Genomic DNA, 69,184 nt, shown 5'->3' with positions numbered 1-69,184 from the left:
TAAATCAAGTCTTACTGATTAGTGATTTAAATCGTGATTTGATTTAAATCAAATCCACCCTGGTCTGGGGTCTACTGTAACTTAGCAAAAAAAAAAAGCCTGCAAGTTACTAGCCCTCAACATTTCACTTGCTCACACTGACCTCATGAAACAGAGAGGTGTGCTAAACTGTTGCTTTGTGGCTTGCAAAGTTACCTCCAGGGATTGTTTCTGGAATGAGCTCCTGCCTGCTAACTATCCTAGAATTTCAACCTGCAAAACTTACCAGTTACCAATCATTAGACAGTTCCTGGACTCAGCTGTTTCTTTCTTTTCCCAAACCCTGTTTCTAAGAAATCGGGTCCTCCCTAACAAGAGGTCATGTGTTGCGGTGTGACCTGGCAACCAGACCTGTGTGGTGGGTGGGAACGTTTGGATGGCCACAACACCCTATTGGAGGTCCCTCACTGCTGGGTGCAATTAGACCAATGGGATGTCAGCTGAAGTCCATTGAGGGACCTCTATTTAAGCCCATGCACGTGTCCCTGAGCTTCCTCTTTGGGGCCAGTGCATCGGAACACCCACCCACCTCTCCCTCTATTTAGGGCTTGTGCTTGACCTTGCTATGCCGGCCTGTGTCATGTGTCATTGGGACAGGGGCATGGCAGGAGCTTGGCTGATTGGCTGGTGCCATTTGGGTTTCGCCTGCCGCGTAGCAAATCGTCACAACTTGTAAGGTTGCGGATATAGGCTCTGGTTCAGGTGATAGGGGTGGCAGAGCAGTCTGGCCATCCCTATGCGATGGGTATTCCATTAAGGCAGGCATCCCCAGACTGCGGCCCTCCAGATGTTTTTGCCTACAATTCCCATGATCCCTAGCTAAGAGGACCAGTGGTCAGGGATGATGGGAATTGTAGTCCAAAACATCTGGAGGGCCAAAGTTTGGGGATGTCTGCGTTAAGGAATCCTGGGACTCATTGGTTGGTCAGCCCTGTGAGGGGTTGTGCCCTGAGCTGGAGTCCAGGGGGGGGATGCTGGCTGGTGTACTGGCTTGACCCCACCTTCCACTTTGCCTGGTGTTCACCCAAGGCTGACTTATGGTGTGCCCTGGGTCAGCGCTGCCTGCAAGGGTGCATGGAGCTAGTCGAACCAGAGCCTATGCAACCACTCACTTGATTGTAATCAATAAAGTTGTGGCCTAAATTCTGCCAAAAACCCAACCAAAAATTTGAGTCTTGTCTGAATTTATTTGGGGGTGGTCTACACACACAAATGCAAACAAATTAAAGATGCTCTGGTTACCTTTTCGTAGTAGATGCTCAGCGGAGACGTCCAGGTGATTATTTTTCTACTTCGGAGAAAAAGTATTGCCGCAGGACGAAGAATTAAGTGCTTCCAGCCGGGAATGAACTGCCAAAGTGAAGAGAGATGAGGGAGGAGCATCGCTTGATCTCAGTTTACCACCTCCGCCACCCCTCCTTGAGACCTTGGCATTAGAGGATAAGCGTTAGCAGGAAATGCACCCATGAAGTCAAAACAAAGGGAAACCAGAAGATGTTTTAGCAGAGCAGGGCTGGAGTGCGTCCAAGTTCCCTGCGTGGGGAACCACAGATACAGCAGGTGTCTCAAATGTGGAGGCAGAGCCTAGCCATGATGGCTCAAAGCCCTCTCCTCCCTGAATATGTTGAATCCTCTTTTAAAGTCATCCAGATTCACGGCTATCCCTACCTCCTGTGGGAGCAAGTTCCATAGTAAACTGTATGCTGCATAAAGAAGTATTTACTTTTACGTGTCCTGAGTCTTCCAACAGAATCTTCTTTTGACTTTGAATCAATCTTCCAGCTTCATTGGTGTTCACAAGATCTAGTGTTATGAGAGGGGCAGAAAAACTTTCCTCTATCCGCTTTTCTGCACGCCTGGCATAATATTATAAACTTCTCCCAGATAGATTGTTGTCATTCATAGTCTACATTTGCATGTCCTTGTTTTCTTTTTACATAATGGGTGGGGGGTGGGGTGGGGGGTGTAGGGCCGGATTTAGGTTTGATGAGGCCCTAAGCTACTGAAGGTAATAGGACCCGTTATATGTCCAGCTGTCCTTTGTCAACAACAAATCGTTGCTTTTTTGTGTGTTGAATATATGCTACAGGGGTGCCTCACAAGACGAAATTAATTTGTTCCACGAGTTGTTTTGTATTGCGAAAATTTCGTCTTGCGGTTTTCCAATGTAAACAAATCAAAACAAAAAAAATGCCCCCCAAAATCGCCTTGCGAAGCACGGCCGTAGAAAAATTCATCTTGCGAGTCAACAAAAAGATCGCAAAACGCTTTCGTCTTGCGAGTTTTTCGTTGCGCGAGGCATTCGTCTTGCGAGGTACCACTGTATATGGTAATTTATGGCTCTAATAGGTACAGTGGTACCTCTGGTTCAGAACTTAATTCGTTCCGGAGGTCCGCTCTTAACCTGAAACTGTTCTTAACCTGAAGACCACTTTAGCTAATGGGGCCTCCTGCTGCCGCCACGCTGCCAGAGCACAGTTTCTGTTCTCATCCTGAAGCAGCGCTGTCTGTGCTCGCTGTGACTTGAAGGAGTGTGGGCGGGCGCTGCCCCACAATGCTCTGTCGGCAAACCTTCTGTCGGGGTGGCAGCTAGGGCTCCCTGGACTGCAGTGCCGCTCCGACCGTGCAGACAGAGGCGGAGCACAGCGGGCAGCGTCCCTGCCTGTCACGCTGCGCCCTTCAGCTGCCCGCTGTGCCTGGCCCTGCCTGGCGGAGTGCGAGGGGCGCCGGAAGGATCATTGCACCATGGCGCCCGATACACTTAAGGCGCCCCTGGCTCCCGCAACAGGGATTCTGTTTCCGTTCAGATTCTGCAGGCATTCAACTCCAAACGCTACCAGTATGGAATCTCTCAGCACCCTGGACAAAAAAACAGATCTTGAAAAACAAAGAGGTGAGTTGTGCATGCAAGCTGGAAGCTAGAGGCTGCAGGCTGGGCAGCTGAGAGACAGAGCAATGCCTGATTTTGACTGTGACTATGGGAGAATCAAGACCCTCTTGGGGTGGTAATGCTGTGAGCCCCTCCATCGTAGGCTCAGATTGTATATATGTGTAAATAAACCATGAATCATTTAGGCACTGCACTCTTCACTCTCCCTCATTCCAAGGAAACAAAACACTGGCTAAGCGCCTGGAACCCCTGGAATTCTGCACCGCTCAGAGATCGGGGTATCATGCAACAGTACTTTGGGGGACACCATGACTGTTTAAAGTGGTATAACATTGCTTTAAATGTATAGTCCAGGTGGGCTCCAGCTTTTGCTCAGAGCCAATCCATTGAAATTAATGAGCATGACTAAATTAGGTCTTATCGATTTCAACAGCTCTACTCTGAGTAAAACCTAGTCGACTACTACAGATTATCTCCTGATATTATGGGGTGGAGCTAAGACTCCACTCTTGAGCTTCTTCTTGTGGTCACCTTCATTTTCATTTATGGATGTGTGGTTAACTTGTTGTTTTTGAGTCTGCAAACGTGAAGTTAACAAAGCCTGTTCAGCAAACTTGTATGGCGAACGCCCAGTTAATCAGTTCAGCATTCAAGTCATTAGGTTAATTAAACAAAACAGGATAATTGGGAAAGGGGCTGTAGCTATGAATATTGGGGGTGGAAGACAGTGTATAACTCGATGGCAGAACAAATGATGCCGCGCTTTAAAAATTAGAGGGTGTTCTACCAGGGTGTCAGAAATTACAGGGTGCCCCTTCTGGGAACAGTGATGGCAATTAAAGCATCTTCTGAGAGTCTGCACTAGAGGATAGAAAACAATCCCCAGGCTACAGCATTTCCTGCAAGATAATAGCGAGCCATCTGCCGACACCACAAGCATCGCAAGGACGGCCTTGTGTCAGCTTCTCTTCCCCGTAACTCCACGATCCTGTATCCACAACACAGCAGCGGGGAAAAGTATTTCTTTGGAGGCCACTATTGATGGTGCGTCAGCCACAACTGGGTGGTCCTGAAAGGAGAGACACCAAAGGGAAGTAACCCCTTTGGGTTTCTCCTGTTATGAGAATTATAAGGTCTAAGATATAAAATAAACGTACCAAGCAAAACACATACACATATAAACCACATGTCTGAAACAGTACAGGGAAAAGTCTGAAACAATGCAGGAAAAAGCGTTCCGGTTTCCAAACATTTTTCGGAAGCCAAACGTCCGACGTGGCTTCCGCTCGAGCACATTAAGCTCCTGCAGCCAATCGGAAGCCACGCCTTGGTTGTTGAACATTTTGGAAGCTGAACGGGTTTCTGGAATAGATTACGTTTGGCAACCGAGGTTTGACTGTATACTTATTTTCTGTTAGTATGCTCTTCACCACTTTGGGGGACTTTGGACCTAAAAGCAATATATAAATAAACCACAACAGCAATATGGTTATCATCTGAACAAACACAGGCTGCAGACACTGTCTTTTTTTTTCTTGATCTGCTTATCCTGAATTTTGTATTCTGCAGGGACGGGGACTATCCAGGCCTGCAGTTGTCGTTAGGCTCCAAATCCCCAGCCATAAGAGGACCATAAGATCCCCATCTCTGCTGTGTGCCAAAATCCTTCATTCAGCCAATAATGCTGCAGATCTCACGAGTTACACATGCTTTTGTGGAAAGAGCAATCTCCACTGAATTCAGACTTTAGCCACATCTTCATTTCTGCGTTCACAGAGACCATTAAATGAGGAAAAATTTGAGTGACTCTACCTGATCCCTAGTCACTTTCCTGCCCCTGTTTTATTATTACCGGTATTATTATAACTGGATCAAAGGCATAGGTACATTTCTTTTACTAGGGCAGTTTCTCTCGGAATATGCACACTTTCCTGTTACACAGAATTCTTCAGCACCCAGAGCAACAGGTAAAGGTGGTTCACCCCATTGTTAATTTTTTTTGGGGGGGGGGATAGATAGTGTTCATGCTTAAGCCTGGTGGGAAGCTCTGCCATTCTTATCTGAAGCTGCATTTGCAGATACCCCAAGAACCATCTGCACATGCTCAGAGGCACACATTTTTCCTTCGCATCTTGCCGGACTGAACACTGGTATAGAAAGTTAAGTTGGAGAGCATTGAAACGTGAGCTAGATTAAGCCCCAGATTCCACATCTGCTTGGCCTGCAGAATTATTATTATTATTATTATTATTATTATTATTATTATTATTACTAATACTAATACTAATACTACTATTACCCCGCCCATCTGGCTGGGTTTCCCCAGCCACTCTGGGCGGCTTCCAGCAAAATATTAAAATACAATAATTCATCAAATATTAAAAGCTTCCCTAAACAGGGCTGCCTTCAGATGTCTTCTAAAAGTCAGATAGTTGAATCCCAGGTTCAAACACCAATGGCATTATCAGGTAGAGGTGTAATAAACCAGTCAATGTAAAAATAAAATAAAAAAATAAAGATAAATAACTTCGTATAATAAGACCATCTCTGGTCTACGCTGGTGGAAAGAGTTGTGCATGGTGCTGTCGGGTGGGGGAGAAATGGTTTTTCCCAACCGTGTGACCACTAGAGGTCTCTGGTTATTGATGATGGGAGGGAAAAGTGGGGAGACCACACTCTATGTCCCTTTCTCTCTCTCCTTTTCCCTTGACCAGGATATCAAGAATTGAACTTCCTGGGTCAAGAAGTCCCCCACCCTTCTATGTCCGCTTCAAGAAGTGGCTTCTGCTGGACAGATCCCGAGGTGGGTGTGAGGAGGGGAAGGAGGGAATCCTCATTTGTTGCAAAACTAGGGTTTCTCTCAAATGTGCTCTAAACTGTGCAGGAAAGGCTGTAAGGGATCTGGGGTTAAGCAAGCGAATGAATCTCAGGGCGCTTCTCTTCCATCACACAGCTGTTTGCCCTGCATGCTGAAATGGTCCTGGGGCTCAGAGTCTCCCCATCGGCCGTTGCAGGTTGGGGAACAGCAGAAGAAGTGGCTGAGATAGCAAATGATAAAGGGGAAAAAGGAGATAAGAAGAGCAACACTGGATCAGGCCAGTGGCTTGTCTAGTCCAGCATCCTGCTCCCCTCAGTGTCCAACCAGATTCCGGAGGGGATCCTGCAAGCAGGACCCAAGCGCAAGAGAACTCTCTCCTGGTGCAGCGATAAAGCCACTAGTGCATTTGCAACGCTAAGCAGGGTCTGGTATGGTTTCAAACTGGATGGGAGAACGCATGTTGAGATTCCTGCATTGCCAGACGTTGGGCTAGATGATGCTCAGGGTCCCTTCCCATTTTACAATTCCATGATTCCTGCGATATCCAGCCACTGGAATTCAGAGCTATGCTTTTGGATTAATGTAGCCATCAACGCAGGTGGCGCTGTGGGTTAAACCACAGAGCCTAGGGCTTGCTGATAAGAAGGTTGGCGGTTCGAATCCCCGCAATGGGGTGAGCTCCCGTTGTTCAGTCCCTGCTCCTGCCAACCTGGCAGTTCGAAAGCATGTCAAAGTGCAAGTACCGGTAGATAAATAGGTACCACTGCAGCAGGAAGGTAAACGGCGTTTCCGTGTGCTGCTCTGGTTCGCCAGAAGTGGCTTAGTCATGCTGGCCACGTGACCAGGAAGCTGTACATCGGCTCCCTTGCCAGTAAAGCGAGATGAGTGCCGCAACTCCAGAGTCGTTCCATTCAAACACCAAACTATGTCCCTGGAGAAATGGGGGGGGGGCATACCTTTACCGCTTGGATCCGGTGCTTAGTGGCAGAGCTAGGCAGATGCTCCTGCCCACCTGGGGTGAGGAGTCCACTAGGACGTTCCCCAGAGAAAACACTTAGCACTTAGCAGCAATGAACTCTCCACTCACTAGCTGGTGAAGGTTCAGTTCTGCTCTCTGAAGGGGTCTGCTTTGCCAGTGTGTTCCCCGCAGAAACATGCTGGCCGAGCATCACCCAGCAAGATTTAACTCTGTCCCACGCTCATCACCTAATGTTCCTTGGAAACATCAGCAGATCAACCAGTGGGTTTGGCTTGGGGGAAATAGCCTCATGAGCCAGATTTGACCCCATCTTGGCCCATGGGCCAGAGTTCCCTCGCCCCTATTCTGCATGGTTTAATACAGATGTTTTGTACTGGTGGGAAGCACTGAATATACTCCAGCGAGCTTCATCTCTTGTGGCATAATGACGTCCCTAAGGAGTTCCACAAACACAAGAGACATCCAGGAAGTACTCGTTTAAATAAACGTTATTCTGCAAAACACAGGTTTGATCACCCTATCCGGTGATCTGCTGCATCTTTCCATTTTGGAGACTCTTCACTTTTTGTTCATTTGTTTCAATTTGAAAAAGAAAAAAGATGTTTGTAGCCCCTTTTAAATGGTGTTTAACTGGAAGCTTCCTCAACGAGACAAGCAGTAATGAATTCTACACTTTGTGTGTACATGAGAGCATTCTGGTAACCAGAGATTGTACCATGTATATGGCCAACAAGTTGATTACGAAAGGCAGTGTGGGGTAACTGTTAGTGTGTCATACTAGGACCTGGGAGACTGGGGTTCAAATCCCCACTCTGCCATGAAGCTCTCTGGGTAACCTTGGACCAGTCACTGCCTCTCAGCCTAGCCTACCTCACAGGGTTGTTGTGAGGATAGTGGGGAGAAGGAGAACTGGGTCCACCGCCTTGAGCTCCTTGGCAGAAAGGTGGAATAGAAATTCAATGAACAATGACATGAATATGACCCTGCTGGTGGCAGAGGGACCAAGGGACAACTTACATTTCCGAGGCCCTAGAATCATAGAGTTGGAAGAGACCACAAGGGCCATCCAGTCCAACCCCCTGCCAAGCAGGAAACACCATCAAAGCATTCTTGACATATGCCTGTCAAGCCTCTGCTTAAAGACCTCCAAAGAAGGAGACTCCACCACACTCCTTGGCAGCAAATTCCACTGCCGAACAGCTCTTACTGTCAGGAAGTTCTTCCTAATGTTGAGGTGGAATCTTCTTTCTTGTAGTTTGAATCCATTGCTCCGTGTCCGCTTCTCTGGAGCAGCAGAAAACAACCTTTCTCCCTCCTCTATATGACATCCTTTTATATATTTGAACATGGCTATCATATCACCCCTTAACCTTCTCCTCTCCAGGCTAAACATTTCAATATGCTCCAGTGGAGAACTGGCCAGGCAAAACAGTAATGGGATAATGGGATAAGATAGGGTAGGAAGCCGGAAACACTCCTGGAGGGGAGATCCAGCGGTGGTATCTGCATTTGCTTTGCAGACTCTTTAAAAAATGATGATGATGAAAGTTTGTGCTCCAATAATGGAGGTAAAAATAAATAAGGAGATGCCAGATCCCAAGGGGACAACAGATATTCTAATCACAATCATCTGGTTTTATTTTTTATTTATTTATTGGGGTCACTCTGATGTTTGCCCAGGAAATCTTAATAATAAAGCAGTTCTCGCTTGGGAAGGTGTGCAGCCTGAACCTTACAGAGGGAGAATCTACTGGCCAGACCATCATCTCTATTCCAGGCGAATTCCCATACTCATGAAACTTTGCACAAGGAAGGGTGTTTTTTTTATTTAAAAAAAACCACCTATTTCCTACCCCCTCACCCACTCCCCGTTAGCTCACCTTATTGCTGTGGGGCATCTTCTGTTGCTATAGCTGAGGAACACGGTGCTATTTCCACAATAGCAAATGCTCTGCAAAGACCGGATTAGAAGGAACAAACTTTCCTCAGCAGTTTGATGGTGGCCCAACAAATACAGCACAAAACTCAAATTTTATCCTCTTTCGGTTCCACTCCAATGTGTCCCCCCCCCAAAAAAAAAAAAAAAAAACCATGCAGCCATTTCTTCTCAATTCCTTTTGTTCCTGCTCAGGTGGCAAGTGGGGAAGGGGGCTTTTTCGGCCTGAGGGTGGCATTCCCTCAGGAGGCCAGTGTGGTGTAGTGGTTAAGAGCGGTAGACTCGTAATCTGGGGAACCGGGTTCGCTCCTCCGCTCCTCCACATGCAGCTGCTGGGTGACCTTGGGCTAGTCCCACTTCTCTGAAGTCTCTCAGCCCCATTCACCTCACAGAGTGTTTGTTGGGGGGGGGAGGGAAAGGAGAATGTTAGCCGCTTTGAGACTCCTTCAGGTGGTGATAAAGCGGGATATCAAATCCAAACTCTTCTTTTTCTTCCTCCACGGGCCATCTCCGCAGAGGCAGGAGCAGAGGAAAGAGTGGGTGGGGAAGTAAATGTTTAACAGGCCGCATTTCAGCCATGCAAACAGCAGTTTTATACACTTACACACCCCAGCACATCTCTCCCTGCCCCCTCTATCCACATAAGAGCGAAACAGGGCCAAGCCTACAGTAGGCAGACGGAGGCAGCTGCCTCAGGCAGTAGATATTGGAAGGCAAGGGCACCAGCTCTGGCGTGTGCCACACCCTGTGTCTGCCCCACCCGCAAGGTAGCCCTCAGGCCGAGGCGCTGAGGGACTTCCCCTGCAGGCAAAGACAAGGCTCTGACAGATTGAGCAGACGAGACCAAGAGTGGGCCCAACGGTCAGGAAGGCGGTTTCTTCACATGCTGTAAAAGGAAGTGAGGGGCAGACGGGGCTCATCAACCCGAGAAGGTAGCCCTTCTAGGAGAAGGAAAACTCTGATCCTAAACCTCTTGTGAAGGTAGCCCTTCTAGGAGAAGGAAAACTCTGATCCTAAACCTCTTGTGGGACATCTTCAGAAGAAGAAAAGGCTAAGGAGTAAACCCTAAACAAATCTAGAGCGGAGACACTGGATGGCGCCTACTTTCCAGCCACTCCTGCAGCCAGGGGCGGAGGAAGGGGAGTGCGGTGGGGGCGGGCCACCCCGGGTGTCACCACTGAGGGGGGGTGACGAAATGCCAGGTGGCACTCACCGCAGGGCCTGCAGCGCGCCCGAGCCACGCGTCTCTCCTGGGAGTGACGCGGTGGCTTGGGTGCCTGGAGGCTCTGCGCTGCCCCAAACGGTCTTCCCGCTGCCTCCCCCCCAGCTGTAGGGTGGCTGAGTGGGAGGAGGCAGGCAGAATCCTTGGAGGCCCCGTGGAGCATCCTGCCCCGTCAGGCCCTGCCCCCGCGAGCAGCTGGCCCCACCCCTGGGCACAGGGAACACACGCCACCCCAGCATAGCTGCCAAGTACCCCGTTTCCCCGGGAAACCCCCGTGTTTTCTTACCGTTTTCCACAGGTGTCCCGAATGGCAAAATACCCCGCATTCCGCCCAGATTACGGAGCTCCTGCCGGCGGCCATGTGTAGAAGCGACTTCCAATGCCGCTGTGCCCATTTCCAAAATGTCCACAGTGCCAGAAGTCGCTTCTATGCATATCCGGAAGTGCATAGAAGCGACGTCCGGTGCCGCGGCGCTGCTGATCCCGGATTTTTCAATCCGGAACTTGGCACCTATGCGCCCCAGGTGCCCGATCGGCTTGCTCCACCGCTGCCTGCAGCCAAGCTATTGCCCAACATATTGCTCTGCTTTCCTTTGGAGCACATCAGCGAGGACAAGAGATTGGGAGTCTTGTTGTCTGGGCAGCCCAGGGCCTCCAGACACACTGCTCAGGCTTGTGCCTCCAGGCAGCCACTTTGGTGCTGCTAAGACAGCTGTTTGACTTCACCCCCCGGAGGTGGACTCCATTGCCTCTCGAGACAGATGGAGGCCAACAACTCAAAGCCACTTAAGCATTAAAGCAGCAATGTTAACCCACACTTTGCACAGAGTAAGTCCCATTGAGTTCTATTGGGGTGGGGGAAAGACACATGTAAGAGGGCATTGTAAGTGAACCGCTTTGCAGAAATTCTTCATCTACTTCCTACGCTCTTAATAAGCTCACCAACAAGATGCTGCCTGTTCAGGACTGTAACACTGGTTATAAATATGAAAACCACATGCATCATGACTTCTTTATTACATTGCAATAATATTGCTATTAACTGAGTTTTTTATATTAAAAAAAACCTATAACCTGCACATCTTGGTTGATATTAAATAAAAAAGGGTACTTAAAGAAAGGACCCGATAGCAGGTGGCCCTTTGCAAAAGAGAAGTATGAAAGAAAAGCCCTTATGAATGAGCTCCAATCACATCCACCAAATTACTTGAGACAGATTTTTGAGTTGGGAGAGCTGGGGGTTGAAGTTCGCTCTTGGTGCTCTTGTGGAATGTCAGGGATCAGCTTGGCAGGCCAGGGTGGGTCTAGTGATCCGCCTCGAACCACTGCAGGAACAAGTGAAGGCGATATCAAAAAACAGGGAAGTGTTGATGTTGCGAGGTCACAGTTGGGGTGCAGCCGGCCTAGAGATCCCCCCCAAAAAAATTTTGTCTGCGTTAAACGACCATAGCTGCCAAGTACCCCGTTTTCCCCGGGAAACCCCCGTATTTTCTTACCGTTTCCCGCTGGTCTCCCGAATGGATTTATATCCCGTAAATCCCCCGGAAAGCAGCTCCTGCCGGCAGTCATGTTTCTGGTGCCGCTCTGCCCATGTATGGGCACCGGAAATCGGGTGGTGCTGGCATCGGAAGTCGCTTCTACGCATGTCCGGAAGTGCGTAGAAGCGACTTCCGGTGCCGCTCTGCCCATTTCCAAAATGGCCGCAGCGCCAGAAGTTGCTTCTACGCATGTCTGGAAAGGCATAGAAGCGACTTCTGGCACCACTCTGCCCATTTCCAAAACATAGAAGCGACTTCTGGCACCGCTCTGCCCATTTCCAAAATGGCCGCAGTGCCAGAAGTTGCTTCTACACATGTCTGGAAGTGCATAGAAGCGACTTCTGGCACCGCTCTGCCCATTTCCAAAATGGCCGCAGTGCCAGAAGTTGCTTCTATGCATGTCCGGAAATCGCACAGAAGTGACTTCCGGTGCCGCGCCGCTGCTGGTCCTGGATTTTTCAATCCGGAACTTGGCAGCTATGTAAACGACACGCAGGCATAGTTAGAGTCACCGTCAGTACATTTGGTTAGGGTAAGGCCACAGGGGCAGGAAAGAGACGGGGTTCTCTCCGGCGTGAATCCGCTGGTGCCTCTTGTGGTGAGAGCTGCGACTGAAGCTTTTCCCGCAGTATGTGCAGGTGTAGGGCTTCTCGCCCGTGTGGATGCGGTTGTGTTGGGTGAGGGTGGACTTGTCGGTGAAGCTCTTCCCGCAGTCGGAGCAGGTGTAGGGCTTCTCGCCCGTGTGGATCCTCTTGTGGCGGATCAGGTTGGAGCTGACGTTGAAGCACTTCCCGCAATGGTTGCACTCAAAGGGCTTCTCCCCGGTGTGGATGCGCATGTGCTTGACCAGGTCCGACGTCTGGTTGAAGCTCTGCCAGCACTCGGCGCATGTGTGGGGGATTTCAAAGGGGGAGTTCTGCTTCCTCGAGGCCCTGGCCTTCTTGGCTTTGCCGGGAGGCGAGGCCTTGTTGGCGGGGGAGCCCTCCGGGTGGCTGCATTTGCCCGGCTTCTTGCCCGGCGGGCTCTTCAGGTGGCGCTTGTGGTGGGAGCTGCGGCTGAACGTCTTCCCGCAGTCGATGCACTGGTAGGGCTTCTCCCCGGTGTGCGTCCGGACGTGCTGGACCAAGGTCGACTTGTCGGTGAAGCTTTTCCCGCACTCGGAGCACAGGTACGGCTTCTCGCCCGTGTGGATCCTCTGGTGCCGGCTCAGGTTGGAGCTGACGCTGAACATCTTCCCGCAGTCCAGGCACCTGTAGGGCTTCTCCCCCGTGTGGATCCTCTGGTGGTTGATCAGGTCCGAGCTCTGCGCAAAGGTCTGCCCGCACTCGGTGCAGATGTTGGGGTTCTCTCCGGAGCAGGTCCTCTGCGGGGCAGCGAGGCCTTTGCGCTTCCTCGCCTTTTTATCAGGGGGGCCAGCCCCCTTTCCCTCCAACAGGAGGCGGCTCTGCTCCTGGTCATCCGACGGCCGCCGACCCTTCGGCCGCCTATTCTGACCTGAGGTCTGAGGTGTTTTCCCTTTTGATCTTTTGGGAGGCATCTCACTTAGGTTTCACTGGAACGAAACAGTGTCCTCCTAGAGCCCGCCTTGTCGTTCCATCACCTGTTCAGATAAAGAGAGAGAGAGAGAGAGCTGTTCACATGTTACTTATGGCTCGCATCAGGGATGGAGAACCTGCTGCCCTCTAGATGTTCTGGGACCCCCAGACTTTATGGAACTCACCGAAATGACTGGGAGACTACGTGACCAGAAGGAAGAGACGGTGGAAGAAGATTGGGGGCGGAAATAAAATATATTTGAAAAAATATTGCAATATTTAGAAAAGTATTTCCTTCGTGGAGATTTTATAGGCTATAAGCATTAAAATAAGATTTTGAAGTAGTGTTAGCAATCGTAGAATTTAAATATTTGGTTAATAGAATATGGAATATTTAAATTAAGATTTGGTTTTTAAATGATGGAGAATAAACCGCTAAAAATGTACTGTATTATAATGAAAGTCAGAAAGCAGGGAATGAGGGAAGTCATTTGAGATGTGAAAGAAAATAAGATTTATATAAGAAATATTTTTTAATGAATTTTTTAAAAAAATTATTAGTTTGTTTGTACTATTTTGTTCATTTTTTGTTTGTTAGAAATGTTATTTGTTTGTTGTAGTTTCTTATAAAATGAATACCGTAAATTAAAAGAAAAGGAAAAAAAGATGTTCTGGCACCCCATCTCCCAGCAGCCAGCAGTTATCAATGGTGTTAGGAACAATGGGAGTTATAGGGACAGAGCTAGTTAAAATGTATAGAAACTTATTCATGTATGCTACTACAGCGGCAAGAATGTTACTCGCCCAAAAATGGAAAGAAGCAGAAGTCCCAGCAAAAGGAAGAATGGATACGAAAACCTATGGAATATGCAGAAATGGCGAAACTTACCGGAAGCCTAAGAAATCAAGATAACATTTATATATTTTTTTGCAAAAGAATGGAAATGGTTTATTGAATATTTTCTGATAAATTATAAACAGATAAAAACATTGGTAGGATTATTGTAATAACCTGCCGTTCCATAAGAGTATATATTTAAAGAAGATGAATAAATGAGTGGATTAAGTTAATTTGGATGTGCAGAAGCTATTAAAAAACAAATTTAAGGAACCGCAGAAAGAGGGGGAAGGAAGTCAAGATTTGAAATGTCAAAATGATTGTAAAATTAGTGAAATGTATAAAATTAGTGAAATCTACCGGTATAAACTTGAAAAGTGTAATTAAATAAATGAAAACAAAAACAAAAAAAGGAATGATGAGAGCTGAGGTCCCACAACATCTAATGGGCCACAGGTTGCTCACATCTGCACCTTAAAACAGTCTGTCTTTTCTCGAGCTTTAGCCAAGCCTTTCCCACTTTGACCTTACTGGACATTTATAGGAAGGTTACCCCTTTTATTTAAATGAGCACACCAAAAAAAAAAAATCCAGCTCCTGTACATTCTGTGGTTGCATGTCAGGGAGAAATCCAATGGGCACAATTTTCTGCCACATAGTAGGAAACTATCTTATTCCATTGGTCCATTCTAGCTCCGTATTGTCTACTCTGACTGGCAGGCGGCTCTCCAGAGTCTCCCAGTCTTTCCCAGCCCTACCTGGGGATTGAAGCTGGGGCCATCTGCATGCAAGTATATGCTCTGAGGTATGGCATTCATCTGCTTTGACACCTGCCCTTCACAGGAACTGTAAAAGACAGAGGGGCTTTGAAAGGGAAAAAATAAAACTGGTGGCAGCGATCAACCAACTCTTCCCCCTCCTTAAGACCCCAGGCCATCTGGTCCAAGCCACTGCCAGGGCTGCCACTTCTGTGCAGGTTACCCAGGCCCGGAAGAGGCTCCTGCCTTGTTTTGGATATTTCATGCCTCTTTAACAGCCCCGCAGAAGATGCACCAGCTGCTCCCGCGTGCCGGGAAAGCTGCACCTGACGGAATTCTGCCCTCCGTGCAACTCTTAAAGGCACAGCGACCCTCTATGGGCCTGAAGGAGACGCTGCGCCTCGGGAGGGACAGAGCAGAGAGGTGCCTTTCTCTCTGCATTCTGCACACTGTTGCGAATGAGGCGCAGCCCAGACGGGGAGAGAGAAGCCGCGCTTACTCTGACAGCCTCCACGAAAGGACAGAGGGACGTTAACCGGTCGAAAGGGACTAGGCGTGGCTTTCGCTTTCTGGGATGTCTTTTCGCTTTCTCCCGTCCTGATGTGGGCGGGCCCCTTTTGCAGGCGCCGTCAGCGGATCGGTGCCTGGAGCTCGCGGAAGGAAACCTCCGGGGGAGAGCCCTGCAGAGGCAGCGATCCTCCAGCCATCGATCCCGCAGGGGGCTGGGGTGGAAGAAGGCAGGCGATCGGGGCTGCGCCTTGTTCCTTGGCCCGGGCATCCAGGAGCGCAGCGGCGCCTCGGCGCAGCGCAGGTGCGGCGGCGAGATCAAGGCTTCTCCTCCTCCTCCTCCTCCCCTGCGCGCGCGATCGCTTCCATCCGAAGCGGAGGCGTAGCTCGGGTTTGGGGGTCGCCGTGTGGCGGAGGAGTGGTGACAGGAAGCAGCATAATCGCCTAACCTGGGAAGCCCCACCTCAAAAGCGAGAGTGGAGAAAGCAAGGAAGGAGAGCGGGACGGCGGGCGTCTGCAATAGCGAGAGCCATCTGGTGGCCGTAGCTGTGGATACCTCGCCCCATTCATTCAGCTGCTGCGGGCGCGCCGCGACGTCTGAAGCGCGTTCCCCGCGTCTCCTCAAGAGCCCTGGGAACTATAGTACTGGGAATTGTAGTGTAAACAGTTTTTTTTGTGGGGAGATGGGATTTGAACGTATGGCGTGTGTATGCAGCCGCAGATGCTTCCAAACAGTGCCCGCACACAGTCCAGTTTCTGGGTCCCCAAACTAAGGTCCGGGGGCCGGATGTGGCCCAATCGCATTCTAAATCCGGCCCGCGGATGGTCCGGGAATCAGCATGTTTTTACATGAGTAGATTTTTAAAATGCATCTCTGGGTTATTTGTGGGGCCTGCCTGGTGTTTTTACATGAGTAGAATGTGTCCTTTTATTTAAAATGCATCTGTGTTATTTGTGGGGCATAGGAATTCATTCATATATTTTTTTCAAAATATAGTCCGGCCCCCCACAAGGTCTGAGGGACAGTGGACCGGCCCCCTGCTGAAAAAGTTTGCTGACCCCCTGCCCAAGAAAGTACAGTGGTGCAATCCGTACCTGAGCGTTTCCCTCTCTTGAAGAGGCAGTTCTGTTGCAGGTGTCTTCAGTGCTTTCAGACAGGCCCATCCTAGCCATAGAGGCTAGTGGCGCGGAGAACCACGGCGCCGGGCGCTGGAAGGGCGCTAAGTGAGCGCAGGGTTCTGGCGATCTGGCCAGGACTGCGCTCCACGAGCTGAGAGGCTGCACCGCGTCTCTCTCCTTCTCCGAGGACTCCGCGCTGCGCCTCCTTCTCGTTTCCCCAGCACAGCGCCCAAGCAGCTCTTGCTGGTCCCGCGGTGCACGCGCTGGTGGCGAAGCTTGACTGAGCGGAACCCAGCGCTGGAGAAACGAGGAGGCGCAGCGCGGAGTCCTCGGAGGTGGCCTCCCGCTGCTGCCGCGGTCCGCTTGGCACTCCCGGGTCCTTGGAGGGGCTCTGGAGGGGGGCGCTGGAGGGACCTTAGTGCCAGGGCGCTGGATGAGCTTAAGATGGCCCTGCTTTCAGACCCACCAAACATGCATTTGGGGACCCCTCTCTTAATCTTTCGTTGTATGTTTTGCATGCTGGGTAGTGCTCCTGTTGCAAACCAACTTGGATAAGGCCACCGCGACCCACTAGCAGGTCCTAACCCAGCAGTTGAAGACTACATGATACCAGGACTGCTGAGCTAGACCCGCTTCCCTAAGGAAATGCGGCTTGCACCCTGACCTAACCCCAAGTATTTGTTTGGTCGTGGGTTACCCAGATTTTCTCGCTCAGAAATTCATGGCTGCCTTGAGAGATGCTGGTTGTTCCAGCTATGGGCACTCAACCACCTCCCCCACCTCCACTGTGTGTGGCTTCTCCTCCACTGCCCCAGGAGGAAACTACTGAGGAAATAGATACAGTGATACCTCAGTTTACAAACACAATTGGTTCTGGAAGTCCGTACTTAACCTGAAGCGTACTTAACCTGAAGTGAACTTTCCCATTGAAAGTAATGGAAAGTGGATTAATCCGTTCCAGACAGGTCCGTAGCTCAGTTGATTAGAGCAGTGGTTCCCAGCAGGTGGTCCGCGGACCCCCAGGGGTCTGCGATCTATGCCAGAGGGGTCCGCAAGATGCTATTAGAATAAAAAATATATTAAATATATTTCATATGATAACAGATTTTTTGTTTTGGCCGCTTCCTGCATGAGCAGAGTCTAGCGCAGAGTCTGTTTTGCAAAGAGGCAGCGCGCACATTCTACTAACGCTCACCTCCCCAAGATGCTTTGCGCGCGTTGGCTTCATTTGTGCGCTACTGCGCAGGTACCCTGTCTTCTCCATTCCCCTCCCTCCTCCCTGGCGCGCGGTGCCTCTTTGCAAAACAGTAGTGTTTGTAAACAAAGCAAGCATTTTCTTCCATGTGTTTCATGAAAAGCAAATATAGGAATCGGCTCGACATGCGGTCGGATTTCAGAGTGAAAGTTTCAAGTTTGGAACCTAATATTTCAGAAATAATGGACTCAAAGGGCAGATTTAACTCATCTCATTAAGAACTGAAAATTAAAACTAACTGTATACTGATGGAGTACTCTGTTGTAACTAAAAAACGTATAAATATAAAATATAAAAAGATTCTTAATTTGGCTCTCACTTTTTAATTTTAGGATTAGGAATTAATGGGGGTCCTTGTCACAATAGCGGCTCGATGAGGGGTCCCCGAGAAAATTTTGTTGGGAACCCCTGGATTAGAGCATGGTGCTGATAACACCAAGGTCGCAGGTTCAATCCCTGCGTTGCATTGGGTTGGACTAGATGATCCTTCCCTTCCAACTCTACAATTCTATGATTTCGTGAAGGAAGCAACTGCAGCATTTTCTTCTGACCCAGGAAGCTCAAATCTTTGAGAAGCCGTTAAGGAGAGAGAAAGAGAGAGTGAAGCCCTCCCTCAGCAATAGCCAAGGCCCTCTGGTGGCAAATAAGGAATTATTCTCTCCCCTCCCTTTTTTGCGACCACCTCCCCCAAAGTAAATTCAACCTGGGGGGGGAAACAACAGAAGCAGAATCTTAGCAGAGCTCTGGATGGAGCCAGGAAATGCTGGGTATTTGTGGCAGAGGCTAGAAGCTACAGCAGCTTAACAGGCCAAACCAAGAGACAAGGCGGCCCTAATGATGAGGCCTGGTTTACAACACAGCAACATCAAGCACAGCCTGTGTGTTTTAAGGCCGTTTCAGGGATCCACATGCTTCTTATCACATTTAAACAGGGTCACTGGTTTTGTTTGGACAATTTTAGCATGCAGGGGCCTGAATGCTGAGAATACGCTATGCTGGAGCTGCAGCCATATGCGACGATGAGAACGCAGGGAGGACGGGTTTTTTATTTCATTTGTTTATTTTTAAAAAAAACATGTCGGCGTTTGCATTGAAAGCAGGCCTGAGCTGTGAACTGTAAGGAGCTGCCCTGTTATACAAACTCAGGCTGCATACAGGTGAAACTCGGAAAATTAGAATACCGTCGAAAAGTGCATTTATTTCAATGATGCAACTTAAAAGGTGAAACCAATATATGAGATAGATGCACGACATGCAAAGCAAGATATGTCGAGCCTTTATTTGTTGTAATTGTAATTATTTGCCGTTAGGCGGGTCAATTATGAATGGAATGTAGTAATTAACGAAATGTAATAGCGATCTTTATTTTTGTTTATTTTTGTATTATTGTAACTATTTGTTTTATTACTGTGGAATTTCCAAAAGAAAGCATTTGTAAAGTAAAATAAAAATAAAAAACAGTAAGTTGCTTTACTGAAATAAATGCACTTTTCGATGATATTCTAATTTTCCGAGTTTCACCCGTACATTTAAAGCATGTCACCCCACCCCAAAAATATTAATGGGGACTATGGTTTGTTAAGGGTCCTGAGAATTGCAGCTCCTTGAGGTGTGAACTATCGCTCCTAGGTTTCGTGAGGTGTCTGTGTGCTTTAAATACATGGGGTGTGTACACACAACCACTGTCCGGCTCAAAATAAATACCATCCACCTGGATTCCATCCTCAGACACTGGCCCTCTCCTCTAGTCCTGTTTACTTTCCTGGCCCTCCGAAGATTAGCAGAGGTAACATTAACAGATTAAGTGGATGTTTGTGCGTTCCACAGAAGCCCTGGATTGGCCACTGTGAGATACAGGATTCTGGCTGAGGTGAACCTTTGGCCTGACCCAGCAATGATTTCCTTAAGTCCTTAAGATATTCTGACTAGACCAAAACTTTAATAAGGAATGGGGGGAATTTATAGTTTATCTTAAAAGCCATTGTAAACAGTTAAAATCGTTAGTGGGGTTGGAATAACACTTGTAGTGTAGCGATGAGCTTTGGACATAACGGAGATATTAAAAAGTTGGATTACTGTATTATAAAAGATGCGGAAGGAAAGGATTAACAATAAGACCCCACAAAGGAGAAGAGGGAAGTCCAGGAGTTTCTTTGGAATCTCGCTTATATGTATATATTATGTTGTTATGCGAATGTAAATTCTAATCTGGAAAATCAAATTTGTTTATAAAAATAAAATAAGTAAGATATTCTGGTAAAATGGGGGGGCTTAAATCCTTGCGTTGATAGGACACGTTAGCTAGATACCACCCAAATGTAGCAACTTTGTCAGTTCATTAGAAATGTGCTTGATTTGAATATCTCAAAACATGCGAAAAATCCCATACGTCACAGTTCTTTGATAAGCTAGAGTTTTGTTGACACACTTTAGCCCTGTAGGGAACCTGCGGCATTCCATGCATTGCTGGACTTTTACCCCCCCCCCCCATCATCACTGACCATTGGCCGTGCCGGATATAGGGCTGATAGGATTTGAAGTCCCAACATCTGGAGGGCCACAGGTTCCCCCACCCCACCCCTGGCTCTACAGTACATGGCCAAACCTGACAGATTCTGGCTCACCTAACTCAGGTACCTGGAGTGCCAGACCTCTTTGCTCAAGACTGAAACAGCAACCCTTGGGAAAGCTTGCAGAACTTATTATGACCCACACAGCCCGCCGGCCAGCTCCCCAAGCACTTGGCAGGCCACACTACACAGCTGTTGACATGCAGGACACAAGCTGCTCCCATCTGCGGGAACAGGAGCTTGTTCCAGCCAAACACTAGCCACCTCTTGTAAAGGGTTGCATGCACAAAGGCCAACCCGTTTGCTATTGCAGGGGACCCAAGATTAATTTTTTTGACTGCGTATGAGCTGCACAACACACAGGAAGGAGCAATTGTACAGATGCAGACGTGTGCACAAACCATTATGTCTTTGAGATGTCGGTCCTTCTGACAACAAAGGCATTGGGTGCTGAAGCCTATCTTGTGAAGGATCTTGGCAGGAAAGCGATTGGTATACCTTGAAGGAGCGTCTCCACCCCCATCATTCAGCCCAGACACTGAGGTCCAGCTCCGAGGGCCTTCTGGCGGTTACCTCACTGCGAGAAGCAAAGTTACAGGGAACCAGGCAGAGGGCCTTCTCGGTGGTGGCCCGCCCTCCCATCAGATGTCAAGGAAATAAACAACTGTCTGACTGTTAGAAGACATCTGAAGGCAGCCCTGTTTAGGGAAGTTTTTAATGGTTGATGTTTTATCGTGGTTTTAATATTCTGCTGGGAGCCACCCAGAGTGGCTGGGGTATAAATAATAAATTATTGTTATAATTCAGGCTATGTACACATAACTCTCTTATTTCCATTTAGCTTCTATTATCATGGATGGCACCCTCATGGGGAAAGGCAAACAATTAAGACATGCTCCTGCAAAAAGTTATTGAGATATGTTTCTACTTGATATTGTCCAGCCTATGCTTTGTTTACAGAAGCGCCGCCTCACACGTTGTATGAAAACATAGCCCCAAACGCTCATGCAAAAAAAAAAAATCCTGTCTCATCATCACGGTGGAGATCAGGGCCGCCTTAACCATATCTGGCACCCTGGTGCCAAGATCCCTCCGACGCCCCCCGTGAGTGAGGCGGGCAGGAGGGGCGCGCGAGGAGCTGAGAGGCGCGGAGGAGGCAGCCCCAGGCTCCCGCTCCCCGCACGAAGCTCCGGAAGCGTGCGGGGAGCGCGAGCCTGGGGCCACCGTGCTGCGCCTCTCAGCTGTTCAGGCGGCCCCAGGCCAGCGCTCCCCGCGCGCCTCTGGAGAGCTGCCTGAAGCCGCTCAACAGCAGAGGCGCGCGGAGGCAGACACCAGCGTTCGGCGCCCCTGATGGTCAGGCGCCCTGGCGCCTTGCACCACCCGGCTTAGGGACGGCCCTGGTGGAGATATCTACCTAGGCAGAACTGTTGGCTTGCAAGTGTGGAGGTGTTGCTATAATGCAGGCGTGTGGAAGCTCTGGCCCATCAGACGCAGCTGAACGACAAGCGCCATCAGCCTCAGCAAGCGTGGGATGATGGGAGTTGTAGTCCAGCAACATCTGGAGGGCCGCAGGTTCCCCACACTAGATGTAGCAGATGAGGCCATCAGAACACCCTGTTTTCTTGCTTCGTCCTGCTGCTATAGCCATCAGGGCTTCCACCATACCCCAAAGCAGACAGGGAAAGGGAGCAAACAGGAGGACCTAGCAAGAAAGGAAAGCTGGGAGGCCAATCTCCAATCTCCCGCTGCAGCAAAATTAAATATAAAGCAAAACAAAAACAGCCCTCCAGGGAAAAGAAAAAGTGACACCTACATACTCAGGTGAGAAGTAGGATTTCGCGTTCCTCTTTAGGAGAGTTGATGCTTCCTATTTCAACCATGTTTAAAATAAATGGAGAAGTGAGCCATTAACAACACGACTGACCGAGGGATTCACACACACACAAATGATAAAACGGGTACAAAAAGGCACATTGCACAAGAGCAAACCTCAGTTTGTTTATTTTTTAATTAAAATTTCATTCACCAGGGAAATGCTTAGATACTATGTCGATTATTAGAACTCTCCACTCACTTCCAACAGCGAGGCTTGCTTTAAAATCATGACACCACATCACCTATTTATTTTAAAAAGGGGGGGGGGGTGAATTACATATACACATTGATGTGCTCTAAATAAACTGCTGTAACAGGATGGGGGGGTGAAATTTCTCTCTCTCTCTCACACACACACACACACCCTAATTCAGAGCCCCAGATCCTCCACAAAGCATACTTGTGAGATCCCATCTGAGCAACATCCCCATTTAATTCATTGAGGAGGCAGGTGAGGGGAGCTTTTTGGTGTGTTGTGCTGTGCCTATCATCAAAAAATGGGGAAATCCTTGCATTTAGAAACGGGGCAGAGGGTCTATTGGTAAATATAATCTTGATGAAAGTGGGCAGGAACACAGGCACAGAATAGCAACAAAACATAATGGGAGCCTGGGCAACATATTCCGCCCATATTCGTCACTTAAAGCTTTGAAAGACCAGGTCTGCACTTTGTGAGAATCCTGGGGAAACAAATAATCCACTTGGCTGAACACAAGAGCATAAAGGATTGCCTTGCTGGTTCAGACGCAAAAGCTCATCTAAGTCAACACTCCTCTGCCATCATGCCCTCCCAGAGGCCCCCATGAAGTTCATTATCATAGAATTGTAGAGTTGGAAGGGACACCAAGGGTCATCTAGTCCAACCCCCCTCGTCCAATCACAACTAAAGCATCCAATAGGCGGCTATGATGGGCGATGGCCATCCTTCTGCTTGTTTGGTGCTGCAAGGGATATAGGACCTCAGTATATGGAAGTTACGGTAGTGGCTAATAGCCCTTGACAGAACTTTCCTCCATTAATTTCTCTAAAACCCTTAAAAAACAGAAAGCTATCTACACTTAGTGGCCATGATAAGCCTGAAGGAGTGAATGAATCAGGACTGTTGCAGAGTTACTGCAACTTGCAAATGAACCTTTGGATGAACGCAGGATCGAAACCTTGACAGACGGATTACTGTGGCCCGATTCTAAAATGTGCCGTGTACTAACACAACTCTGCAGGGATTATTTTTGAGAAATACTTTCAATAGGGGAGTTGTGCCAACAGCTGGTTATAACCGTACACCCAGGAAAACCGGTGGACAGTATTACAGTGGACGCTCGGGTTGCGAACGTGATCCGTGCGAGATGCACGTTCGCAACCCGCAGTGGCACATCTGCGCACGGCGGGTCACGATTTGGAGCTTCTGCACATAGCGCAATTTAGCGCTTCTGCTGATGCTTGAGCGCCAAAACCCGGAAGTAACTCATTTGGGTACTTCCGGGTTCAGCGCAGGACGCAACCTGAAAAGACGCAACCTGAAGCATCTGCAACCTGAGGTATGACTGTATAGGGGTGATCTAGTTGACATTTTGCACTTAAGGCTTTGGGAAAGCTTTTGACAAAGTACCTCACCAAAGACTCCTGGCGCCAAGTGAGCTTAGCAGTCATGGGAAAGAGGACGACGACCCCTGGTAAGATCAGTAACTGGTTGGAAAACAGGAAGCAGAGAGTTGGGATTAATGCAAGTTCTCCCAGTGAAGAATGTATGTTTCCGAGCACAATTCAAAATGTTGGTGCTGACCTTTAAAGCCCTAAACGGCCCTGGCCCAGTATACCTGAAGGAGCGTCTCCACACCCATTGTTCAGCCCAGACACTGAGGTCCAGCACCAAGGGCCTTCTGGCGGTTCCCCCATTGCAAAAAGTGAAGTTGCAGGGAACCAGGCAGAGGGCCTTCTCGGTAGTGGCGCCCGCCCTGTGGAACGTCCTCCCATCAGATGTCAAGCAAGTAAATAACTATCTGACTTTTAGAAGACATCTGAAGGCAGCCCTGTACAGGGAAGGTTTTTTAAAAATTGTGTTTTCAATATTTTGTTGGGAGCCACTCAGAGTGGCTGGGGCGACCCAGTCAGATGGGTGGCCTATAAAAAATTTTTAAAAATATTACGTAGAAAGTGAAGTCTCCCAAGGATTGGTATTGGGACCTGTGACTTTTAACTTGTTGGTAATTTAGTTAGGGATGTGGTAGCCAAGCCGGCTGATAGTATCAGATTAATGAAGAGCTCCAAAAAGATCTCTCCAAGCTGAGTGAATGGGCAGCAAAATGACGAATGCAAATTGATGTAAACAAGTGATATACATTGGGGCAACAAGTCTAAATTAAACATAAATCCTCATGGGGTCTGAACTGCCAGGGAATGACCAAGAGTGAGACTTTAGTGAGCGGAAAGTTTAGTGATGTCGATCCAGCGTGTGACAGCTGTGAAAAACGTGAATTCTGTGCTAGGGATCACTGCAAAAAGAAAAGAAAACTACCACTATGGCGTCATGATATGACTACAGTGGAACCTCGGTTTATGAACACCTCGGTTTACGAATTTTCGGTTTATGAACGCTGTGGACCCATCTGGAACGGATTAATTCACTTTCCATTATTTTCAATGGGAAAGGTCGCATCAGTTTATGAACGCTTCAGTTTATGAACAGACTTCCGGAATCAATTACACCCATGCTTCGGGTTAAGTACGCTTCAGGTTGAGTACTCCGCAGATCCCATCTAGAACGAATTAATCCACTTTCCATTACTTTCAATGGGAAAGTTCGCTTCAGTTTATGAACGCTTCAGTTTAAGTACTCCGCGGACCGTCTGGAACAGTTTAATCCACTTTCCATTACTTTTAATGGGAAAGTTCGCTTCAGTTTATGAACGCTTCAGTTTATGAACAGACTTCCGGAACCAATTGTGTTCATAAACCGAGGTACCACTGTATTCCATTGCACTTAGAATACTGTGTACCGTTCTGGTCACCTCACCTCAAAAAGAATATTGTAGCGTTGGAAAAGGCTCAGGAAACGGCAACTCAAACGATCAAGAGGATGGAGGAAAACTTAACGAAACCTAAGTCTGTTTTAGAGACGAGTAAGAGGAGCTGCGATCGAAGTTTGCAAGATTATGCACAGTGCAGACAAAGCGGGTGGAGAACAGAGTTTCTCCTTCTCTCGTGATGCCAGAACATTAAATGAAGCCGAGATTGGCAGATTCGGGACGGACGAAAGACACAGCACAGAGTTAACTGGTGGACAAATTCATTGCTAAGGCTACTAGTCACTGGCTCCTACCTTTTTCTCCCTGCTCTGTCCGAGGCAGTATGCTGGGAATCCCAGGTAGTGAAGAGTTCATATGCTCAGGCCCTGATTCTCATAGGCTTCTCATAGACATCTGGGTTGGCCAATCGGAGAACAGGATGCTGGTCTAGAGGCGCCATTGGTCTGATTTAGCAGGTCTCTTCTTATGAATGGACATACACACACACCCCGCAAAAAAAACCCAACCCTACAAATAATAGTGGGAATTTTCTAAATGCCTCTATATTAACCAAGAGTTTGCCTTCTGGAATTCAAAAAACTCATACAACAGAAACAAATAATGGATTCAGACAGAATGCAGCACTTAACGGGTGATTGAGAAATGCTGACTTGTTTTCTTGTTTCCCCCTGTATTTTGGGGACGACAACTGTCCCTTCTCCATCTCATTCAGGATGGCCAAAAAAAAAAAAAAGAGCGCCAATTGTACAAAGTGTTTAATTAACCTGTAGAATCAACTGCTACAATAGGTCAAAGGTTAGGTTTCCTATCAGACACTCGATTAAATAACAAACATTTTCATAAAGGTTCACCTACAGAAAGGATAAAGGCTAACCACAAAAATTACTTGGATATAGCAAACAGTCTTCTATGGACAGCTAATTCCAAACTCCCCCCCCCCTTGTGTTACTTTTACAGTTTCGTATCAGGCTACCTCTGTTAGATCTAGATTTGACAGCCCCCGCTTCTCTTTAAAGCGCAGGGCGGATCGCGACATTTTGCCTTTCTTCTCGATAGTTAACCATCGCGACTACCCAGTTTAAGGAGCTTCCCTAAATCCTCAAGTTTTGCGTGTTTCGTTTTTCTTTCCTTTTGAAACAGAGGAGGAGCAGAGGCACGGAGGTGGCGACTCTGCCCACTTGGTCCATGGATGAGCTGAGATTCAAATAACTTCTTCTCCCACCTGGGTAGGGGGAGAGGGGACCACTGCACTGGCTGGATCAGAACAGGCGGGAACACCGTTCGGGACATGACAAAATGGGAACATACAGGGAAACCACTGCAGCCATCCTGGACCCCTCCAACTCTGTCCGTCGGGCTGCGGTACACTAAAACCAAACAGGGGCTGGAATCCGTCAACAAACCTGATTTGAGGTTTCTCAGGGCTTGAATAAGGATTACAGGCGGGGCTAGCTCTCTAAGGAAGCAAGACGGCCTTCCCTTTCATACGGTGTTGCGCTCATACCTTTCAGTGGTCCACTAATCCGAGCACGTTGCGCTACTTTCAGTCCTTGTTTAATTTGGTTTTTCAACTTGTGTGTGCATGTACATGTGTATCTATATATATATATACATACACACGCACAAAACCACACACAGATAAACACACCACCTCCACCTTTTCCAGCCCACTGTGTGAGCCTCCGATGGTGTCTGCTGCCACAACAAACCCCTTCGTCTCTTAAAGTGCCACAGCACAAATTTGTCTTCCTGTCACGTGGTTCTTCTGCCACCAGATGTCCATTTGTCGCAGCCACACTGTGGAGAATGAGCAGCAAAGGGCAGGGGGGGGGAAACCCCGAGGCCTGGGAAATGTGCCTTCTTGTTACAGAGGCCTCAAGAGAACTTCAAACCTATTTGAGCTTACCAGAGAGTCAACTGTCAAATGGGTCCTCTGTAGAAACCTACGTGATTCCTACCAACTTTGGGGCATAGCTGCCAAGTTTTCCCTTTTCTCGCGAGGAAGCCTATTCAGCATAAGGGAATTTCCCTTTAAAAAAGGGATAACTTGGCAGCTATGCTTTGGGGCCCTCCTGATTTAGTGGACAAAAATACAGTGTGATCCAGTGGCTGGGAGCTACCACCCGAGAAAGTGGAGCCCTGAAGCAAAAGGCTACTGAGGTTAATTTGCGACCAGCATTACCTTCCTAAGGGCAGATTCTCCATCACTCAGAGTCTTTGCATAGAGACGAGGAGTCTTCTCTTCAAAAGGACCTGCGGCCTGGTTTGTGTAGGTAGTTAGAAGAAACTAAAGGTTTCGGCCCAGTGAGCCAAAGCAACAAAAACCACCTGAAGGTTCGCTCGCAGTTACTGGATATCAATAAATAGTCCTATAGTGCCTTTAATAAAACTAAAGCGCATACTTTGCCAACGTGCTGCCCTCCAGATGTTTTCGGACAGCTTCCATGCGAGTCGCTCAAAACATCTTGAAGGCACATGAGCAAGGGCTGCAGGAGGGTCACATGCAATATTCCTAAGAACTCACAATATTCCTGTTTGTTGATACTGAACGTTGACGACCTAATACATTTTCTGACAGCCCGAGGGAACAGCCGCTAATTCTGACAGCCACATAAATCTGCCTGCTTTTCAACGGTTTATATCCCCAAAGCGGGGATGTTTTCAGAAAAGCACCAAATTTATCTAGGATTATTGACATTCGCACCGGAGCCAACCAGATTTTGAGCATTCACTGTAGCCTATCTTACTGAAGATCCTATAAACTATGGCATTGATATCCAGTACCTGCCACGAGTGGGAAACCTTGCGATGGTGTTTGAAGTCAGACTGGCGAAATCTTTTAAGACGGTTCCTGCGCTCTTTCTTTAAACGACAACAAAAACCCACTGGTTAAGTTTCCCGAGGCACAGAGTTCCCTATCTACCCGCTCCGGCTGCAAGGGCGACCCTGTTAAAACAGCGGGATGGGGTAGGCGAACAAGGGGTTCTCTCTGTTGTGGATCTTCTCGTGTCTCTTGTGGTGGGAGCTGTGGCTGAAGCACTTGCCGCAAAACCGGCAGGCGTAGGGCTTCTCCCCGGTGTGGATGCGGTGGTGCTGCACCAGGGTGGACTTGTCGGTGAAACAATTCCCGCACTCGGAGCACACGTAGGGCTTCTCGCCCGTGTGGATCCGCTGGTGCCGGAAGAGGTTGGAGCTGACGTTGAAGCTCTTCTCGCAGATGTTGCACTTGTAGGGCTTCTCCCCGGTGTGGATGCGCATGTGCTTGATGAGGTCGGCGTTGTGGTTGAAGCTGCGCAGGCACTCGGTGCAGGTATTCAACACCTCCGGCTTCTGCTTGGCCTTAGGCTTCTCGCCGGCGGAGTCCGCGCCGCCTGCCTGCGGGGCGCAGGGCTCCTGCTGCTGCTGCTCCTCCTCGGCCGAGTCCCGCAAGTGCTTCTTCTTGTGGGAGCTGCGGCTGTAGCTTTTGCCGCAATCGATGCACTCGTAGGGCTTCTCGCCCGTGTGAATCCTCTGGTGCTGCGTGAGGTTGGACTTGTCGTTGAACCTCTTGCCGCAGTCGAGGCAGATGTAGGGCTTCTCCCCCGTGTGGATCCGCTGGTGCCGGTTCAGGCTGGAGCGCACGGCGAAGCTCTTCCCGCATTCGGAGCACTTGTGGGGTTTGTCGTCGGGCTGCAGCGGCCAGGGGTCGATCAGGCTCGAGTTCTGGATGAAGACCTTCCCGCACTCGACGCAAATGTCGGGGATCTCCTCGGTCTGGGTGCCCCGGTGCACCAAGAAGACCTTGCGTTTCTTAATGGCGTGCACCGGTTTCACCGGCCACGTCATCGAAGGGATTTTCTTCTCCCGCACTTCGGTTCCGCACGCTTGGCTGCGCCCGGGACTTAAACTCAGCATTTTAAGGAGCTTACGCTTCGTCACCAGCTGCGACCGAGCCTCCTCAGGGCTGAAGTTCTCCTCCATGTGGCTCATAGCGTCACTTCCTCTCACCTAGCAGGAAACCAAACGTGTTGCTCTTTTAAGGACGGGAGGCAATGCTCACAGTAGCAAAGGGTCAACCCTTTTAATCCCACCCCCAGTAATCCAAATGTAAGCCCAGAGCAGGTGATTCCAATATACTTTATATGTGTCATTATATGACATATAATCAAAGAGTAATGCAGGAACTGACTCTCAACTGCAGGTGGGCAAAAAACTACTTTGGCCGATTGCTAGTGGCATCACGGGGGAAGGGAGATCAGGAATTTAGCAAAGCAAATAAACTATAGGACCCCAAAACGGGTTTTGAAGATCGTATAGCCAACTTATGTACAGCTGCAGGACATCTGCGTGCCACGATTACACAGAAGTATAGAAAAGCTGCAGATTGTGGCACTGGCTTCGCTGTTCACTTCCTTTGGAATTCTGAATTCCTTTCGGAAGCAAATTTCTAGTCCTTAGGGCCAGGAAGGAGAGGCACGCTAACTTGGAATCCCCCGCCTCCAACCCCCAAGTCATTTGTGCCATTGAAAAGGCTCAGAAGAATCCTGGAAATGGCACACAAATTGGGGTGCTGTGCAACCAAATCCATTGCATGCCAGCATCACTGGGCACTCCTGACCCAGTTGCCCAGCCCAGCAGCAGCACTCCATACAGTGGAGTTGACTGCAATGGCACAAAGGACTCAGGGTGCATTTCAGTGTTGCGCACTGTGCCTTGCTGATCTCTGAAGAGAGAGGGGGGAGGACAGCGGGCAGAAGCAGCAGATACTGGAGGCAGCTTGGGGAAAGAGGCAGGACACAGCTCCCAGGCTGCCAGCTTCTGAATTTGGCTTGAAGCTAGGCGCCACACTTCCAGAGCCAGCCTTATTTGTGACATTTTGATTTTGGAATCTTGGATGGCCCTTAATACCGTAGGAGAAAAGGCTTGGCCTGCCCTTAGCTCCACAGTGATCTTCCACTACCAACCATCATCTGCATTATTCCTCAACCTTTCCCCCAAGCAGTTAATGTCTCAGGAGATCTAATCCAAAACACAGGAGAGAGAGAAAGAGAGGGAGGGAGGGAGAGGATGGTTTACTCAAGGCCCCTCCATATGCTGCCATCTGTTCTCGGGGAAGAGACTCCTCAGCACAAAATAAACGCAAACAGCATCATTGTTTGTGAAAGTTAAAGCCATTTATAAACACACACGCTGCCCCTCGCACGTGCATGTCATATTCCAAACTCAAACCGCAGGCAGGCCTGCCACCCGCAACAATTCCACCGTTTGCCTGTATTTTGCGCGCGGCGGAGCAGGAACCGGGGTGTCCCTGGGAACACGACGAGCAATGCGTGGCGGAAGCGCACTCTGCACATGCTCAGGCCCACTCTCGCCCCTCGACTCCCCGCTACCACCGCCACCCCAGAGATCAGCCGCCCCCACCCCATGCGAATTCGAGCTGCAGTTCATCGGGATGCGCTCACCGTCCGTGCGCTGGTAGCCAGGCCGGAGGCGGCTGCAGGAGAGCGGCCAGTGCCCGGGGGCTGGTTTCTAGTCCAGCGGTCCGGATCAACGCTTCTGTCCGGCCCGCGGCTGCTGCCGGCGCCCGAGAAGGCGCGAGGTGAGAAGCAGACCCGAGCGATCTGGGGGGACCCCCTATACACGCCCCGTCGCCCTGCTTTAATCTCTGGGGTGGGGTGGCGGGTTTTGCTCATCCCTACCTTGCGATCAAGGAAGCCAGAGCTCATGCTGGCGGCGGCGGTGGTGGCGGGGGATCGGCAAAGGTGGCGGCGACGGCGGCGGGACCCCCCACCCCCACCCCCCTGTCCCGCGTCGGCCAGAATCGGAGAGGGCGCCTTTTGTGCGGCCAGTTCAATGGGCTCCTGGGCTCGGGGCGCGATGGCTGAGAGGTCTGCTCCAGATCCTGCCCGCGCCGGGTGCGCCTCGCCTCTCCCCGCTTCGCCTAAGGCGCCTGCAGGAGCATCGCGAACTGGGGGGTCCCACCCGCGCGCCCCCCAGGAGCGGCTGCAGCCGAGCGCGGGCTCCGCGTCCACAATGGAAGAAGAGCCGGAGGAGGCGGAGAGGAGGAGGCGCGGGAGGGAGAAGGAGCGGAGCAGGAGGAGGCCGCTTCCAGCAGCAGCAGCAACAGCAGCACCGCCAGCAGCTACCTCTGACCCAGGAAACTCAATGCTGGAAGGCTGACCCGACCAGACAAAGAAAGGAGCCTGGCGCCGGCGATGCCAGAGCCCCCTAGTGGGCGCAGCCTTGGCAGCGATGGTCCGTGGCGCCTTTCCTCGTAGGGGACGCGGCGGCGGCGGCTGTTGCGCCACGTTCCTTTCCCTGCCTCTTCGCTCCCTCCCTGCAGACATTCTCCCGCCGCAGGAACTGCTGGGGCGTGAAGCGCCCTGCTGTTGCTGCTTTTGGAAAGGTGAATGCAAGCCTCTCTTTGCGCTCAACTGTCATCGCGTGGCCTGAGGAAGAGGGCCAAAGGCTGGCTGGGACGTGAGCAGCCGGCGTGTGTGTATAAGAACAGCCCGGCTGGATCAGGCCAGTGGCCCATCTATAGTCCGGCATCCTGACCTCACAAACCAGATGCCAACAGGAAACCAACGAGCTGAACGTGAGCTCAAGGTCCTTCCCGTGGATTCCAGCAACTGGTCTTCAGATGCATGGCAGATGCAAAAAGCAGCAGGACTCCTGCACCTCCCACACAACTATTAAGGGTGCAGGCGCCCTGTCTCCTTTTTCACCTAGTCTCCTTTGCACCAACGATCTCCTTACAGCGCCTTGCACTTCTCCTCTCCTCCTTCCCACCTTCCGTTCAAGACGTCAAAGGCCTCCGGCTCCAACTGCTTTCATCACTCCAGATGCTATCTGCTCACACATGATAGAAGTTTATAAGATTACACGCGTGGCATGGGGAAAGTGGAGAGAGAAATGCTTCTCACCCTCTCTCATCACACTGGAACTCTTGAACGTCCAGTGGCAGGATAGCTCAGCTGGTTAGTGTGTGGTGCTGATAATTCCGAGGTTGCAGGTTCGATCCCCATAAGGGGGTTGACCCTCGGGGTCCCTTCCAAGTCTACAAGTCTGTGATTCTAGAAATGTCTATGGCTGGAAGATAAAATAAAGTACTTCTTCACACAGCGCATACTGGTAGTTAAACTGCGGAACTCATTGCCCCAGGAGGCACCGATGGCGGCCAATTTGGGTGGCTCCAAAAGAGGATTAGAAAAATTAATAGGAAGAGTGGGCTATCAATGGTCCATGCTCTGCCTCAAAGGTCAGAGGCAGCAATGGTTCTGAATACCAGTTGCTGGAAAACCACAGGAAGGGAAAGTGCTCTTGTGCTCAGAACCTGATTGGTGGTTCCCCACAGGCATCCAGTTGACCACTGTGAAAACCGGATGCTGGGCTAGATGGGCCACTGGGTTCTTACACATTTTTGGCATCTGCCACTCAAATGACAAATTAGCAAGAGGTTGATTGATTCTCTCCACAGGTCAAACTTTATGTTACTTGCAGAAACATGTACCAGCAGATGTATGGAGGGTGGATACTTGTGACAGGGCCTTTTCAGTAGTGGCACACTCAAAATCTAAACAGCATCTCAATAAAGGTGCGATTGGTAGCTTTGTCAGTGAACAGTGTGCATTTTAGCCTTTTTAAGGACTTTGCCATTTATTTATTTTCCTTGTGTTGTTTATCCTTTTGTATACAGTAGCTGCCAGCTGCCTTGAATACAACAGATCTGGGACGGGGAACCTGATGGTCCTCGAATATGGCCCAGTGATCAGGGATGATGGGAGCCAGAGTCCAACAACTTTCAGGGGCTACAGATTCTCCTACCCTGGTGAAGAAAGCGGGGAACAAATGAATGCCACATTGGGAGACTTTGAATGGAGGAGCAATATTGCAACAGGCCAGTTGTCCACTAAAAAATTGCCTTCCCTCAGGGCTCCCAGTCCCTTTTATTCCTCAAGAGGATTTCCAAAACAAAGGAGTGTTTACTGAATCTGTTTACTGCAAGATTCCTTTACTAGGTATTGATAATGGCCAATTTCAGATTCCACTGGTGTATATGTGAAATCAGGATTCCTCCCCCACCTTCACACAAACACATACACATTGACTCCTCTTCTACCATTTTGTTGACAATTCACTTTGCTGTGGATGCTGGTCTCTTAGGGCACTGCCCCACCAACCTCAATCTGCCCTTAGCCAACCCCTACTTCCCTGCCTTCTTACTTACTTGGCTGTCAAAATCTTCATCCTCCATCTCAGTTTTGTTGAACTCTACAGGAGGGGGGAAATAGATCTAGAATCAGTTGAGTTTGCCTGTCTTTGGCTCTGGCTCCATCCATTGTTGTCTCTAGCTCCACCTGCTGTTGGCCTCCCACCCTGCATTTCACTCTACCGGTCCCAATGGGCTGCAGCTTCCACTGTAGGTTTTGAGTTCTTCACAGGCCGATAATTTCACAAGACATGTAGTTGCAGGTACCTTTTACGTAAGGCCTGTTTTTAAAATCAAACTCATAATGGCTCCCCACACACACACACACACTCAAAATCATGCTCTCTCATTCCCTTGTGGGGAGAAAAGCAGGTGTATGTGGTTTTGAGTGTAAAACCCTTAACAGCTAATTACAATTTCTAGGTTTATCCAGAAACTTTCTGCTATCCCTGGGCCAGGCAAAATCCACTCGTTTGTTAGATTAAGGACATTGATATGCAGAAGGTTTGTCCTCCCCCCCCACTCTGTCCCAAGCAAGCCATGTTAGATACTTGGAGAATTTAACTATCCCCATAGTTTTCCCCTCACAGAACTACAATTCCCAGCCTTCTTAACAAACTATCATTCCAAGGAACCTTTGGAGGCAAGAATGTGGTTGAAATGTATAGGGAGGAATTCAATACGTATAATAATAATAATACCCCTTTGGATATTTAAAGACAACTATCAGGTCTCCCCTCAATCTTCTCTTCTCCAAGCTGCACATTCACAGTTCTTTCAACCCTTCATCATAGGACTTGGTCTCCAGGCCTCTCTCCTAATTCTGGTCAACCTCTGGCCAACCTCTTCTGGACCACACTCTAGCTTGTCATCTATTGAGATGAATGGAGTTCAACAAGTCGCAAAAAAGTATGACAACGACATTCTCCAAGGATCATAAGCTTGTTTATTTTTTAAAAAAATACCTATTCGATTTATGGCGAAACCTAAAGCTCCTTACCTTGGATTCTTAGAAATCTGAGCTAGATTGGAAAATAAACCAGCTCCATGTATTTTTACAGTATTTTATTTGAAGTTTCCACCTTTTAATAAATAAGTATACTCATGGAGAAAACAGCTCAGAGGAAAATTTGTCCGACACATAGTGTTGGTTACTGAAAGTAAGGGCCCATTTGCACTATATATTTAAAACAGCATTATACCATTTGCAACAGTCATGGTTTCCCCTAAAGTTCCTGGGAGTGCTAGTTTGTTCAGGATGCTGAGACCCCCCTCACAGCGCTACAATTCCCAGAGGTTTATGGGCCAATCCCCCTTCCTAGGGATCCTTGGGAACTGCAGCTCTGTGAATGGAATAGGAGGTCTCCTTAAAAAAACAAAAACAGTTCACACTGCCTTCATAATTTTAGAGAAATTATTTCATCGTGTCAAACGGCTGATTCATAGCAGTCTCTTAATCTAAAATGTATAGCTAAATTTAAAAACAGCAAAATGTGGCGGGGGGTGTTGGTCTTATCATTGATTTTCTTACAGCTGGTCTAAAACCCAAAATGCATGAGGCCATTTATTTTATTTTATTTTTTGATGCTGCATGGGAAATGCCAGCTGCTTGGTTGCTACATATGGGCACATAAGGCATGAACCAAAAAAAGGTCAAAGGTAAAATTTATTGGAAATTTATTGCCACAGAAGGGTCTCTTCTTATAGAAATTCCTATATGAATGCCTGAGTAAAACATATAAGCACTGGCTAATTATGGAGGAAGGATAAATGGTTAAAAGAAAACCATTGATCAGGCCCGCTGGAACAAACCCCAATAAATGCTGTACATGCCTGCCATAGAGTTTACCACGAGCGGCAACTCCATTGAGGAGGCAAAACAACAGAACTTTAGTTTCCCACACAAAAATGGCCAAGCCTCCCTCCACAGCGCCACCTTGTGGCCCCTGTGAGTATACCACTAACACCGCCCACTGTTAGTTCACAGCCCTTGTACTTGATGGCAGCATTTGCACTCGTGTCTATACGCCAGTGCATTAAAATACAGTCATAACTCGGTTTAAGTACGCTTCGGTTTGAGTACTTTCAGTTTAAGTACTCCGCGGACCCGTCTGGAACGGATTAATCCACTTTCCATTACTTTCAATGGGAAAGTTCGCTTCAGGTTAAGTACGCTTCAGGTTAAGTACGGACTTCCGGAACCAATTGTGTACTTAAACCGAGGTACCACTGTACAAGGCAGAATACAAGCCCTAAAAAAAAACAAAGTAGATTTATAGACAGGGCAGTAGAATAGTTTTTTAAAAAAATCTTCAAGTTTAAAGCCTACAGCAGGCATCCCCAAACTGCGGCCCTCCAGATGTTTTGGCCTACAACTCCCATGATCCCTAGCTAACAGGACCAGTGGTCGGGGAAGATGGGAATTGTAGTCCAAAACATCTGGAGGGCCGAAGTTTGGGGGTGCCTGGCCTACAGACATTACTTACTGACCACTTGTCCTTTGGGGATGCTGAATTGCAAAGCACGGCTGCAGATGGAGCGTAGGGGTTCTGCTTGCAATAATCCTCCTTGCTGCAGGCATGAGGAAGCTGTGCCCCCCCCCCAAGATGTTGCTGGGCATCACCTCCCATCACTCCTGACAATTGGCCATGTTGGCTGGGGCTGATGGGAGTCTGAGTCCAACAATACTGGGTGTGCCATCCATGACTCTTGCAGCTTCAGTCCGGCTAAAACAGGGGAAATAATCTGCCGTGCCTTTTTGTTATTCTCTCACTTTTCACCAAGGCTCACTTGTTTCCAGGCTCAGTTCAAAATGCTGGTTTTGGCCTCTAAAGCCCAAGTCGTCCCCTATATCTAAAGGACCCCCTCCTTTCTATGAACCTGCCCAGACCCTGAGATCATAATCGGAGGTCATTCTGCATGTCATTTCCAAGGGAGGTCCAGAGGGTGGCTATGAGAGAACAGGCCCTCTCGGTGCCAACCTTGCCATCGTTTCAGCAGCAGGCAAGAGCATTTTTGTTCTCCCAGACATTTGGGCCAAGCCGATGATATGGCGATGCTCTATTGTTAAACCTGCTTCCGATTACATTTTATTATCATGCGATTTTATCGTGGCACTTTTTACTTGGTTGTAAATCACTTCGGGACTTTATGTAAGAGGGTCGCGATACATAAAATTTAATAAACCCAACGCTAAACCAAGTGGCAGTGTAAAAACGGAGACCGCCGCTAAGTACTGATTGTCTGCAAAGAATCTCGGAGGCCCGACGCCGGAAACTTAATCGGCAGCGCAAGGGAAGAAGTGCAACATCCAACTAAACCTATTAACGAGCATCCTCTGCTTGTTGTTTTTATGCACATTATGTTAATTGCATGCAAATTAAATACGAAGAGAGACAAAAGTTCCTCCAGCCCTATTATACCCTGCTGGCATGTTCACTGGAGCTGAAAAAAAACTGTCGCAACTATGCTTTTGAAGAAAGGGGGTGGCGAAATAACTGAGGTATGGTAAGTGCTTAAGAGGATGAGTGGAGCATATTGGTGGAAAGGACACTAAAGGGAACCAGGTGACAAGATACAAGGGACGCAGGTTTGCCAATCAGAAGATCAGCGGTTTGAATCCATGCTCCTGGCCACCTAGCAGTTCGAAAGCACATCAAAGTGCAAGTAGATAAATAGGTACCACTCCGGCAGGAAGGTAAACAGTGTTCTGGTTCGCCAGAAGCGGCTTTGTCATGCTGGCCACATGACCCGGAAACTACGCTGGCTCCCTCGGCCAGTAAAGCGAGATGAGCGCCGCAACCCCAGAGTCGTCCACGACTGGACCTAATGGTCAGGGGTCCCTTTACCTTTAACCCGTACACTGCAGCGCTCTATTTTGTGGAGAGCAAAAGGGTCAGCTTCATCACACCTGATAGGCTTTGAATGACATTTATAAACTATGCAGAGCACACAATGTCCTGATATAACTAACAATATTCTCCAAAGAACAGGTAGATCAAAACCTTGCCTTTTCCGGGAAGCTTTTCAGAGCACGGTTTCAGGCCTCCTCATCGGATGCGTAAGTCTTGGATTGGTGGGATCAAAGGGCCCCCTCCCTACTTTGAAAACTACGCTGGGAAAAGTGGCAAGAGGTTTCAAAGTCTAAAAAGCAGAATCACAGTCTCTGTGTCACTCTAAGAAGAGTTGCTCTTTTTTATTGTCTATAGCAGGAAGCTTTTGAGCTTAGCCAAAACCAGCAAAGGCTTCAGCAGAGATGCTCACTGTAAGAGATCTGTTTTTTAAGTGAGGTTGTTTCACCGCCAGAACCGGTTCTGGAGGAAAAGGTTGAGACTCTGCGCTGAGACCAAGAGTTGATCTATATGTCTGGCAAACTCATGCCAAACAGTTCTTCACAGACTGGACCACTTTAGACTGCAGGTGTGTGTGGGAGGGGGGTTGTCACATTTTTGCATATCCTCCCGCATTCCTTTGAAACCCTTCCGTTTGCAGAAAACCAGCACATCAGAGGAAAAGGTTGTCGCTGCTACTCTTTGGCTACTAGCCAAAATGCCCAGGCTCTACCTCCACTCTCAGAGAGGCATTCTGCCTCTGAATACTAGGGGCTGGGGAACCCAGGTTGGGAGAATGGCTTGCTCACAGACACCTGGGCAGGCCACAGTGAGAACAGGATACTGAATAGATGGGCCATCGGCCTGATCCAGGAACCTTGCCTGGTGTCCCTAATGTGCTTTTTATAATAATAAAAAATGAGCAGGGCATTTGATTAACGTGGAGGTCTTTAAAATATGCAACCCCACTCCCACTTGCACTCTGGAGCAGAGCCATCGAGAAAAATCATTGCCATACGCTTTTGCCGTTTAGCCCAGAAATGTCCCCTTTGGGATCATAGCTGCCAAGTCTCCTGTATTCCCCAGGAAACCCCCGTTTTTCCAGCTGCTCCCAGCCGAAAAAATGGATTTTTTTGTTTTTTCCCGGTTTATTCTGGTGTGGCAGCCATTTTGGAACTGGGCGGAGCATGCTCAGAAGCGACTTTTGATGCTGCTCTGCCCAGTTCCAAAATGGCTGCAGCGCGACTTCTGGTGTGGTGGCCATTTTGGAACTGGGCACAGCAGCATCAAAAGTCACCTCTGAGCATGCTCCGCCCAGTTCCAAAATGGTGGCAGCGCTACTTGCGGTCTGCTACTTCCGGTCCGATCCCTTATTTTTCAGGCAGGAACTTGGCAGTTATGTTTGGGATGGAAGGCTAGACGTATCTAGATCTCAAGAAGCGGAATTGATCCCAAAATCGCCAGCTGATGTACTGATGAGCTGGTAATCGGTGACATGTCTAGGGGGATCCCCTCCCCTCCTGTTCCATTCCCATTCCATTTCTAAAGGGGCTTGTGTGCTTCTGAAAACAGATTCCCCAGCAGAGAACGCCCTTCCCCCCCTCCCCCACGGCAAAGCTTTCCAAACTTTTCACGTTGGTGACACACTTTCCAGACAGGTGTCATTTCGTGACGCGGTAATTCAGTTCTACTAGCAAACCGGAGGTTAAACGGACCCGATTTCCATCCCCGAGAGGATGGGAGCGTGGGGAGCGTCTGTGGCGACACGCCTGCGCACCGCGGCCGACAAACTTAACGTGCCGCGACGCACGGTTTGGAAAGCTCTGCCCTACGGCGAGCTGCTAGCTCAGGGGGGCGGAGTAGGCCAGTATCGGGTAGTCCGCCTTGTGGATCTTCTCGTGTCTCTTGTGGTGGGAGCTGTGGCTGAAGCTCTTGCCGCAAAACCGGCAGGCGTAGGGCTTCTCCCCGGTGTGGATCCTCTGGTGCTGCACCAGGGTGGACTTGTCGGTGAACCTCTTCCCGCAGCTGGAGCACACGTAGGGCTTCTCGCCCGTGTGGATCCGCTGGTGCCGGAAGAGGTTGGAGCTGACGCTGAAGCTCTTCTCGCAGACGCTGCACTGGTAGGGCTTCTCCCCGGTGTGGATGCGCATGTGCTTGATGAGGTCGGCGTTCTGGCTGAAGCTCTGCCAGCACTCGGTGCAGGTATTCAGCACCTCCACCTTCCTCCTGGGCTTGGGCTTGGCGCTGGCTGTGCAGGCGCCGTCCGCCTGGGCGGCGACGGCAGGGCCCCCCTTGCCCAGCTTCTTCCCCGGCGGGTGGCGCAGGTGGTGCTTCTTGTGGGAGCTGCGGCTGAAGCTCTTGCCGCAGTCGATGCATTTGTAGGGTTTCTCGCCCGTGTGGATGCGCCGGTGCTGGGTCAGGTTGGACTTGTCGTTGAAGCGCTTGCCGCACTCGCCGCACTTGTAGGGCTTCTCCCCCGTGTGGATCCTCTGGTGCCGGTTGAGGCTGGAGCTCACCCCGAAGCTTTTCCCGCAGTCGGGGCATTTGTACGGCTTCTCGTCGGAGTGCGTGCGCCGGTGGTTGACCAGGCTCGAGTTCTGGCTGAAAGTCTTCCCGCACTCGATGCAGATGTTGGGCTTCTCCTCCGCCGGAGCCCCCTGCTGGCACACCACAAAGTCCTTGCGTTTGCGGATGCCTTGGGCGGCTTTCGCGGCGGGCCGCGTGCGAGGAGGCATCCCCTCTTCCCCTCCTCTAGTCTTGCTGTTGCTCTCGCGGGGCTGGCTGCCCTCGGGACTGGGTGTCAGCATCTCGTGGGGCTTTCAGAGGAAGGGGCTTTGCAAATCACCTTCCATGGCACTGTATCCTCCTCCGCGTGACTCCCTATACCTGCAGAAGCATCATAATAAAATATCAGTCAGGGTCACTTATGATGAATGCTCATGTTATGCATATTGACACAGATTTAGAGACCTTCTCTGCTCGTACCCAGATCAGTCCAATACAATACAAGCAGCACGCAAGGGCACAAGATTCAATCAAGTTTCAATCAAATATTATTAGTACAAAAAGAAAACAATAAGAGAACCATATACAAACACTGACACAGAAGCCAAAACCAAACGTCAAGCAAATAGCATATACAAATAAATACCGAAAGGCAAACCAGTCTTTATGGTCTTTGAGGCTATGTAGCGGTCAGCAAAGTGGCAGCAGGTCGAACGAAGTGTCAATAATAGACAGGCTGCTGGCGTTTTTCACCTGCTTCGCCCATATGACGGGCTTCTTCAGTAGTTTCTCCTTCTGCTTTCTGCTATGTTTAATACGTTCAAATTCGTATGAAACCACTTATCTTGGCTTAGGCCACAATGCTCAAGTTCTTATTTCAAAAGGTTCTCTCATGTGGCTTTGATACATTTACATATCCAATTTCTTATATTCAGAGTTTTCTTAGTTTGAGCATGTATTGACTAAGCCTGTAGTCATACCCAGATCGGAGCTGCTCCACCGAGATGTGATCCCACGCCTCTGCAATGCAGCAAAAGTCAAACTGGGTGGGTTTCCCCATCTGATAATGATCATTATTAATTAAATTTATACACTGCCCTTCGCCTGGAAGATCTCAGGGTGGTTCACAAGATGAAAATACAAGATAAAAGCATAAAATAAAAGCAAAACAGTAATAAAAACACCTCCCAAAACACATTCATTCATTTTTAAAAAACACATTTAAAAGGCTGTAGAATACGAATCAGCCAAAGGCCTAGTTGAAGAGGAATGTTTCCGCCAGGTACCTAAATATCTATAATGAAGACGCCAGCCGAACCTTCCTGGGGAGAGCATTCCACAAACAGGAAGTCGCTGCAAGAAAGGCTCCTTCTCTTGTTGCCACCATCTGGACCTCACGTGGAGGAGGCACATAAAGGAGGTCGTCAGATGATGATCAGAGAGTCCAAATCGGTTTATATCACAAAGTTGGCCCTGGCCTGGTGGTTGCTTTTATCAACCATATGCTCCCACCGCAGGACACATTCCCCACACTGCGATGCATCTATAACACCGAGGGCCAGGTAGGGTTGTGTATACACTATACCTTTAAATTACAAATGACATTTCCCCCTGCTGATGAATTCTGGGCACTGTAGTTTGTTAAGGGTCGCTGAGCATTGTAACTCTGCGAGGGGTAAACTACCGCACCCAGAATTCATTGAGGGAAAGAATATTCCTTACAAGTAGCGCATGTGTGTGCGTGTGTGTACGCAGCTTGCAGCTTCATTTCCAAGTAAATGACACGTGTTTTTAGCTTATTGTCCATTTCAATTTTTAAAAAAATGTTTTAAATTGTTTGTTTCTAACTGTTTCATACTGGCAATTTTATCGTTTCGTTCTTTCTGCAAACCACGTTGAAGTTTTATTACATTCAAGCGGCGGAAAAATAAATGCTCCGATAATAAAAACTAAACATACCCAGACTTGCAGCATGAAATGCTTACACAAGTTCACTCATATGAAGCCAGATGCATGACACTTTTTAATTCCAGGTTAACTAAGACAGAATAACTACTGCTCCCTAGTCCTATTCCAGGAGTTATGCTCACAAATAAGTCAACAACGCAAGCAGCTTGCAGGAGTTACTCTGTGTAGCCGAAGTTCTGACATCATGCATGCTGATTAAACACTCTCCCCCCAACATCCATGCACACAGCGCAACATCTGCAGGGTTTTGGCACATGCAGATGTTTGCATACTGTGAATACCAGAAGATGGGACATTTTGATGGGCACAGCACACAGCATCCACGGCAAGGGGGCTATTCTGTACCTACTCGTGAGTATAATGCCTGAACACGGCTCCAGATTCATTTACCAATATTTCTAGCCTTCCTTTCATCCAGTAACAACCCCAGGGTGAGTTGCGTATAAAACCACCGAACAATACAATTCACAAAACAATGGGAGCAAGCGGAAATATCAGTACTGACGCAAACGCGCCCCTCACGATTCCAAAACCGCCTTGAAAAAAACATGCAGGCGGTATCACAATTTAACAATTCAGCTTATTGTTTCAGTAATGTTCTCAGGTGGGACCAAAGTGTAAAGTCAGCCCAATCAGTACCTGAGGGGGGCGGGCCTACAATAAATGGAGGGGGGGCACTCCTCCAGGGAAGGCCACTTGATGAATCTCCTCCCATAATGGGACTAGAAGACTACCCCTGAAGAGAGAGCGAAGAGGGAGGCTGGGATAGGGAGAGTTGCTTCTTCAAGTACTAAACATCAGGAAGAACTTTCTGACAGTGGAGCAGTCTCCCTTGGGACGCCTTGATGCGCACAGCATCCACGGCAAGAGGGCTATTCTGTACCTACTCGTGAGCAGTCTCCCTCTCCTTCCTTGGAGGATTTTAAGCAGAGGTTGGATGGGCATCTGTCATGGATTAGCACTGAGTTTCCTGGATGGCAGGGGGGTGCATTAGATGACTCTTCCAACCCTACAATTCTATAAAACCATCTCGACAGCAGCATGCCCCGAGGGGCCACCAGGCTTATCTGCGCCACAGTTGCCAAGCCTGTGCAGACGAGCAGAGAATCGCGCTCAAGCTACACCCCATGCACGCTGACCTGGCCGTCGTCAAGTCTCTTCTTTTTAACAGACGACGTGCACAAAATTGCACTGCGATGTTAAAAGCAAGCGTCACCAGGGCGCGAGGCCCTCGGACGCAGACTGACTTCGGAGTGGACCGCTTTCCAAGCTAGCTGCCCTCGCTGCATCGACTTGAGGCAGTGGGCTCCTCCGGCGTTTGTCCCCCTCCTCCCGCCCCCACCCCACCCGCTGACACCCCTTTTTAACCCACCCGCGCACCCGCTGCCGTGGCCGCTAACCTGCCAGTGGGAGATTCTCCCTCCTTGGGTGCCCAAGTCAAAGGGGGACCAGAGTGGCAGCAACAAACCGCGTCGCTTTCGGGGGTCACACGCGCGGGAACCCCCTCGGAGGGAGGCTCTTCGGCTTGCCTCCACCGCACGGGTGGGGGTCACCCCCAGCACCCACCCGGCGCGGCTCTGGGGGTCCCCGGGTGGCTTCTCCGGAGCGCCGCGTGCGCAAAAGGCGCCTTCCCTCTCCAAGCGGCGCACCGACTTCTCCGGGCTCGCAATGGAGGAAGCGGCTGCAGACCCTGACCTAGGAAGCGCAACCCCAGGCCTGAGCCGACGAGGAGAGCCGCCGCCGCCGCTGCCGAGCAGCCTCCGCAAGAGCCCTCTGGCGGCCGCAGAGCAAGCAGCCACCTCCGCCCGTCTGTGCGTCCCCGTCGAGCCGCCTCCGCCTCCTCCACCACCTCCACTCCGCCCGTTCCCGGTTTAATTTCTAAAATTAGAGACCTGAAGCTCGCGCTTTCGTAATCCCAGAGGAGAGGGCGCCTAAGGCGCTCTTGGCATGCTCAAGGGAAACGTTTTGCAGATCCTCCAAGTGTCCCTGTTTTCCAGGGACAGTTCCGGATTAACAGAAGCCATCCTGCTTTCTGATTTGATTCTGGAATGTCCCACTTTGCCTCTGGACGTCCCTATTTTCATCGGAGAAATGTAGGAGGGCATGGTAAAGGTAAAGGGACCCCTAACCATTTGGTCCAGTCGCGGATGACTCTGGGGTTGCGGCACTCATCTCGCTCTATAGGCCAAGGGAGCCGGTGTTTGTCCGCAGTCATGTGGCCAGCATGACTAAGCCGCTTCTGGCAAACCAGAGCAGCGCACGGAAATGCCGTTTACCTTCCCGCCGGAGTGGTACCTATTTATCTACTTGTACTTTGACGTGCTTTTGAACTGCTAGGTGGGCAGGAGCAGGGACCGAGCAACAGGAGCTCACCCTGTCCCAAGGATTCAAACTGCCAACCTTCTTGTTCTGCTGTGGGCTCCTGGCTGGAGGAAAAACCAGCAGCTGCCACTCAGCCCAGAATCTCATGATAGTCTGGCCTTCGAAGAAAATGACAGAAAATTCTCTTCCCATGACACACTTTCACAGATACATCCACGTCTTCCAATATGCTCTTGTGTACTCTTTCCCCACCATGCTGGAGAAACAGGGAGGATAGCCTGCCCCTTCACCTTTGTCCTTTCTCAGTTTTGGCAAAAACATTTTTTTAAAAAAAATCTTTATTGTTCATTCATAGTAGTAAATGTTGGTATCAGAACCAAAAACGGATAAATGTTTTGAAAGCCCTGCTTTCAAACCCTTGCACCTGAGAATACAACCATATTCTGGAAAGCAAAACAGTACTTGACAAAACAAAAGGCAGATCACAAAAAACTAGCTGAGAAACTTTGCAGCCTTTGAAGCAGCAAGTTGCTGGTGGGGGGGGGCAGTAAAAAAAGAGAGAGAGAGAGAAGAAGAACAATTTGGAATAACCAGATTTCCAAAGTTTTTTTTCCCTTCACCTCTGCTGAAGGCTTCTCTTAAAATGCTGAGCTAAAGCGAAATAAGGTGGAATCAATAGAATCTAATCCCCTCTTAAAGGCAGGCGGAAGGACAAAGGGAGTTGCTTTGCTCCAAATAGAACTTCATCCGCCCACTGCAGCTATCTCTGGCTCAATTTCGACTATGCATTTTTAGCAAGAACAGCACATCTGAGAGCACTCCTGCCTCTTCTCACCCAACTAAAAACTCAGCATCCAAATCAGTTGCACACAAATTTTACCCAGTACTGGGGAGCAAGGAAGAACAGAACAGAAAAAGGGAGGCAAATAATGACAAGAGCACAAATGAATGAATGTTATCTGTGCTGCTCGAGAACCGTAACAATACATTAACTAAATGTTGGAATGAATGTTATCTTGAGGTTTAATGTTACGGGGGGTGGGGGGGGAAGAAGTGTACTTTTCTTGATGAAAGAAAATGACTGTCTTCCCCCTTGGAATAATAAAGATCAGAATCAAAGGATGGTTTATTGGTAGATGGGAAGGGACCCTCGGGGTCATCTAGTCCAACCCCCTGCAGAGCCCTCCACCTGTAGTCTTCTGGGTGTTATAACGTGCCTGTTCTTTTGGCCCACGCAGCGCAGAGATGCATTGACCGGGGTGCGGGGAATGGGGGAATCAGCCCAGCGCCCCCCAACTCATGCCATTCTCGTGCTCCGCCAACGCTGCTGATCCTCCCCCTCGAACCCACAGTCCCGCCCCTCTAGCTTTGGGATGTTGCTTTTGGTAGGCATGGGCGTAGCCAATCCATCAAAATAAATACAAATCAATACAAATTTTGAGGTTCTGCTCTTCCCCTCCCCAAAGCCTGCCCCCAACAAAAATCCTGGCTATGCCGAGAGGCGTAGAAAGAGGGGGTGCGGCCCGCCTCGGGTGTCATCCCTGAGGGGGGGTAACAAAATGGCACACCGCGGTGGGTGGCAGTTACCGCAGGGCCTGGACTGCAGCGTGTCCGAGCCATGTCTCTCTCCCGAAAGTGATGCTGTGGCTCGGCGCCCCGCGCTGCCCGGAATGGCAGCGTGGGGCTTGCGTCTGCCAGGCAGACTCTGTGGGCGGATCGCTGCTCTGGGTGCCGGAGCAGGTAGCTACGCCACTAGCTACGCCCATGCTGGTAGGATTGCTGTAAGTCCTGCTTTTCTAAAACACCGCATATCCATCATAAAAAGTGCAGGTACAGTAGGATGAAAGGCATCCCACCCCCGAAGCTATGGAAGAGGTGCCGCCTGCAAGAGGCACAGCAGGGCCCACTGCAGCCCCAAACCCCGCCAAGGAACTAACCTGAGGAAGTCCAGAGAAGAACGTGGCCTGGCAAGAAAAAAAAGTGACCCTGTCCGAAGTGAATTAGCTCTTTGCTGACCCTTGCCCCAGCCCCAGCTTGTAGCCAGGTAAGCCCACCCACCCTCAGTGCACATAAGGGGGGGGATGTTATTTTTTTCCATCTATAATACTGTCGTATTTATTTTACAGTACATTGATTATTGCCTTCATTTTATGGATCTATCTATGGTCTCATTAGACAGTAAAATCCGCGTTAAATTTCTGTTTTAGGGGGTGTTTTTCATCATCCAGAATGGATCAATTCACTTTTACATTACTTTCTATGGAAAAGTGTGCCTCAACTTATGTACGTTTCTAGTTATGGCCGGACCTCTGGAACGGATTATGGTTGTAAGTAGAGGTTCCACTGTAGTTATCACTATGGAATCGCCTTTGCATGTTTTGCAACGCTGCTATAAATTGTGCCTGCAGATGAGAACAGGGTTCACCACACAACTCCCCTCCTCTTCCAAGACCCCAAGGGACTTACGAAAGATTGGGCGCATAGATTGTTAGGGGGTCATCTTGAAGAGGTGGGTCGTGTTGAACCAAAGGTGGACTGTTCCGGACGCTCTGCTCACGCCATGTTGATCGTCAAGATGACCCCATCCCTAATTGGTAGAATCTGTAACATTGAGCTCATACATTGCTTGCTTTGATATCCACTAATTGGCCAGCTGGGATGATACCCTTATCTGTGGGCCTGGGAGGTTGGGCGCAGAGCCCAGAAAGGGGAAACATCGATATTTGCCACCTGTGTTTCCACGTGACGTACACTGTTCTATTGTATTGTTTCCAGCAGCCTTTGTCCAGTTTCCAGACACATGGCTGCATGTGGCACACAATTTGGCAGCCCCAGGATTTTGCACAGACGCGTTCCAACGATTGGTTAACTGCACCAATCCATAATGGAGTGCCGTACAGGAGTTTTGGGGCTACTTTGGCATTAAAGACCTTTAGTGGAGCTGGGACAAACTGATTCCATGTTAAAGAAGTATCGGGTGATAGCCAGAGCTAGAGTATCTGCTCCGTTAAGTGCAAGCTTACAATGGTATTTCCAGGAAGCATTATATTGGAAATGGATGCCTAGGAATTTAAAGTTTCTAACCTGTTCCAACGGGCTTCCACCGATCTCCTACCTATGAGGCTTCCAAGATCTTGCAAAAACAAGCATTATAGAGGACGATCTGGCTGCCACATTTGTCACTGCATTGATCGCCAGGGTTGATTCGGCTGATGTCCCCTTCCTCCCTCGCTCCTCCATGTGTGTCCCTCCAGAAGCTGCACGCTCGGTGGAAGAGGACAACCATCCCAGATAGGAGCGTACCGTTCTTCGGTCAAGGGTATACGATAGCTGCGCTCCCCTCCAAACAAGCCAGATGTGAGCCTTCAGTATCGCAGTGCCAATCTTAAATGCTCTTGATAAGTATGAAGGCTAACTCAATACACTGAAATGAAATCAACCATAAAGTGCTGCGTTGGCTGCCAGTGAGCGGTGAGGCCCAATTCAAGGTGCTAGTACAAGTGGAGAAAACTCGGTTTAAGTACACTTCGGTTTGAGTACTTTCAGTTTAAGTCAGGCATCCCCAAACTGAGGCCCTCCAGATGTTTTGGCCTACAACTCCCATGATCCCTAGCTAACAGGACCAGTGGTCAGGGATGATGGGAATTGAAGTCGAAAACATCTGGAGGGCCAAAGTTTGGGGGTGCCTGCTCTAAAGGGTTTTGGACTCAAGTACTTGAAATAGTACGCTCGAACTCAGGACGAAAGGGAGAAATGTGTTAAAGAGGAAGGCACGTTTGGCAAACCCTCACCATGATCAACTCCCACCCAGGACCCTACGTCCCCTGTGTGGAAGGATGTGTGGATCCAGAATTGGCCTCCACAGTCACTTACGGACTCACTGTTAAGACTGTGTTCATGGAAGACAATCTTACTCGGCTACGAGTGATCGCCAAAGAAGAGGACCTGAAATAGTGTCTCCTCTAATATCAACCATCTCAGACCCTTGAAATCAGGCATAGCCAAACTTGGCCCTCCAGCTGTTTTGGGACTACAACTCCCATCCCTAGCTAACAGGACCAGTGGTCATGGATGATGGGAATTGTAGTCCCAAAACAGCTGGAGGGCCAAGTTTGGCCATGCCTACTCTAAATGGTTGGGGGGGGGCTGGTGGTGATGCTGCCCACTTTGCACTGATCCATGACAGAGCCTTCTCTCTGAAATTCACTGGAAGAAGACATCCACAGTATCGCCAAGTTTATCTTTTTCAGGCAGCCTGCGGAGCTGGATATGAAGCCTGCAGCTTTGCTTCTCCTGCGCTTGGTCATCTTCACAGAGACTTTAGAGAGCTGGGGCTTTGCTTGATATGAAGGGCCATAGCTCAGCATCAATCAGGGTCAACAATAATGAAGTACAGGTAGGTGGGCCAATGGTTTCAATGAGTAGAACACAACTTCCTATGTTCTTATGTTTTCAGAGAAGCCGACCAGACTTGTGCAAGCTCATTCTGAAGCCGTCTGATGTGAGCCGCCATGTCAATTCCATCTTTCCAAGTGCCTGTCATTTTCACATTTTTCGTATTGTGACAGCTCCTTGGAGTTCTCTGGGCTATCACAGACTTGACAGCTCTCTCACTTCTAACACAGTTAAGGACCTTAATAGGTCGTCTCTTTTTCTGTTTTGCATGCCGCTTCATTAGAAATCTATTTATTCTGCTGCTGAATATAAATACTCTGCACAGTCTCCGAAGCAGAATGATGAGGGCTATAGTCCATTAATATCTGGAGGACTTCTGCCTTATCTCCTGATCACCCACCACAGGAACCAAAGGACACAAGGAAAGAAACTCAGCGGACATTAACAAAAAAAAAAGCCATTTATTTTGTTTGAACGAAATGTACAAAGGTGCTCAAATCAATGTTTCCCACAACATCAGCCTGGAAATCCATCCTAGTGCCAAGCATCCAGTGAGAGTGAATGCTTTTCTTGCCATGTAGTCTCATCAAATCTGCTACTTTTTACCAGATTTCTTAATCCCACCTCCAGCTGCAAAAGGAAATACATTACTATCAGGCTTAGGAAAGAAAGAGAGTTAACATGTGGTACTGGAAGCAAAATCCAGAAGTCCATCTCTCATCCTGGACCTACTAAGGGTCACATTGGATATAATGCTTTTCTCCTCATCCAATGCATATACATAGAAAGAAATTGTCAAAAGGCAGTCTAAACTCTGCAAAATCAGGTAGCTGTCCAGTATGCATGAAGAGATTCTAGGAGCTCTGCAAGGCACTTGTCTCATTTACATTTAATTGAAACTCTATCTCTCTCATGAGTTTGACCAAACTGTGGGAGGCAGTGGAAGACAGGAGTGCCTGGCGTGCTCAGGTCCATGCGGTCACGAAGAGTCGGACACGACTAAACGACAACAACCTGTCTAATCAGGACTTGCCAACTACTCTTCATGTATTGGAACCACAAGGCTAGACTTCCTCGAGAGGTTCGGAGGGTGGCAACACGAGAATGGGCCTTCTCTGCAGTGGCTCCCCGTCTGTGGAATGCTCTCCCCAGGGAAATTCCCTTTTTAACCAGGCCTTTGGTTGATTTGACATCCTGTGCCCTTTTAAAATGTGGGGTTTTTTGGGGGGGGTATTGGGTTGTTGTTTGTATTTTGATTATATATTTTGTGGTTTTATATTTTGATTTTGTTCTGTGAACCGCCCTGAGACCTCCAGGTCGGAAAATTAGAATATCGTTGAAAAGTGCATTTATTTCAGTAATGCAACTTAAAAGGTAAAACCAATATATGAGATAGATGCATGACATGCACAGCAAGATATGTCAAGCCTTTATTTGTTGTAATTGTAATTATCTGTCGTTAGGCGGGTCAATTATAAATGGAATGGAATTAATGAAATGTAATAGCAATGTTTATTTTTGTATTATTGTAACTATTTGTTTTATTACTGTGGAATTTCCAAAAGAAAGCATTTGTAAAAAGTAAAAGAAAAATAATAAGTTGCTTTACTGAAATAAATGCACTTTTCGATGATATTCTAATTTTCCGAGTTTCACCTGTATATAAATTCAACAAATAGCAATAATATTAATAATAACAATAGACTACCCCAACACACAGTATATTGGGCAGCCCTTGATGTCTCTCTGGACACTTCAGTGGCCTGCCTCCATATGCTGGGATGGGTCAGCATCTGCAGTTTATTTTAAACTGTTTTTAAGACTGTGTTTAAATTACACAACAGCGATGGCTAATAGCATAGTTATTGTGAAGGGAACTGTATTCTATGGTGGGGGGGGGGGTGTGAGAGCAGCAGCTGGGTTTCACCAAGGCTATGATAAATCCACACATTTATTCAGCATCAGCATGATACAAACTATTAGGCACAAGGTAGTGAATGGCAGCGAGACGTGGTCTTGTCCTTCTGTTTGAACACTGCCACAAAAAGTGCATTAAAAACAGAGAGGAGCCTGGATGAGGTCAATGGTCTATCTAGCCCAGCATCCTATCTTCACAGTAGCCAACCAGTTGTCTCTCAAAGCCCACAAGCAGGACCTGAGCTCAACAGCACTCTCCCAGCCTGCAGGTTCCAGCAACTGGTATTCAGAATCATTCCTGCCTCCAGTCGTGGAGACAAAGTACAACCAACATTGCTAGCAACCATTTACCTCCATGAATTTTATTTTAAAGCTTATTTTATGGTGCTGGAGGAGACTCTTGAGAGATCCATGGACTGCAAGAAGATCAAACCTATCCATTCTTAAGGAAATCAGCCCTGAGTGCTCACCGGAAGGGCAGATCCTGAAGCTGAGGCTCCAATAGTTTGGTCACCTCATGAGAAGAGAAGAATCCTTGGAAAAGACCCTGATGTTGGGAAAGATTGAGGGCACTAGGAGAAGCGGACAACAGAGGACGAGATGGTTGGACAATGTTCTTGAAGCTATGAACATGAGTCTGACCAAACTGCGGAGGCAGTGGAAGACAGGAGTGCCTGGCGTGCTATGGTCCATGGGGTCACGAAGAGTCGGACACGACTAAACAACAATTTTAAAGCTGTCCAATTTGGCAGTCATCACTGGACTGAATCTAGTGCTAGTCCTCCTCAATACAGACCTATTGAAATTAATGGTTTTGAATAAGTTGTGTCCATTAATTTCAATGGTTCTACTCTAAGTAGGACTAGCACTGGATGAAACCCATTGTTAATTGAGATACCAAAGACTCGAGTTATGAGGCAAGCTACATGTTTTGCTATTTAGTATCAACGGTGCCTTCAGGCATTTTGGGGTGGAGGGCACGGAAGAGAATGAAATTAAATAGGAAACACTGCAGGTTCCCCAGGCAAGTGTAAGCACAGGTTTCTAAAAACAGTGAACGACCTACCATGTTAGATCTGTTAGACTTGGCACATTAGCCATATTTCCCTAACCTTGAGCTCCTCCCAGTGTCTATGTCTGCCCAGCAGTCAGACTGCTCAAGATAATTCTTCATTTGCATACAGTTTTAGAGAAAGCCACTTACTAAGTGGGCCCTTGCCAGCCGCTTTCGCCTTCAACTCATCCAGTTTCTTCTGCTCCTCCTTCTGTTTTTGCTTGAAAGCTTTGTCTTCCTGTTGGGACAATTGTTAGTAACAGCATGAAACAGCAACGAACCGGAATTATAAATCCACAATGACAACTGAACAATGTCAAAATCAACTCCGCCTTCTTTCCTTCTGAAAGGAGAGAAGGGCACTCCTTTCAAAAAGCAGCTGTCGGCACAAAACACACAGTAGCCTAGCCGGCTCATTCTGGAGTGACCTCAGATAATGCTTTAAGGCAGGGGTCAGCAACCTTTTTCAGCCGTGGGCCGGTCCACCATCCTTCAGACCATGTGGTGGGCCGGACTATATTTTGGGGGGGAAATGAACGAATTCCTATGCCCCACAAATAACCCAGAGATGCATTTTAAATAAAAGCACACATTCAACTTATGTAAAAACACGCTGATTCCCGGACCATCCGTGGGCCGGATTGAGAAGGCGATTGGGCCGCATCCGGCCCACGGGCCTGAGGTTGCCTACCCCTGCTTTAAGGGATTAGACTCACCAACAATTTCCCCTCCCCATATTACAGTTTCTCCACAGCACCACCACCCCTCCTTCACTCTATACCCCCTTACACATTTCTCACCTCATCCATTTCCTTTGCTTGCTTCTTGGGCTGCTTCAAAGGTTTCTTCTTGCCACCTGCGGGAGAAGAGGTGATAAGAGACAGACTGTGGGGCAATGGCAGGTGATTAGAAGAAAGTCTTGTGGCATCTTAAGAAATCAACCTGTTTCATAACCTATCCCCAAACTGCGGCCCTCCAGATGTTTTGGCCTACAACTCCCATGATCCCTAGCTAACAGGACCAGTGGTCGGGGAAGATGGGAACTGTAGTCCAAAACATCTGGAGGGCCGAGGTTTGGGGGTGCCTGACCTATGCCATGCTCCCACTGTTCTTTGCTTGAGGCAAGGGGGGGGTCGTGGGGTTTTGGATATTAGTATTTTGGATTTTGCGGATACCATTGTGGGGTCTCAGGAAAAGCAACAGAGGCCTGTTCTTGTCCTGTCTTTTTTTGTTTTGTTTTTTTGTTAGCCTAACTCAGGGGTCCCCAGACTTACCGGGCTTTGGGCCGGATGGCAGGGGAGTGCGCGTGCAGCGGGCTGGAGGGCGGGGGAGTGCGCGCCCATGCGCATGCGCGCACACACTTGCTGGCGCGCTTCCAGGTCGAAAAAAATCGCCGAAAATCGCTTGTGCGCATGCGTATGGGCCTCCCCCGACCCAGAAGTGCACCGGAAATGACCTCTTCTGGGTCGGGAGAGGCCCATATGCATGCGCACAAAGGATTTTCGGCGATTTTTTCCGATTTGGAAGCTCGCCGCCGCGCTGCGCACTGTAAGAGCGAGCGGCGGCAGCGGGCGGCGGGGGTCGTCGCGGACCGCATCTGGCCCGCGGGCCGTAGTCTGGGGACCCCTGGCCTAACTGATGCCATTTTGTTTCTGTAAAAAACTGCCTCCTTTAGAATTTAGGAGGGTGAGCCACAAATATGTGAAGACCTGATAACATTCCTAGGCAATTTTCAGGAAAACCTCCCTCTGCCAGGCAACTCTCCCCTTAAAGATCTCCAGGCAGGGTGTCCTGTTTCGATCAGCGCAAGGAACCTCAAAAGGGGGAAAGGGAAAGGAAAGCATGCCTATAAAAAGTATGAACAAAGGCTATTTGGAGTGGCTTCACCATCACACTAGTGAGTGTGGCTCACCCGCTCTGTTTTACTCAGCTGAATAAACAAGTGATTATTATGGGAATCTCCTCCGTCTATGGCAGGCTTCCTCAACCTCGGCCTTCCAGATATTTTTGGCCTACAACTCCCATGATCCCTAGCTAGCAGGACCAGTGGGCAGGGATGATGGGAACTGTAGTCTCAAAACATCTGGAAGGCCGAGGTTGAAGAAGCCTGGTCTATGTCATTTATTGGCTTTTCTGTGACCAAGGCAGCTTGGGCCCGATTAACAGACCCCTTGCCGTGTGTGTCCCTCTGCTGCCAGGAGATGTGGCTGCTGTTATTTTTGGCTGGGTTGTTTAAAAGACGCGCAGTTGGCAGCGGGACCCGAAGCTACGGAGCCTCCCAACTAGCCCCTGCTTAACCCCACAACCTATGAGGGGCCCCCTCCCGCTGTCTTCCCACCAACAAATCCCTGCCGACTGCCGCCCGCAGTCTTCCCGCCATCACTGCCCGTTCACCGAGATTCATTACCGTCGCGTCCCGACATGATGCTGCCTCCTCGCTTGCTGGCTTGCTTCTCCCCGACCCTCCGCTCGTTCCGACACCCGAAGGCCCTGACGCCGGGGAGGAAAGGAAAAGGGGCAGCACCAATCAGTCGCCGGTATGACGCAGGGAATCACTTCCGCCCGGCCCGGAACCACCACTTCTGTCATAGAGACCGAAAGTGCTAGAGAGAAAGTGGAGATAGAAGGGGAAAGGGCTAGAGCGGCGTCTAGAAGGATATAGCGAGACAAAGGGGAAAGAGTAGAGCGACGCCTAAAAAAAAATCATACGGTCCGTTCGGAGAGTTGAGCGTGAATAACTGGTTCAGTTTGAAAGATGGAATTCCCTACAGAGAACACCTCTAGAAGGTTAAACTCTCACCATGGAGATATGGAGGGTGTAGAGTGGCACCGCTCTGCGTCCTTTAGCGAATCACGGCCTATGACTACTTCCGATTACCCGTCTTTCGGGATGCGTGTCACTCTAAAATTTTCCTATCTCTACAGACGCAGATCTTCTACGTCTATTTTCAGCGACCCCCATACATGACATCCGCCCGGACTTGGTCATTGTCTTCTAGCTTCCCTTTGCCCGGCATTTGCAAGTCCTATGGTAGACTGTGAGTTGGAGTTGGAAGAAGAGAGCAAGAAAGAGAGAGAGAGTGAGAGGTGCGGGGGGTTGGGGAGCGGGAGCAAAATCCTGCACTGCTGCTGTTGCCATACAGCAAAAGTGGGGCGAGAATGGAGGGAGGGGGGAGAGGAGAGGAGCAGCGCCCCCAAGGAAAAAGCGGGGCAGGAGCAGAGCGACTGCTGGGGGTGCCGAGTGTGCTGGGAATCCGACCATCACCCAAAGGTCCCCTCGCTGCTCAAAAGTGGGAACAGGGACGGCCACTTCTTAAAATGCTTTCATTAAATTTCAGAAACAAAATTTAAAAATCCCTTCCTGTAGCACCTTTGTTGTTGTTTAGTCGTTTAGTCGTGTCCGACTCTTCGTGACCCCATGGACCATAGCACGCCAGGCACTCCTGTCTTGCACTGCCTCCCGTAGTTTGGTCAAACTCATGTTCGTAGCTTCGAGAACACTGTCCAACCATCTTGTCCTCTGTCGTCCCCTTCTCCTAGTGCCCTCAATCTTTCCCAACATCAGGGTCTTTTCCAAGGATTCTTCTCTTCTCATGAGGTGGCCAAAGTATTGGAGCCTCAGCTTCACGATCTGTCCTTCCAGGGAGCACTCAGGGCTGATTTCCTTAAGAATTGATAGGTTTGATCTTCTAGCAGTCCATGGGACTCTCAAGAGTCTCCTCCAGCACCATAATTCAAAAGCATCAATTCTTCGGCGATCAGCCTTCTTTATGGTCCAGCTCTCACTTCCATACATCACTACTGGGAAAACCATAGCTTTAACTATACGGACCTTTGTCGGCAAGGTGATGTCTCTGCTTTTTAAGATGCTGTCTAGGTTTGTAGCACCTTAGAGACCAACTAAGTTTGTCATTGGCATGAGCTTTCGTGTGCATGCACACTTCTTCAGGCTTTTAAATTTCAAGTAATTAAATTTCAGGTTTGCAATGTGGCTTACAGCAGTTGTTGTTAGCATCTGCCTCAAGAAGCAATGGAGTGCACCTCCAGGGTGAAGTCAAACCGCTGACTTAGCAGCACCAAAGTGACTTCCCTGGGGTACAAGCCTGGGCAGTGTGTCTGGAGATCCTGAGCTGCCCAGATGACAAGACCTCTTGGCCCTACTGATGTGGTCCAAAGGAAAGCAGGGGAATATGTTGGGCAACAGCTTGGCTGCAGGAGTTGCCAGTAGGGCAGGGCCATGTCAGGTTTTCAAAGTCGCAATCTGGTGGATAAAATGCGACGTTGAAAGGGAGGAACAAGCTGCCTCGTCCCTGGCCCACGAGGTGTCAGAGACAAGGCAAGTTGTTCCTGCCACACTCCATTTGCAGGGCTCCCTCTGCCTTCACAGGTGGGGTGGGATCACCTCTTTCTCCAAAAGGGAAGAGGTAAAGTGCGAGCAGCTCCTTGAAACCGCTGCACTGAGGGTCATGCGGTTAACCTTACCTTACCAAAGCAGTTTAATGAACCCCCACAACCAAACTGAACATATAAATAAGACCTAAAATAAAGATACAAATAATTAATATCAATACCAGCAACAAACTCCTCCGCCAACAAAACCCTCTAAACTATACCCCCGCCCAATTTATTCAGCATTATTTGCCATTATTAACCAGGAATTGAAGTTTAAATCTTTAGGCCAGGGATGGGGAACCTAGTGCCCTCCAGCTGTTGCTGGACTACAGTCTGGTCATTCTTGATCATTGGCCAGGATGGCTGGGACTGATTTGTGTTGGGAGTCCCGCAAACATCTGGAAAAGAGGAGGTTCCCCATCCCTTGTTTAGGTGATCATTTGGACAATTGCAAAAGAAAAAATTATGATGCAAGACTGTTTTTGCTTTGGTACCTTCAAAGCATGCTATGGATCCATGTAATTCTCTGTGTTCAAGGGAAACACTTGCTGATCCTGGAAGTGAAAGTGACAATTAAATATTGCAAAGTCAATTTAAATACTTACCTAAATGGGCATTCTGCATCGAAGGGACATTGCTATAAGAGATTTGTTTATTGGCTCTGAGTGATTGCTTTTCTCCTTCTTCTTCACACCTGTATCCTTGCAGATATTTCCCACCATGACTGGAATCTATGGTCAGTTTTGATGACGTGTCATATGGTGTCTGTTGCCACCCATGAGCCAACAATATGCAACATCACCAATTGATTGCACTGAGGAATCACAAAATGCGCCTACATTTAGTGAGAGCCTACTGCTCTCCGGCTTCCAAGAGGCCTGAAGCCAACACAGCTGTGGAAGTGGCTACAAATGTTCTTTATCGCTTATCAGAAGCTGGGAAAGTTTTGGGAAGAAACGCCGTTCAGAGAATCTCTGCAACCTCCCAGAGCTGGTGGGACAAATACGAGGAATTTGTTGGACTTAATGAAGTCCGAGAGGCCCAGGGAAACGTGACGGAGGTAATGACAACATCGTTGGTACATATTGGATAAAATGTATCTGAAGGTCTCCTTTCTGCTGTACAGGCTTGCCTGCTTATTTAGATTTAGCATGTTCTCTGAAATACATCTGGCTGGGACTAAGGAGAGGCCCTTCTCAGTACCTGTCCACGCTGCTAATGCATTCCTTTTCTAGAATAGTCATCTTGCTACCCCGCTTAATGGCCTTTTGCCTTCCTTTTTTAGGCTTCTTGTTAAGTTTTTTAATACTTCTAGAAGCTTTTCGGTTGTTTTATTGGGTACCTTTTTATTCCAATGTTAACCCTGTGCTCTTCTAGCTTTTTATAAATTGCATTTTTATTCTTATTCTGTTGTTTTGATTCAGGAATGGGGAACCTGTAGTCCTTGCAAATGTTGTCGGACCACAGATCCCACTGACCTCAGCCAGCATGACCAGTGCTCAAAAAATCTGATTTAAATCCGGGTTTATTATTTTTTTTAAAAAAAAAAACAATCATTGATTTTTATCCACCCTGGCTAATAGCATCTGAGCAGCTGTTTCCCCGTCCATAAAAAGTCTTTTCTGATCTTTTGGAATGTCGGTACCTATAATTCCTAATAATGTTTAAAATGAATTTTATAGCAGTACATACAAAAAGGGCACCAGGACAAGAAGATAAACCCAGAGGCGGGGAGCTGTACAAAACATAAAATATATAATCATTTTGAAAAAGACTACTACAGAATAAGGGTACCAACAACTAATCCTAGCTGAACACAAAAGAAAAAGAAAGAAAAAGTCCAAAGGGCACAAGGAAGAGGAAAAGGGCCAAATAAATTGAGTAATCAGATTTGGCTGGAATGAGGCAGCCCATTGTATGGGTGTATAAAGTTAAAAAAAAAACACGGCCACCATGTGGCCAGAATTTTTTTTTTGTTTCATCAGAGACCTCGGAGACTTTAAATAAACACATTTTAATTAAATAAGAAAGCACATCCTTCTTTTACCGTATCGACTCCCCTCCTTTCTGACTTTCTCTTACACTCTGGCGCAGAGTGGATAACAATTGTTTGATGCAAGCACTCCAGCTTCAGTGAGTTAGGCTGCCAAACCTGTACATGGCAAACTCATCTTTCCCTTGCCCACCCATCCTATTCTAGGCTGAAAAAAGGTTCATGGTAGCTCGCGGGATTGTACGAGAATCCCGGGAAACCTGGGAGGCCCAGCAGCTCAAACTGAAGGAAGTCCGGGACCGTTTAGACAGAGTCTCGCGTGACGACATTCAGTATCTGGAACTGGCAACCCTGGAGCACAAATTACTGCAGGTAAGAGTGCCAAGTACCCCGTTTTCTCCGGGAAAACCCCGATTTTACTTACCTTTTCCCGGTGGTCCCCTGTATCACTTCGTCTCCCGTTTTTCTCCGTTATTTTCTCCTGCCAGCGGCCAATTTTTTCCTTTCCGATTTGCCCTTCTATGGGCACCAAAAATGGCATCTACGCATGTCTGGAAGTGCATAGACGCGACTTCCGGTGTCGGCGGCGGCCATTTTTGGTGCCCATAGATGGGCGGAGCGACACTGGAAGTTGCGTCGACGCACTTCCTGACGTGCGTACAAGCGACTTTCGAAGCCGGCAGCGGCCATTTTTGGTGCCCATAGAAGGGCAAAGCGACACCGGAAGTTACGTCGACGCAACATCCGGTGTCACACGGCTGCCGGTCCCGGATTCTGCAGTCCGGGACTTGGAAGGTAAGTAAGAGTGTCTCAGAGTCCAGGAATGGAGTGAAAGGGTTGGAATTCTGCTTGCAGAGGGCCTTCTCGGTAGTGGCACCCACCCTGTGGAACGCCCTCCAACCAGATGTCAAAGAGAAAAACCAATACCAGACTTTTAGAAGACATCTGAAGGCAGCCCTGTTTAGGGAAGCTTTTATTATTGTATTTTAATATTCTGTTGGAAGCCGCCCAGAGTGGCTGGGGTATAAATAAATTATTGTTATTATTAATGTATCGAAGGTACTTTTTGCCCTTCCTTTTAGACCCGCCTCAACGCAAGTTACAATAAAATGTAAAAGCACTAATGGTTGCTAAAACAGCAGGTGCAACGATGCTGATGGTTGCTGAATTACCTTTTGGGGTTTTTAAAATAAGGACGCTGGGCCAAAATCATTTTCTGATGGTGCTGTTTTTTGGAAAGCCTGCAAGTGTTTGGGTGATCAGCAAACCACCACGGGCATATTAGAACTCTGCATGCAGAATGACAGGAATCTAACAATAGGATTTTAGAAATATGTTTCGGTGGCATTATTTTCTTTTTATCTGTTTGTTTTCAAGGAAGCCTTTTTCAGTTGAACATTAGGCGGAACGACCCCAGAGCTGGCAGGGATGCAGGCTGACTCTCCTTCGCTGGAGGCATTTAAGTAGAGGCTGGATGGTCATATGTCAGGGATACTGTAGCTGCATCCTGCAAAGCAGAGCCTACACTGAGCAGGGGTTTAGAGTAGGCAACCTTTGTTCAGCCTGTTGTTTAGTCATTTAGTCATGTCCGACTCTTCATGACCCCATGGACCAGAGCACGCCAGGCACTCCTCTGTTTTCCACTGCCTCCGGCAGTTTGGTCAAACTCATGTTGGTAGCTTCGAGAACACTGTCCAAACACCTCGTCCTCTGTCGCCCCCTTCTCCTAGTGCCCTCCATCTTTCCCAACATCAGGGTCTTTTCCAGGGAGTCTTCACAGCTTCAGGATCTGTCCTTCCAGTGAGCGCTCAGGGTTGATTTCCTTCAGAATGGATAGGTATGATCTTCTTGCAGTTCATGGGACTCTCAAGAGTTTCTTCCTTTCAATCAGCTGTTTCCCCCTCCCTCCCAAGGCAGCTTACATTAATAATTCCCAAAAGTAGCACACACACACAGAAAGTGCCAAATCCTCTAGCTGATCATAGAATCATTGTAGAATCAGAAGGCATCTCAAAGGTCATCTAATCCAGTGGTTCCCAATTAGCTAATTACTGAGGACCCCCCCCCCTATTTTCAAAATCCAAGCCTCGGACCCCCTGCTCTTGAAAATTTTGATAACTCTACGGTAGTTACCTGTGTTGCTTTTTCATGGGAGGCAGAGGATGCCACACTCTGTGGCCCTTATTTCCCTGGCCAGTGGTTGGGGCCAAAGCATGATTCTCTTCTAATTCAGCTCTGGAGCCCCAGGGCAGTGAGCCCCTTTGGTTCGCAGGGTACGGAATATTTTAGCAAGGATTGGCATAATTTTATCATGTTATTATATATGTAGCACCAGCCATCTGTTTTACAAAGTAGAAGAGGACATCCTTCCCAGGGGTGCAGTCTGGTACTGGGCCAAAGAACAAAGAATGGCTTTGATCACCAGGAGAGCAGAAGCGTTAACCATGCAGATCCTAGGCAGCCGATTCGGCCCATTGGAGGACAAAACCCGAGCGCTTCCTTAGAAGGAGAGGCTGTGAATGAATCAAAGAATCATAGAGTTGGAAGAGACCACAAGGGCCATCCAGTCCAACCCCCTGCCAAGCAGGAAACACCATCAAAGCATTCTTGACAGATGGCTGTCAAGCCTCTGCTTAAAGACCTCCAAAGAAGGAGACTCCACCATACTCCTTGGTAGCAAATTCCACTGCCGAACAGCTCCTACTGTCAGGAAGTTCTTCCTAATGTTAGAATGTTAAGAGTGGAGACTGGGATAACTCTGTAACCAGGAAAACCATTTTGTAGGGATTCTGAAAGCCTATTGTGGCTCGCTGGTGTTTCATTTCCCATTCCCCTGACTACATTGTGCAAGAGCAGAAATGGGTGAAATGGCAACTCTGAAAACCCCAGCATTCAGCTTCTAGTATGTTTATAATCTTTAAACCAAGGGTGGGGAACCAGCCCTCCTTTGCACCCTCCTTGAGTGTTTTTTGCCCTGTCCTTGAATTCTGCTACTGCTTCTTTCTTGCCTGGATGGGCAGCAGGTAGAGGAATGGGCAAATGTGTGAAAAAACGAGCCTCTTGTACAAAGGTAACACTTTTTTTTGGTCTCTGACTCACCCTTCTTCTTTAAAACTTGCATTATTTCGAGCACTTTACAGTCCTGGAGGAAGCTGGTTTTAGGGACTAGCTGCACATATTTCTTTCTCAGGCAATGGGCCATTTCACACGTTTCTGTTAAGAATTCTTAAGCGTATGCCATCGCATGCAGCAGGCTGTTAATTTTTACCTTGCCGATTTGCCCTAGTACTTTATGTCTTGTCACTTCCATTTGACTTAGTCACTCAGGCTGGGCTGGTGGGGCTGGGCTTCAGGGGGCGAGTATCTTTCCAGCATATTGCACAGCGGCTACTGAAGCTTCTTCCTTTAGTACAGGCATGGGGGAACTTTTTGCAGTCCTCCAGGCAGACTCTAGCTCCCTTTAGACCCAGCCAGCCTGGCCATTGGTCAAGGATGATGGGACTTGCAGTCCAGCAACACCGGCAGAGTCCCTCATCCCTGTTGTCATCTAATGATCTGCCTGCTTCCTTGGCTGGTTTACAGCTTCGGACGTATTTAAAATGATTTGTTGTTGGCTTGCCTTAAAAAGGATACAGTGGTACCTCGACAACCGAACGATTCGACTTCCGAAGGTTTCGACTTCCGAAGTTGACACCCCCGGAAGTCTTTGTGCCCCACGCGCGCGGCCGACGCCTGCGCAAAGCGGTGCGCGCGGCCGGCGCATGCACAGAAGCACGAAATTGCGCTTCGCGCATGCGCAAAAGCAGCGCTTCGACAACTGAAGACTTCGACTTACGAAGAAGGCCGCGGAACGGATCGTCTTCGTAAGTCGAGGTACCACTGTATTGCTAAATGGGGACTGCTCGAAGATGGCTGCTGCTGGCTGTGAGAAGGATTTTTTCGATTTCTGGACGGACTTGGCAAGATACCAGCGTGCGAAGAGACAGTGCTAATTTATAGAGGAATCATAGGCATAAATTCACACAGAAATATACAGTATATGGTTTGCTCAAACTTGCTTGCTGGAAAAACTCAGGGGCTGGAAAGAAGATAGAAGGATTTTAATAGACTATTGGATAAGATCTGGATTTTATTGATTAGAAAGCAGTGACTATAAGAGGACTAGGCTTTCTGAGTCTGAAGCATGGGAAGTCAAATTTAAATTTGTATAATTTGGCAGAAGATTTGGATTACTTGTTTAATTGATATTTGTATGATTTGAAAATGGATTAGATATTTAAATTGGAAAATCTAATAAAAATGTTTATTTTTAAAAGAGCATATTGCTAAAAACGTTGCTTCCCCCTCTCCCCTGATTCCTGTGCCAGCTCGCCAGCCTTCTGCAACAAAACTCTTCTTTTTTTGGAAGAAACGTTTTCAGCGGGCCTGACATTCCTTCCCTTCCCAGAGTCTGTTTGTTTTAGCTCGGTTGATGTGCAGGCAGAGGGATAGTTTCAACAAGATTCTTTCATCCCTTTGTGCCCTGCAGCAAGGCGAAAAGAATGCAATACTGTTTTTAAAATTCCCTTTCTTCTTTCTGTGCTCGCATAATTCCAGAATGAGCCTCTCTTTACATCATAGTTGACGGCTGGCCAGGACTTGCTACACAGGTTGGGTTACATAACCCCTTTTCACTATAAATACACACATGCCATAATAATGATTAGGAAATTTAATCTCTCCCTTTCTGAAAGAGGATAAGCAGCATGTCTCTTTCTGAAATAAAGCCCTGCAGGATCAGACTAAGGGCTCTGTCGAGACCAGAATCCTGTTTCTTGCCATATCCGGCTGGGTACTTCTGGGACAAGTAAGACATGAAGGCACCAGAACTCTCCCAGTTTTACCTCTGCCTGCCCCCCACCCCAGCGACTGGTGTGCGGAGAGGTATGCTTCTAATAGACGTGGCAATTCCGCTTGGCCATCTTGGCCAACCCTAACTGCCACAAATTGGTCGTCGTTCTGAGCCTGCGATCCTAAACACAGCAGGTGTTGAGTCCCCTTGCAGACTGGACACAGTAAACCCACTGAAATTAACGGACCTAACTTAGTTACGTTAATGAATTCCATTGTGGGTCTCCTCTGAATGCCACCCAGTGTGACTTAACTTCTAGGGAGGAATGGCCTGCCAAGGCAGAACTCTTGGTCCATCTAAGCCAGGCATCCCCAAACTTCGGCCCTCCAGATGTTTTGGACTACAATTCCCATCTTCCCCGGCCACTGGTCCTGTTAGCTAGGGATCATGGGAGTTGTAGGCCAAAACATCTGGAGGGCCGCAGTTTGGGGGTGCCTGATCTAAGCTCAGCCCTGTGTCCACTGACTAGCAGCAGCTCTCCAGGATTTCGGGCAAATGTCTCTCCCAGCCCTGTCTGGGAATGCTGGAGTTCGAACCTGTGGCCTTTAAAGCATATCCAGTAACACTTAACTGGTGCCCCTCCCTAATAAACGTGAACTGGATCTCACAGTTAAAGCTGCCTATAAGCCCATTGGTCCTTACCACATCATGTGGCCGTGAGTTCCACAAGCTGGTTCAGAAGAAGTGTTTCTGGAATGTCAAAGGAAAAACGTTTTCCCCAGGAGCAGCTTTCCTCCTTATTGTTTGCGGCACTCGCCTCCTTGGCGATGTGGCTTTCATAGCCTGAGCCAGCGAGCCACCAGGCTGCGGGTTTCGGTAAATGGTTTCCTCGTGCCATGATGTTGCCAGGGAAAACTACAGAGGAAAACTGCAAGAGGGCATGGACCACTGGTCTGCCCAGGATTGCAGCCTGCCTTGCTACTGTGTCATTTATGTTTGTGGTGGAGCCATTCCAACCTTTCCGTCGCTTCCATCTGTGCGTTGAGGTTGTTCTTTAAAAAGCCCAGGGCTGTGCTATGTTCCCTGGGGAGAAGACTGGTCATGAGAAAAGAGGGAAGAGCTAGGATCCCGATAGTCTAGTTGACATTTCTTTCTAGTCAAGCAGACACAAGTTCCTCTCCAGCTGCGCAGATCTATTTTTTGCAGGCATTCTGTATTACAGTGGTACCTCGGTTTAAGTACTCAATTGGTTCCTGAAGTCTGTACTTAACCTGAAGTGTACTTAACCTGAAGTGAACTTTCCCATTGAAAGTAATGGAAAGTGGATTAACCCATTCCAGACAGGTCTGCGGAGTACTTAAACTGAAAATACTCAAACCGAGGCGTACTTAAACCTAGGTATGACTGTATAGAGTTGGGAAGAAAAGAGGAGGGGCAGGAGAGAGGGGGTGGGGTGCTAACGCTTATGTTCCTTTACTTAGTGTATGCACGGGGTCTTTGTGTCAGCGTTACTTGGGTAGGTTCTCGTTCGGTTTGCGTGTTGTGTTTCCTTGGTGGTGAGAGAGGTTGGGGTAGCCTAAGTTGATTGTCTTTGGTTGGCTACAGTGGGGTCTGTTTGTGCGTGGGGTTGTTGGGTTAAGTTAGCCATATTGAATCGTATGCTGTTGGTGGGTTCATGTTGTTGACTTGTTGGGCTGTGTATGTGATAAAGGGGAGCCATACCGGGGTGAAGGCGCCCTCTTCTATTTCTCCCTGTGTCAGTTTCAGTCTATTGGTTAGCTTTTCTAGTAAGGCTGTTTCCCATACTACCTGATACCAGTGTTCCATGTTTATTCCTGACAGGTCCCTCCAGTATCTGGCTGCTGAGAGTAGGTGGGTTATGAGCTCTTTATAGCATGAGTGGGCGTTGCTATCTTGGAAGGTGTTCAGTAGGGCCAGTTCTGGGGCGAGTTCTATTACCGTATTTTTCGCTCCATAAGATGCACCCGGTCATAAGACGCACTTAGTTTTTAGAGGAGGAAAGCAAGAAAAGAATGTTCTGAATCAATGCTGCTGCTGGCTGCTCATCCCTCTGCCACCACTGGGAGCCATGGCTCCGGCAGCAGAGGCATCCCTCCCCTTGAGGGATCCCGCTGCCGTCCAGTGCCTTCACTCCATCAGACGCACAAACATTTCCCCTTCCCTTTTAGGAGGGAAAAAGTGTGTCTTATGGAGTGAAAAATATGGTACCTTTTGTAGTTATTTTGCTTATTTCTTGTATGACTGTTGTTCAGAAGAGTTGGGTTTTAGGGAATTCCCACTACATGTGGAGGTATGTGTTTGTGGAAGTGCCGCCTCTCCAGCATTTTGGTGAGGTTTCTGGGCATATTAGCGCCAGTTTCCATGGTATTAGGTACCATCTGTAGGTAAATTTCAGAGTGAGTTCCCTTCTTTTGGCTGATCTTTACTTAAAGGGAGGTTTGGACCACATTCTAGTCCAGTGGTTCCCAACAGGTGGTCCGCGGACCCCCAGGGGTCCGCGAGCTATGCCAGAGGGGTCCGCAAGATGCTATTAGAATAAAAAATATATTAAATATATTTTGTATGATAACAGATTTTTGGTTTTGGCCGCTTCCTGCATGAGCAGAGTCTAGCGCAAAACTAGAATTAGATAGAGGCAGTAGTTCTGCTGTATGCCGTTAGGTGGCGCTTTACAAACACTACTGTTTTGCAAAGAGGCAGCGCGCGCATTCTACTAATGCTCACCTCCCCAAGATGTTTTGCGCGCGTCGGCTTCATTTGTGCGCTACTGCGCAGGTACCCTGTCTTCTCCATTCCCCTCCCTCCTCCCTGGCGCGCGCTGCCTCTTTGCAAAACAGTAGTGTTTGTAAACAAAGCGTTGTTTTTCGCGGAAGCTACAGTTCGCGTAGTTAAAAATGGACCGTTGGTTAAAAAGTGGTTCGTTAAAACGACAAAGGCCTACAGATGAAGAGGAAGATAATGCATTTGATGTTCAAGCAAGTAAGTCAGTGACTCTCGAACCGATCTTGTCAGTGTCCATTGAACCTAAATCGTCGGCGTCCCTTGAACCTAACCCTTCCAAGATCAGTGTTAAGTTTACTGGAAAAATTAGATTAGGAATTAGATTTAGGATTAGGAATTAATGGGGGTCCTTGTCACAATAGCGGCTCGATGAGGGGTCCTCGAGAAAATTTTGTTGGGAACCCCTGTTCTAGTCCATTGGGTGGGATTAATTTCGTAGCCTATGTTGTCCTCCCATTGTTTTTTTTTTATTGCATCAGGCAAGTTTGTGGGGCTTCGGAGGGGTATTTTGTATATTGTGAATCCCACATTCTTTTGATAACAGAACACTGTTTTGTTCTTCCGTTCGCTTATTTCTCCATTTTGGAGCTTCACTGAAATAAAGGGAAGAAGACTCTCTTCACCCTGTTTTCGCTAACATCACGCAGTCTAGCTTAGCCTTATCTTGAGAACATTCCCTTCGCGAATGAAATGGGCGATGCCGAGCCATGTTAATGCTTGTGCAAACAGAACTCGTGGACTTGAGGATAAAGAGGCGGGGTATAAATGCAGCATTTTATATTGCTACTGCCTGGGATGGCGAAGATGTCATATTCCCCTGTAATCCCCCAGTATTCACTAGAGGAGGATCTTGCTAGCCTCTTTGCTGCCAGAGATAAAAAAGACTTAAGCCAGCTATTTCCTGTACTTGCACATGCGGCTGACCTGTAGCCACGGCTTTGACAGCAGTCTTGATTGGGAGAAATTGACAGGCGTGAAACCAAGAACGCTGTGGTGTTCTTGCGCACATCAAGCTCTTGTTAAAGGCACAGAAGCAGGGATTATGCCACATACAGCCTTCCTTCCTTTATTTATTTTGACAAAGTAATAATCATCTATAAATAAGAATAAAAAATGTGCACCCCACCACCGAGACCATTCCATTGTAACTATCCAACCTCCCAAAATTTCAACACCTCCAGCAATGGTTTGACCCCTTTCCGTTTTAACAGTTCAAGTTCTACAAACACCTTCCATTTCTCCTCAAAATCATTTCTCCTGCATATTCCCCCTCTTACCTTAACGGCACGTGTTAATTTATCATTAATAGCTGTATCCCACACCTCTTTATACCATTCTTCCATTTTATTTTCTGCTTGCCCTTTCCACTTCCTAGCTGTAATAATTCGTGCAGCTGTCAATAAATTTGTGAGCGAGTCCCTCATAGCCTGCGAACCTTCCACCCCATCGTAAATTGATAATAACGCTACCTCTGGACTTTTGGTCGGCTTTAACCCAGTGATTTCTGTTATCTCCTTAAACACCCTTTGCCAAAAAAATTGTACATATTAACACCCCCACCACATGTGGACATAATTCTCTGTTTCCTGGCATCCCCTCCAGCATAACACTGAACATTCCTTGCTTATTTGATTTAATCTGACTGGTGTTTAATACCATCTCCTGATTAATTCATAATAATTTTCTTTTATTCTTATAGACAACATTTTCAACATACGTTTCTCCCATATTTCCCCCCAGCCTTGACTATCTATTTGCCCTGTTGTCTCCTTTTCCCACACCTCTTTTAATTAATCTTCTTGATCCACAATTTCTAGTGAAATTTTTATAAATTTCACTGGTTTCCCCCGCATACCCGTCTTCCGAGATAGTTCCATCATCTAACATGCTGTTCTATTATTATTATTATTATTATTATTATTATTATTATTATTATTATTATTGATTTTCTTGATTTACAAAAATATGTCCAATGTCTCCCGTAACATTTTTACAAATCAGTTTCATTTGTTGAGACATTGGGAAGAAAAGGGGGAAAGAGGTAAATGGGGGAGAGATGGGTGGGGGTGGGGTAGGGTGACAATGTTTCTATTTTAATTAATATATGTGGGGGGGGGGTTGTCAGCGTCGCTTGTGCAGGTTCTCTGTTGTTCGCTTGTGTTTCTTTGGTGGTGAGAGATGTTGGGGTTCGCCTAGGGACTGGTTGTTCATTTGTGGTTGGCTGTGGTGGTCTTTGTTTGGTGTGTGAGCGGGGTGGGTGGGTGTTTTGGATCAGGTTAACCATATTGATTTGTATGCTGTTGGTGGGTTTTTGTCATTGTCTTGTTGGGCTGTGTATGTGATAAAGGGGAGCCATACCTGGGTGAAGCCATCTTCTTCTATTTGTCCCTGTGTCAGTTTCAGCTTATTGGTTAATTTTTCTAGTTAGGCTGTTTCCCATATTATTTGGTACCATTGGTCCATGCTTACTCCTGACAGGTCTCTCCAGTGTCTGGTTATGATGTTTCTGGCTGCTGAGAGTAAGTGGGTTATGAGCTCTTTATGATGTGAGTGGGCATTATTGTCTTGGAAGATGTTTTAGCAAGGCCAGTTCTGGGGTTATTTCTAATGTTTGCTTGGTTATTTTACATATTTACGGTATCTTATGGTTGTTGTCCAGAATCATTGGATTTGGGGGCACTCCCACCACATGTGGAAATATGTGCCTGTTGAGGTGCACCCTCTCCAGCATTTTTTTTTAACCAGGCCTGTGCGTTTTCCTTGCAGGAAGAGAAGAGGTACCGGAGCACCTATCAAACGGCGGAGGAGTCTGAGCGGGAAGCCTTCTCCCTCTTCTCTGCTGCCGTGAGGGAAAGCCACGAGAAAGAGCGGACCAGAGCGGAGAAAACCAAGAACTGGTCTATCATTGGCTCAGTGCTGGGGGCCATTATTGGGGTCATGGGTTCTACCTACGTCAACCGAGTTAGGCTGCAGGAGCTGAAAGCCTTAGTTTTTGAGGCACAAAAGGGACCTATAAATCTTCAGGAAGCGATCAGGGAGCAGGCCTCCAGCTATAACTCCCAGCAGAGGGATCTGAGCGACCTCGTTGCCAGCCTGAAGGACATCCTACAAGCGGTGGCCGTGACCTCGCAGGAAGCGGCGGGGGATTCCTCGGCCAAAGCCATGCCTCTAAAAACAGACCCTCTCTTAGTTTCCGTCAAGGAGCAGCTGAGCTACTCCAAACAGATCAGCTCTTTCCTCGAGAGTTTGCAGCGGCAGCTTAGCAGCCTGGAAAAAAGTTTAGGGCAAATGGCCGCCGAGGTACAGAACGTGAAAAGGGTCCCTCAGCCTGCCTCTGGGAGGGAAGCACTGCTTGGTCCTTCGACGGAGGGGAGCAGCCAGACCTTTGAGGCGGAAGACGTGGTTCTGGAACTGTGCAACACGGAAAGGAGACTGGAGGCACAAATGAAGAGGAACTCGATCTACAGCACAGCCTTCACATGTACTGTCTTTGCTATCACGTTCCCCATGCTCTACGTCCTGCTCAAGGGGAATTAGCCTGCAGCCCAGCGAAGAATAATTTGTGGGAGTAATAAAGAGTCATCCCCCTTCAGTCTTGACAGTTTCTTCTTGATAATGTGCTGTTGTTTTTGAAGGCAATTTTCTGAAATTATACCTCTGACTAGAGCCGTGTGCAAATGTATTGTGGAAAAACATACAACCTGTGTCTCTTTCTCATGTGCATTTGCAGATTCCTTTTTGTGGGGAGACAGATGCAGGGTATCGCAGCTCCCATATCGTGTTATCCTAACGGGAGAAGCCTTTTGAACGGCTGCTGGTGAAATCTTACTTGGTGCACTTTTAAAGAACAAACTAACAGGGATTCGGGTTTTGCAATTACCCAGATTCTGCCTTGCAGTGTCTTCTGAAATTCTAACGTGGGTATCTTCTAAGATGAAATGTGCCAGGTGGTTAGTTGGATGTTTTGGGTTTTGCTAGGTATATGATGCCTCTTTTCTTTCTAATCTTCTCTGCAGACATCTTCTGTTACCTGCCTACACATGCTTCCTGGCTGTGCCGTAAAATACTTCTGCACACCA

At 48.3% G+C, this 69,184-nt stretch overlaps 4 protein-coding genes and 2 long non-coding RNA genes across 12 annotated transcripts; 2 read left to right on the top strand and 4 right to left on the bottom strand.

Moving 5' to 3' along the window:
• Nucleotides 1-10,882: 10,882 nt before the first annotated feature.
• On the bottom strand, nucleotides 10,883-15,531 carry LOC118080905 (uncharacterized). Of its 2 annotated transcripts, none has more exons than XM_035106924.3 (2): nucleotides 15,053-15,531; nucleotides 10,883-13,022 (listed from the first exon to the last, which is right to left on the bottom strand). In XM_035106924.3, exon 2 carries the CDS (start codon nucleotides 12,957-12,959, stop codon nucleotides 11,937-11,939), a length of 1,023 nt encoding a protein of 340 aa, XP_034962815.1. In that variant the 5' UTR covers nucleotides 12,960-13,022; nucleotides 15,053-15,531; the 3' UTR covers nucleotides 10,883-11,936. The 2 variants fall into 2 exon arrangements, with proteins under 2 accessions (XP_034962815.1, XP_088518802.1); XM_088662676.1 differs by lacking the exon at nucleotides 15,053-15,531 and adding an exon at nucleotides 14,554-14,709.
• A 6,442-nt stretch (nucleotides 15,532-21,973) lies between these two features.
• Nucleotides 21,974-31,067, bottom strand: LOC118080073 (uncharacterized). 2 transcript variants are annotated; one of them, XM_088662672.1, is made up of 2 exons: nucleotides 30,347-31,067; nucleotides 21,974-28,892 (listed from the first exon to the last, which is right to left on the bottom strand). In XM_088662672.1, exons 1-2 carry the CDS (start codon nucleotides 30,608-30,610, stop codon nucleotides 27,855-27,857), a joined length of 1,302 nt encoding a protein of 433 aa, XP_088518798.1. In that variant the 5' UTR covers nucleotides 30,611-31,067; the 3' UTR covers nucleotides 21,974-27,854. The 2 variants fall into 2 exon arrangements, with proteins under 2 accessions (XP_088518798.1, XP_034960896.3); XM_035105005.3 differs by having other exon boundaries at nucleotides 30,584-31,041.
• A 52-nt stretch (nucleotides 31,068-31,119) lies between these two features.
• On the top strand, nucleotides 31,120-33,545 carry LOC148686993 (uncharacterized). Its single transcript, XR_015948303.1, has 2 exons — nucleotides 31,120-31,290; nucleotides 32,587-33,545. It is a non-coding gene; the product is annotated as an uncharacterized LOC148686993 (long non-coding RNA).
• A 480-nt stretch (nucleotides 33,546-34,025) lies between these two features.
• LOC118075978 (uncharacterized) lies at nucleotides 34,026-44,557 on the bottom strand. Of its 4 annotated transcripts, none has more exons than XM_088662677.1 (2): nucleotides 42,780-44,557; nucleotides 34,026-39,812 (listed from the first exon to the last, which is right to left on the bottom strand). In XM_088662677.1, exon 2 carries the CDS (start codon nucleotides 39,731-39,733, stop codon nucleotides 38,768-38,770), a length of 966 nt encoding a protein of 321 aa, XP_088518803.1. In that variant the 5' UTR covers nucleotides 39,734-39,812; nucleotides 42,780-44,557; the 3' UTR covers nucleotides 34,026-38,767. The 4 variants fall into 4 exon arrangements, with proteins under 4 accessions (XP_088518803.1, XP_088518804.1, XP_034954319.3 ...); XM_088662678.1 differs by having other exon boundaries at nucleotides 42,966-44,557; XM_035098428.3 differs by having other exon boundaries at nucleotides 42,800-44,556.
• A 3,996-nt stretch (nucleotides 44,558-48,553) lies between these two features.
• Nucleotides 48,554-53,588, bottom strand: LOC118075976 (uncharacterized). Its single transcript, XR_004691459.3, has 4 exons — nucleotides 53,495-53,588; nucleotides 51,888-51,943; nucleotides 51,238-51,325; nucleotides 48,554-48,746 (listed from the first exon to the last, which is right to left on the bottom strand). It is a non-coding gene; the product is annotated as an uncharacterized LOC118075976 (long non-coding RNA).
• A 403-nt stretch (nucleotides 53,589-53,991) lies between these two features.
• On the top strand, nucleotides 53,992-68,805 carry CCDC51 (coiled-coil domain containing 51). 2 transcript variants are annotated; one of them, XM_035106917.3, is made up of 4 exons: nucleotides 53,992-54,174; nucleotides 56,188-56,539; nucleotides 57,680-57,844; nucleotides 67,872-68,805. In XM_035106917.3, exons 2-4 carry the CDS (start codon nucleotides 56,270-56,272, stop codon nucleotides 68,640-68,642), a joined length of 1,206 nt encoding a protein of 401 aa, XP_034962808.2. In that variant the 5' UTR covers nucleotides 53,992-54,174; nucleotides 56,188-56,269; the 3' UTR covers nucleotides 68,643-68,805. The 2 variants fall into 2 exon arrangements, with proteins under 2 accessions (XP_034962808.2, XP_060127222.1); XM_060271239.2 differs by having other exon boundaries at nucleotides 54,023-54,167.
• Nucleotides 68,806-69,184: the final 379 nt, after the last annotated feature.

The sequence above is a fragment of the Zootoca vivipara genome, chromosome 2 (assembly GCF_965207765.1).
Source record: "Zootoca vivipara chromosome 2, rZooViv2.hap1.1, whole genome shotgun sequence".
NCBI lineage: Eukaryota > Metazoa > Chordata > Lepidosauria > Squamata > Lacertidae > Zootoca > Zootoca vivipara.
The sequence above is the reverse complement of the archived record's forward strand: the minus strand, read 5'-3'. Positions and strand labels throughout refer to the sequence as shown.

What these genes read in the sequence shown, in the direction of transcription:
- LOC118080073 (XM_088662672.1), bottom strand. Translation starts at nt 30,610, where the DNA reads ATGAGCTCTGGCTTCCTTGATCGCAAGGTAGGGATGAGCAAAACCCGC. An exon ending in TGGCTACCAGCGCACGGACG is followed by an intron (nt 28,893 to 30,346) that starts GTGAGCGCATCC and finishes GTTTCCTGCTAG; the next exon opens with GTGAGAGGAAGTGACGCTAT.
- LOC118075978 (XM_088662677.1), bottom strand. Translation starts at nt 39,733, where the DNA reads ATGCTGACACCCAGTCCCGAGGGCAGCCAGCCCCGCGAGAGCAACAGC.
- CCDC51 (XM_035106917.3), top strand. Translation starts at nt 56,270, where the DNA reads ATGCAACATCACCAATTGATTGCACTGAGGAATCACAAAATGCGCCTA. An exon ending in CCCAGGGAAACGTGACGGAG is followed by an intron (nt 56,540 to 57,679) that starts GTAATGACAACA and finishes ATCCTATTCTAG; the next exon opens with GCTGAAAAAAGGTTCATGGT. An exon ending in TGGAGCACAAATTACTGCAG is followed by an intron (nt 57,845 to 67,871) that starts GTAAGAGTGCCA and finishes TTTTCCTTGCAG; the next exon opens with GAAGAGAAGAGGTACCGGAG.
- LOC118080905 (XM_035106924.3), bottom strand. Translation starts at nt 12,959, where the DNA reads ATGCCTCCCAAAAGATCAAAAGGGAAAACACCTCAGACCTCAGGTCAG.